Source organism: Ambystoma mexicanum, chromosome 4q (assembly GCF_040938575.1).
Source record: "Ambystoma mexicanum isolate Mex_15411 chromosome 4q, UKY_AmexF1_1, whole genome shotgun sequence".
Lineage (NCBI taxonomy): Eukaryota > Metazoa > Chordata > Amphibia > Caudata > Ambystomatidae > Ambystoma > Ambystoma mexicanum.
Genome location: NC_090928.1, coordinates 858,581,185 through 858,653,273, shown reverse-complemented (window position 1 = coordinate 858,653,273; position 72,089 = coordinate 858,581,185).

Sequence of the window (72,089 nt, the reverse complement as noted above, 5' to 3'; positions counted from 1 at the left end):
AAAGGAATGGATCTTATTTTGAGCATTAAAATATCACTAATATAAAAGTTAAAAAGTATTGACACGAATGGGCAACCCTGTTTTAGGCCCACATAGCATTTCGGTGCTGGACTGCCCATGTGGGCGGGACAAAGACTGATATGCAAATGGATATTTCCCATCTATGAAAGGTACAGTGAGCAAAAAGCGTGTGCTGCAAACTCTCATCTCAGAACAGGTTATCATGCCATGGTCTTTCTGGAGAGGAGCGCCTGCTACCTTTTTTAAAATATTTGCAAGGAACTTGGGGTTGGTCACCCTGAGTTACTTGGGGGCAACCAGACGTAGACTCCCTGCTCACTGTGCTCAGAGAGGCACAGCTTCACCTCACTGACGAGGCCCAACAAGGCTGAAACACGTGTATGGGGTTGCTGGTGGTACTCTTGTACAGAAAGGAATTGCCATAGCATTTCAGTGCTGGACTGCCCAGGTTGGTGGCACAAAGACTGATATGCAAATGGTATTTCCCATCTGTGAAAGGAAAAGTGAGCAAAAAGCGTGTGCTGCAAACTCTCATCTCAGAACAGGTTATCGTGCCATGTTCTTTCTGGAGAGAAGCGCCTGCTACCTTTTTTAAAATAGGCCCACATTAGTAGCAATTGAATTAGAAAGTAGGTCATCCGTGGAGAGTTTAATCTTAATGCTAGTATTAGAGTAAAATTGAAAAATGCAATAAAAAATATAATAAGGGCATTTAAGATTCAGTAATTTATTCCATAAAACATGTCCAGATATAGAATCAAACGCATGTTTAAAATCAATCAGCGCCACGTAGATTGGTTGTTTGTTTTGTATGGCTTGAGTTTTAATAGCCAAGATTATAATCAAGTTTAGAGCAATGCCAATCCCGGGAACAAATCCTGATTGATGGATATCTTTAAAATGTTGTCAGTTAGTCATTTCATAAATCACGAATGATAAGCAAACATCTTTCTAGGTACGTCTAAGAGCGCAATGGGGTGATAGTTGGTCGGATTTAGGCAATCATCCTTTTTAGAAATAGGGATTACAATAGCCTTTTGCCATGATGGCGAAATTTTCTTAGACTTAATTACTTAGGAAAATATTAAAAATAAAACTTCGGCCCAGGCCTCAGGGTTCTTTTTTATGATACCATTTGTTAGCATGTCTGGACCAGGTGCTCTAGAACTATTCAGTCTTTTGATTATCAATAAAATGTCCAAATAATCAAATTTAAATTCAGATAAGTCTGCAGACTCAATGTTTAAGCTACAGATAACTGTTTCTGGCTTAATCAGTACATTTTGAAAATGAATAGTTGTTACGCTCCCCTGGTATCCACGGGGATGCCACCCAGCCCTGGTTGGATGATTTGCACTCTCAAACCCTCTCCCGGTTCCTTGGTAAGGCCTCTGGTTAAAGATGGGTCTTAATATTGTAAAAGGTGGATTCTCCGTCCTGCTCCTCGTGGCAGGGGTGCGTAGAGTGGGGGCGCGAGCAGCGACCAAGTTACTTCACTGGTGCAAGCCCCCCGTGGGAATCCAGGCCTGCTGCGACTTCATAGGTTTGCTGCTTTACAGTCTTTATATGCAGTTCTATGTTCCTCTTAGTTCGAAAAATGTCTTGCTTCTTTCCTTTTAGGTATGGAAAGGTACTTTGGTGTTGTCATGCAGTTTGAAGATGAGTATGGGCCGGTAGGCGAAAGCACGGTGTGCGTGATGCTGTCCAGTGAGTAATGCCCGATGCGCGTCACTGTTTCCCCTTTTATAATGCTAACCTGTGTCTTTTCTCTCCTTGCAGGACGCGATGTTCCTCACCGAGCGCCATAATGTTCCAGCGCTGATACTGACCAGGAGATGACTACCCATGTAAGAATTGTGTGGCTTTCTTCGTTCGGGAGGAAACATGAGTAAACGCGAGTAAACGCTTATTAATGGTTTCTTTCTACTCTTTCCAGGTTATGGTATTCCAGGATGCATGCGGTGCCGGATGATGGAGTTCGTACCTTCAGGTGAGTGGAACTGAAGTCGACGATGGATTGAAGACAGGATACTGTTCCAGGTAAGTTTCGTAGTGTTCTTTCTCTCTCTGCAGGTCCTTGGTTTTAGATAAACTGGCATCGAAGAACTGGACACAGTGAGCGTTAAACTGCCCACATCAGAATAACGCGAAGCGTGTTCTGCTGTTTGGGTGCGGTTTAAATAGTCTCAGGTAAAGTAGTCCAGGTAAAATAGTCCCAGGCCTGCCACACCCAAAAGACTAGACCACATAGCTCAGTTCCTTGTAACTGAGCTATGTGTGTGCCTCCATGTTGGCTGAATCCATCAAGTTAAATAGTCCCAAGTACGGTTATAGGTCAAATGTTCGAAACAAAAGGCTCGAATGCCTTTTTTTTCGACAGTAAAAGGACCGAAAAAAAGGATCAAATTTTTTTTTTTTTTTTTTATGGGGGGGTTCCCCCTCTGCCCCCCGTTTCCATGTATATAAACGTTTTTTATACATGCCAAACTAAAAAAACATATAAATAAATACATTTTAAAAAATGTGATCCTTTTTTTCAGTCCTTCGACTGTCGATCAAATGGTCATTTGATCCTTTTGATTCGAACATTTGACCGGACACCCCCCAAGTACATAGTCCCATTCTAATGATGGTTATGAGCCTGGTGCCAAAGGCGCCAGGACTGACTCCAAGAGAGTCTTGGATGCGGTTTTAAGGCCTTTGACCTGGCCCTAACTGGAAGGCTGACTTGCCAGTGAGGGCCAGGGGTAAGGGTCATGACAATAGTCCATGAGTATTCATTAATTACAATTCACCTGAGTAGACTTGTGCGCTTTCAATGGAGCATAATTTAATGTTTTCCATATGTGGCCAGTTGTTTTAGTAAGAAGGGCTCTAATCATTATTTCTGCATCATTTTGTTTTTGAGCTGCAAAAACTTGCTTGATTCTATTCCTATACTTGTTTTTTAAATGTCTTTTATCGGTGGGATTTGAGTTGGGGTGTAATAATCGTATAGCTTTGTGAAGTTTCAGTTTTAAAGTATGGACTTGTTCCAGCAGTGTTTACGGTAAAAAGTTGTTTTTCCATGAGTCAAATTAGTCTGTGCTATTATTTGGATCAAATCGTTATAATATAACTGGTCTCCTGATTGTTTGGAGGCTATCCTCTGGTGTAAAATAGCTACATGATGCGATGTCCATTTGAGGCGATTACCTGCACTATTTAGATCGACATTTGGTTTAAAGTATCTTGAAGGTTCTACCAGATGAGGGAGACATCGAGTTTCTAACATGTTGTGATCACCTTTGATCGTAGAGATGACATGACATGCCTACTAGCATTGCAAGATCTGAAAACAAAATCCAAAATTGAAGAAGCGCCTCTCGACTATGTTGGATTGGGTGGAATATCATTAGAAAAAGTACCATTGAGCATTGAAATTCTCTTGTTTTCATTAGAGTTAACCATTTATCAGCTCTAGTGTTGGTGGAGGTAGGGGAGACCTGATGTAAATTCATATTAAAATCACCTAAGATAATGGTGTTGACGATGGTAGAGTTTAATAGAGTTTGATCTAGAATATTTACTATCTTTATCAGTAAAGTCCTTTGCAGTCGGAGACGCTGGGTTCCAATAAATATTTATGATCATAGTTGCCGTAAAGACAGGTCGATTTGGATTATTAGTACGAATGATCACCGGTTGTATTCCTGAATCAGGACTTGGCCAAAAGTCTGTAGTCGGACATGAATCATGTCTTGCAGCTAGCAGCGGCTTTAGAGGCTGGCACTATAGATACTAGATGATCAGGCCAGATGGGAGAAATCATCATCCATGTTTCCTGCAAGGCAACAAGATCATATGTATTTAATAATAAGGGTTTAGAAGAGAGAAAATGCGAGAAACCCTGCGTGTTCCATGAGATTATAGAGCAAGCATGTTGTTTGGGGCAGGGGGGATTGCTAATGATTTTGAGCGGCCTTTTTGGTTGCAGATGATGTCCAACTCCATTTCGATTGCAATGCTTGAGGAGGAGGGCCGATGGAGCTATTGCAAGCAGGTTGGACTGCTATGTTCTAGTTCAATAGTTGTTTTAGCACCTGATTGTCTTGATTAGGGATTAGTTTTGGAGGCTTTGGGACAATAGCTTCTGTTAAGAGACCTTTCTCAAAGAGCAGCTGTCTCTGTTGCCAGACATACTTTTTCACTATGTGAGAGTCAATAGTCACATCAACAATATCTTGATGGGCCGGAATAGGGTAACTTACCCGTGTAATATCTGCAGAGTTGATGTGTCTTAATTGAGGAATCGCTTGAAATATTGTCAAAAGGGTATTTCTATTTGGGAAGGGATCAGAGTAGACTCTATCCATCATTGTTAATCTGAGGGATTCATCTTTAAGATCATCGGATAACATTTTGTTTTGATTATTCATGTAACCGCTTTGTTCGATGGAATTTGAATGTGCCAGGATGGGCACATTTATAGTGAGGTTATTTATCAAAATGACATCCTCAGGCTTCTCAGATGAAATACGGGACATAGTTACCATATTTGAGGTTTTAGGTGGCAAGCCTTTTGAGAAGGTAACTCTTTTAACCAGTTCTTTCTGTTTTTCCTCAAGAGTCATAAATGACTTGGTATCGTGATCTAAATGAATACAAAAGTTGGATGTAGGCATCTGCTGCTTAGCTTTTTGATGGTGCAGGCTAAGGTGTATGGTTTCTGCCATCAATATATTGTTGTTTGAGTAAACTGACATATTCATAAGTTGTTCATCGGTATTAGTGTTATTTACCATTGGAGTACCATTGGTCAAGTTCTCGGCATTCGAGAGTGGAGGATTAACAATAACAGCCTTACCTTTAAATGACTCCACACTTATGGTTGGAGGGAGAGCTTCAATACATGGGATTTCATGGTTCACCTCATTATTTCCAACCAGGGAGTTAACTTGTTGAACTTCGTCCACAGAGATGTTAGCCACACATTTTTCAGTTTTTGATTTTTTTTCTTTTTTCTTAGATATTGGTTGTTTTTTTGGGGTTTTTTTATTTTTAGGTTGATTTGCTGATATATTTTGATCAAAGTTAAAATCAGAAGTTCTTTTTCTATTTCTTTTTCGCTTTCTTCGCTTGTTTTGGGAAGGGTGATAGAAGATATCATATTAGGGAGGAGCAGTTCGATCAATTTGTTCAGCAATAGGGGATTGAGGAATTGTAGGAGAGTTGTTAGTTACCATAGGGGGAGAAATCTGGCCCTGGGGATTTGAACTAGAGCCATTATCTTCATGTATTGTCTCAGTCTCGCCTGGTAGATTGTCATTCATGGAAGGTTTAACAGCGAGGCAGGTGTGAGAAGAAATAGTTGCTGTTTCAACAGTTGTTTTCATCATTGCTGGTAAATTGAAAACAATCAAGTCAAGTTTTTTGATTAGACATAGGACCAGAGATTCCTGGGATGTTGCTCTCGAGTCTAATAGTTCAAAGAGTTTAGTCAGTGTAAATATCATTGTGTTGATAGCAGTTAGACCAGACTCAAGAGCAGGGTTATTTATAGCAGGAAATCCAAAGGACGGACGAGGCATAGGTCTTGCAATTGATGAAGGTGAAGAAGAAGGGGATTCAGGTGAGGAGATGATGTCTGCTGGACAATCAGTGAGAAACAGTTCTGGAGAATTTGAGAGTCTGGAGGCATTGGGCTTAGGTAATGATCCAGTCATGTCTTTTTGATTATTCAGGGAAACGATCATCATAGGAATTGTTTGAGTGGAATGGGCTATTGGAGTGAGTGGGATGGGTGGAATGTATGATGGTAGGCCTTCCAAGTTCATCGGTGTGCAGTGCGGACGATTTAGAATTTGGGAATAAAGAGTTGGAGAAGAAGGCGGAATATTAGGTTGGTAAGTCAGTGAAGAAACTTTCCTGTGCAGGAGCTGGGACTTGTTCAGGAATGCAGTCGTGCATTGTTTTGTCCAAAAGGAGATGTGGTTTACAGGTGTCAGACACTATAGCAGGAGGAATGATATAAGAACCAGTCAGTGGTAGTTTTTGAGCAATTTCAGGATGAGCGTTAGAAGCAGATGTATGCGACGTAAAAGTGCCCAGAAGCGGAGAAACATGAAAGCCTGGACGGATATGAACAGGCAGTCATGGAGCAAAATAAGGAGGCGGGTATGGCTTGCCAGAGGTTAATCTGTTAATTTTAAGTACGAAATTGTTAACAAATTTATGCTTTGATCACCCACTTAGTAAGGTGATTAGGAGGGAGAACCCAAGTTTGACCAAGTGAGGCACCAGTGACCCCACAAGGGCACGGTAGCCCGCAGAAACAGACCAGACGGAATCAGCCACCAAGCACCACACTGCATGAGCACAGGAATCGACCAGATGACATCAGCTGATACCCACACAAGACGGAGGCGCGGGTCAACCATCAGACCAAGGCCCAAACACACAAGAGCATGTGCCGGATAAGGTAGCCAGGAACCACACGGAATGGGTGAAGGGAGGGCACAGCGCCAGTCGGGGGGCAGAACAGGGGAGAAACTCAATCAGCAGCTTGAGCAAATGATCAAAGATCAAGTAAGTAAAACGTGGGTAAAGCTGCATATACGTAATCCATGAGCGCCAAAGTTGAAGATTGGTAAAAATGAAATTAACAACTTCAAACCGGATATTGTGTGAATGTTAGAGTAGATTTAATGGAGTCCGTTGTTAAACGTACATGTGGGAAGATAAAACTCGAATCATAGGCAGCGTAGTTTGTCAATATGATATACGAGCTTAGGGAAGAGCTTACTTGTAGGGAGTTTTAGAATGGGAACGTGCACCTCAGCATCCAGGGCGACATTGGTGCGTGACCCGAGCGCTTGTTGTTCTTCTTGCTTATAGATTTTCGCGCTAGTTCCCGAATTTATTTGGGATCACGTGACAGGGGGGCGTGGCCCAGTAGATAAAGTCCAAATTGAAGTCCTTGGAATTGAATGTTGAGGAAATCACGCAGCAGTAGAGGGGAGGCAGCGGGACCCAGCAGTACAGCAGACAGTACTCTATGGTAGCAGGATTTGAGTTGCTGTGCAAGAACATTATTCCCTACATGAGTTATACTGTTGGTAAAATAAAACGGAGACCCCTGGTGATTAATGCCTGGTATGATGCTGACTGCGTTAAGGCAAAGAAAGATATAATTCTATGTGCAAGATCTGATGAAACCCTAGATAAGCGTGAGCTCCGGTCCTACACAGCTGATTACAAAAATCTAATCACTAGGGAAAATAAATGAGTACGCCAAAATGTGATGGAGTGCTCTGCAAATGGCCTTGCTTGAGGGGGATACCACGGGATACCACACACTTCTGGAAGCTGGTAACTACAAAAGAGCTGGGTGGTGACCAGCATTTGCAATGCTGTATTCCTTGTGATGGATGGCAGGGGCATTTTATTAGATTGTACGATAGTGCCGACACACCAACTGGGGAAGTATATATCAAAGGGTCGACCCGGCCACGTGACTGGCATATCTCTATAAATGATGAGCACTAGGTTCCCAAAAAAAACAGGAAGGCAGCTGGCCCCAATTATGTGCTAGTAAACATTCATAGAGATGAACTGGCGGTCTGGGTTCCAACACTTGTTGGTTTTTTTTATGCTGCTATAAGATCAGGTGAAGTGCCAAAATCTTGGAGGAATGCTAATGTAGTCCCTATTTATGAAAAAAGGGGGCAGAGACTTCCCAGGGAACTACTGCCTGATATCACTGCTAGACAGCGGTGAAAAACTTTTGGAAAAGTAATTCTGACACAACTTCAGAATTGGGCAGAGGAAAACGAGATAATTACCGACGTACACGCTGGGTTCTGTGCAGGAAGAGGATCTGTAGATCACTGCTTCTTGTTGTTTTTGCTGATTCAAAAGTATAACGTTTTGAGTAAGGTTAAGTTGTATGCCATATTTGTGGATCTGAAGACCGCCTTCAACATTGTTTCAAGAAACACCATGTGGCAAATGTTTTCTGAACGGAATGTCCCTGTGCAGCTGGTGGAAGCAATTAAATCATTGTTCTTAGAAACCCAGGCTTCTGTCCGTTATGAGTTGGGTGGCAAACAGCACTTTTTGCAGTGAACAAGGGGGCCTGTCAGGGGTGCATCTTGGCACCCCTCCTCTTTTGCATCTACATCCAGGGTGTAGTGGATGCACTGGAGGTGGGCTGCCTCAACACACCAAGAATTACATCCAGGAAATGGCAGCACTCGGACGTTGCAGTGATTTTGGCAACAACCCCAAAAGGGTTGTAGAAATCACTGGAAATCTTTCTGGCCAAGAGCAAAGAGCTTAGTCTGGTGTTGAATATTAATAAAACCAAAGTTATAGTTTTTACACCACGTTTTGCCAGCAGTGGTTCTTTGAGAATAGTAATAGATGGGACAAGGCTGGAACACGTCAAATGTTTTGACTATTTAGGGATCAGGTTGCATGAATCTGGTAGGTGGACCGAACAATTGCTTAAGGCCGAGATTAGTTTGGGGAAGTATAGTGGAGGAATACCATCTTTTTTCTCCTGCCATGGCAGTGGGGCGATTTCCCCGGCTCTTGACTGGTACGAAAAGCAGGCCTTACCAGCAGCCCTTTATGGGTCAGAGCTATTGCATTACGCCAAAGTGGCATCTCTATCCACTTGCGAAAATAAAGAAATGAAAATGTTGCTTTTGTTACCAAAAAGTGCCCCAAAATTGTTGGTATTTTTGGACCTCAGTGTTTTCCCTAATTAAGATCAGATTGCTCTCAAACCGGTGCTTTACTGGGTTAGACTCTGGAGCTGGCCTGGGCGGGAATTGTACCGGAACACTCTGAAAGATTTTTGAAGGGGGCGAAGAGCTGTAGCTGGCTAGTACATGTAAAGAAACTGTTATATATACAGGATGCTGGCTCTTTGTGGGAACATGCGCTGGTTGAATGAGGTCCCTAACAACAACTATTAAAGCAAGTGCAAGGATTCGATCTAGGGAAGATCTGGAACTCAAGAGGGCTTCACTTAGAAGTAGTCCAGAGTTTTTGCCCAACAGTATGATGGGAGAGATTAAAGTGATTTTCGATGAAATCCACCCACCATACGAACAGTCCTTGTATGTTTCGATTGCGGCTGGGGATTCTCCACACAGCACGGTACACCCAGTCACTGTTACCCTGGAGGTCTGGTCTATGCCCCCTGTGTGGTCTCTCAAATGAAACAATTGTCCAGTATATGTTAATCTCTCCTACACCTGTGGAATTAAGACGTATGTATTTGAAGACAGTATTGAATGATGAAGGAATTTGAGGAACGCACAAGGCTATGCTGTTTTTAAAATTGTAATGTCATTTTTGCCACTGCAAAGTATACCGACAGAGCTTGGCTTTTAAGACAGAGGATTGTGGGAAATGACTATGCCAGCCCCTGTAGGAATGAGAACCAGTAAACATTGACGTATAGAGGCTGCAAGCTGTTTGCTCTGCGCTATTGTTTTAATCGATGATGGGTGATATCGCCATATTTGTTTTATCCATTTGTATTTTAATGATTGTGAGTTTTACTCTAATAACGTTTCTGTTTTTGTTTGTGTAAATGCTTGTTCTACGGTATTGTAACAGTGAATGTTGCTAAAGGTTTTTTTTTACCGAATAAAGCACTGAAAAGAATGAATGTAAACCTCTGGAGATTCAAAGCTTGTAGACTTCCTTGCATCTAAATTGTGAATTGTTATGTGCAAGAGCAACTTTCTGTTTTCCCCCAACCAGTATTATTTTCTTATTATTGGTGTGTTATAGAAAACATTTCTTTCACCCCAATAACAAAAATAAAATATATCCTAAAACTCAATAATAACATTATTATCGAACAAATTAGAATCATATCATTATGTTTAAAAACAATAAGTATATTATACAATTCATTTCTCAAACTATATTCAACGCAGTTCATTCCTATGTGTATATTTATTTCCCAGACTTATTGCTTATCAATGTTGTCATGGATCAAGTGATAACCTGCCAGTAGATCAAGGCTCTCACCATAGTCCCAATTGATGGCTCTGCTTAGCTGACAAATCATAGGATGCAGGCCCATGGGCCAGTCATGCACCCATTGTATTTTCCTAGCAAAATTGGCACACGATTAGTCTATACCCTTCCATGTTCCTAAATTGCCCTTCACACAATTCCTTGCCAATTAAAGAGCAGATAGCAGTGGTACCTTGTTTGATCACTTTAAGCCACATAGTCAGATTCCGAGCATTGAGCATGGTAAAAAGGGAAACGAAGCATAATTCCAGTCTTATTACTCTAACTGGAAAACAATTAGGAAGATCCAATACGTGTCTCAATAAGCTCCCCTCTACGTGCTTTAGCCAATTATTAGGATTCTCCCTAGATTCCAATCCATGTACAATCGTAGGGACTAGGCTTTGTTTGTAAATTAATAGTCCTTTCATACTAAAGCCGTGATGTGAGTGCACAAATCGCATTATGGAACCTAGCTTTCTATGGGCTTTCAAGTCTATAGAGGTCATTAATGCTATATCAAAATTAATAACACTGAACAAGGAGCCAAGGTGCATGTAGGTTGTCACTATTGCAATGCTATTATCAACAACACAGATGCCCAAAGGTGTGGGGCATTTATTGACTCCAAAATACATCATCCGTGTTTTATTTTGGATTCATTAATAGGTCATTCTCACTGGAGTACTTCATTGATGTTGGCATAGATCTTTTTAGACCAATTATTGTGTTGTCAATGATGACAATACCATCGGCATCAGAGGATATAGGAAGGTGAGCATTGTCCAATTTAGGCAGAACGTTTCTGCATTTTGCTAATATGTCTAGAAGAACTGCCATATAAAGATTAAAATGCTTGACCAATGTTTTTAGACCTTCATAAAATACAGGGTATATTGTATTTGTACTGTACACGCTGCACTCAGCACCCTGAGGAAGAAATGCCATGGAGGGAGGGCGAGCACTATGGAGAACAACACAAAGAACAGTGATTGCCCCTACAGGGAGGGGATGGAATGCAGGACGGACCACGCACCCACACAATGGCACGATGCAAGGTGCCTCATACAAAAGATATATCGAGGTCGTCCCTTAGAGCAAAAAGTGGATTGGGACTAATGTAAGAAATATCTATAAGCCAAAACTATCCACTCGGCTGAAATACAAAAAGTTACTTTTAAAACAAATTGTTTTTGGTTTAAATAACATTAGTAGTGTGACCTAAAGCAAGGGGGTCACAAAAGTTATTTGGCCACAATATTTGTACTCTGAAAACATTCCTTAGTTAGACAGAATAGTCTATTTTGTATTTTCAAAAAAGGGTAGGTTTATGAATACAAAAAATTAGAAGTGCAGTTTAAGGCAACAGAAAAAGTAGTTGAAGGAAAAACTTAGGATTAGAAGGGAATCTAACAAAAAGACAAATTCGTGCACTTTGCAGGTAAATAAATACAATTAATGAATCACATACAAAAACATATATGATAGCAAGGCAAACAAAAAGAAAAAGAGGCCAAATTCAACGGCCCAAATTTTAGTATACAAGTGCCGCTGCTTTAGTAAATAAATGGATGTAGGTCTGCCTCAAACGACAGAGCAAACAATAAGAGGCCAAAGGTCCCTTATCTGGAGGGAAACTCTAAGCGGCCCACATTGCAGTATACAGGTGCCACTGTTTAATGAATAAACAAGATGCAGGTCTGCCGACGTGGCGGTGTTTGGTGACATGGAAAACCTATGGACGGAGGCACAGAGAGCTTCGTGCATCAGTGATATTTCAACATTAGTTCAATGTATAGTTGTAATTTAAGTTCCGAAATAAAGTTTTCCAATCAATAAAGAGAGTTCAAACATCCATATTCACGTTTCGGATCTGCCCCCTGCTGGGCATGTGCATTTGAAATAAAGCATTCCTCAGGGCGAGAACATGAAGAAATGAGGGAAGTCAAACTTGTCCCTGTATGAAGGCAGACAAAGAAAAAGGGAAGTGTCACAAAACACATTTAAAATTTAAGGAATGTTTTCATCTGTGGTGGCATAGGTCCAAATCCAGAAAGAATTATTTACATTATAATTTTGCAACAATAGTTAAAAACCCTAGTGGGAACTGAGGTCCTTACCCTGATTATGGGCATGGACTGAATCACAAAAAACCACTTGGGTTGGGATTGCGATCTTCCACACGAAAAAAGGACACAGTTTGGAACGCAAGGACTCCAGGGCGCAACCATCCGCTGTTGTGTTTTGTTGATTTGCCTGTGGCAGGAAGATGCAAAGACAAAAACCAATGGGTCTGTCTTCCTGGCAGCTTGTAAATGCCAGAAATCAATTGCTGAGCAAAGATGAGTGAAATGATTTTAACATACCTCTTTTAAGTAATAATCGTGTCTGAGAAACTCTTGCTCCACGTGTAGGGCGAGTGAATCAAATACCGTTGTGGTGGTGCACCACCTAAAGCAGCCCAAAACACAAAAGACAGGGGAAGCAGAGTCCGTGGGACTAACGTTGATGTGAAAATGGCGTTTTTGGTGTGTGGTTACAAACTCCCAAGCGAAGGCTTCATACGGTTTAGTAACCGAAAAGCCATTGGGAGAGGGCAGAGGGAGTGGGAGGCAGTCCATTTTTTACCTGGAATTGAATTGGTGCGTGGATTATTCCAAAAAGGTGAACCCCTTTCGTTGTCGCCACGAGTATACGTTTCGCAGGCTCTCTCAGCTGGCTGGATGCTGAGTCATGACTGACGAGCATGCAATGCCGCCGTAGCTGCAGCGGGTGTGGCTCGTGAATCAGGGATTTGATTGGCTGAGTCTAGTCCTGGAGCGCCTTTCTTGATAGATGGAGAGGAGATCCAACGCAATAGGCAGACTTGGGCTGTCTATCAGTCACAGCTGTGGGGGTGTGTCCCTCCACAGCAAAACTAAGGCAGTAACCAAGGGAGCAACGTGAGTCAGATAGTAACCCTCCGGATGGGTGGAGTTGAAAGCGCCAAGCAACGAGTGCGTTGGGGCTGCCAGTCATACACTGTTAAGGGGGTGTGGCTCTCTGGTATTCAGGCTCAGACAGCAGTTAAAGTGGAGCGGTGACCACCGGGGCAAAACGATCATTAGTCCGACATCTGTGTGAGTGAATAATCCTGGGTTGGGCATGGTTTTAGTTTACCGTATTAGGCATCAACCGCATGGCATGTGAATCGTGAAGGAACATGGTAATTAGAAACGCCGGACATGGCGTTCATTCAAAAAAGAAGACCCGTATGCTAGATAAGAAATACCGGGCATGGCGTTTATTCAATTAAGAGGAACCATAGAATAAATGATTGCTTGTTATTTAAAGACGGAAAACCGGAACGTTGCCGGGAAACATGAACCCAGTGCTCAAGTCCCTTCTCTAACTTACACAGAGGGGGGACCTGGATGCTTGATGGTTCAAGAGGTATTTGGGAAGGTTAGTCAGAAAGACCCAGGCTTGGGGGGTAGATGCATATGGGGCATGCATCTATCTCTGACCTAAGAGTGGGGGGAGTCATACATGCTCATGATGTTTTAGATTAGGGGGGCATATTCTTCATTGAGACCGTTCTCGTGGCTCGAGAGTCTATGGATCCACCTTGCTTCTTTATGTTGAAGACTGCGTGATACATTGGTAGATCCCTTTACTACATCCAAGATCCACCACTTTATATCATTGGGGTGTGATGCTTTTCTAAAAAGTGGTTCACGAGAGGTGCAGATGTATTTTTGCATCTGATGCGAGAACGGTGCTCAGAAATTCTAGTGTTCACCGATCTACTTGTCTGGCCTACATACCTGAGGCCACAGGGGCATTCGATGCAGTAGATAGCTTGTTTAGTCTTGCAGTTTGTCATGAAGTTCAGATGCCATGTCTTAGGTCCAATACTGACATTTTTGATTTTGCAAGTAAATTGGCACACTGAACACGACCCACACAGAAAGTGTCCAAGGGTCTTTCTGAGGTCCCAAAGGCCTGTTCTAGGTGCTGGTTTTTTAAATTTCGAGTGCACCAAAGTATCACAAATGTTTTTTGCCCTTTTAAAAGCAAAGCGTGGCATGGGAAAATCTGGCAGGCTAAGTATTACAATCGGCCAGTATTTGTGAATTAGTTTCTTAATCCGAAAGGTATGGGGACTCTGTGTAATCACACAGGTTATTTTGTCCGAGTCAGTATGGTCCCGAGTGGTGGTATTGGATAGGAGAGTATCCCTATCTGTGAATCTGGCTCGTTTCTTTGAGTTGGAAATCAGTTTTTTAGGGTAGCCTCTATCAAGCTGATGGTTGGTGAGATCCTCAGACTGTTGGTAAAAGTCTGCTAAATTGGTACAATTCCTCCTTATTCTGAGGAACTGGCCGTATGGTAAGTTTTCACGCAAATGGCGTGGGTGGTTGCTTGAAAAATGCAGGAGAGTGTTCCGTGCAGTAATCTTCCGGTATGCACTGCATTTCAAAATACCATCTTCGTGCCCGATTTTGAGATCGAGAAAGCAAATTTCCTGGTTACTGTTTTCCATGGTAAACTGGATGTTGTTGTCTACATTATAGAGCCAGGTTAGGAAAAGGTTGAGTTCTGATTCAAAGCCATTCCAAATGAAAACAATATCATCTATATATCGTTTCCAATATGAGATGCTGGATTGGTAGGGGTTCTTGTCACATAAAATGTGATTAGTCTCGAAATTGGACATGAACAATATAGCAAGGCTTGGGGCAAATAAAGCGCCCATCGCTGTTCCTTTGGTCTGCATATAGAATTGCCCGTCAAATTCAAAAAAGTTTTTGCATAGGGCTAAAGTCATGAGTTCCAGAATGAAATTGTGTGGGACTCTGCGTTGTTGATCATGATGGGTGAGTGTTTGATGTATACATTCAATGGCCTGATCTTGGGGAATACTTGTATATAGGGATTTAATGTCCATTGTCACCAATCTTTGTGTTAGAGGGTCAAAGGGAAGTTTTTCAAAGACTTGAATGGCATGTATGGTGTCCCGTAAATAAGTTGCTGTTTCAGTGCTTAAAGGTTTTAGAAAGACATCAATAAATTTGCACACAGGTTCCAGGACTGACCCACAACCAGATACAATGGGTCTGCCTGGTGGGGTGACCGAATTCTTGTGAATTTTGGGTAAGGCGTATATGGAGGGGGTTCTACCCTGGCTTGTGGTTAGGAATTGAAGTTCTAATCCATTGCCTGTCACAGGCATATTGGGCCATGTCTGCTATCTCAGATTTAATTTCACTTGTTGGATCTTTTTTTATTTTCTTGTAGCTCTCGTGGTCTTGAAGCAATTGGTTAACCATTGTACAATATTGATCATTAGTCATGATCACAATTCCTCCGCCCTTGTCTGCCGGTTTTATCACAATGTTTGGCATTTTAGAGAGCTCAACTAGTGCCCTCTGTTCGGCTTTGGATAAGTTGTGTTTGAGGTAGGTGGTCTCTCCTTGCATTTTACCCAACTCTTTCATGATGCATTTTTCGAACGTGATGATTTCCTTTGGTGTTTCATTATCTTGAGGCCTAAATGTGGAAGGGGTACGAAGACCTTAGTCTGTATCCTGTGGTTCTGATGGAATATCATCAAAGAAGGCCTTTAGTCGAATGGTTCTAAAGAAACGGCGCATTTCAGTTTCAGTTAGAAACCAATCAGTTGTTTGGGATGGCACAAATGAAAGGCCTTTGGAGAGAATTGAGGTTTGTGGTGCAGTCAAAGTGATTTTAGCTAAATTAACAATGGGTATGTCATTAGAGTCTGCTGTCAACGTGTCTGCCGCCTTCTGCCTCTGGTTTGGCGGCTCCGGGGCGGGTTGTATTGGGGAAACCATGGCTGGCCCCAGTAGGGAATTCCTGGCCCTCCTCTGCCTAAAAAAGGGGGCGGTTGTAGGGGTTGGTAATTCGGGTAGAAGGGTTGTTGTGGTTGGTTGGATCGCTGTTGGTCATCCGAACCGCTGCTGCTGGAGTTAGAAAATACCCAGCGGCGTCGTCCCTTATTTTGGGTGGCTTGTTGCTTTTTGGCAGCCTCTGCGAATTCAGCAGTTGTGTATGGAAAAATCTTTTCAATTTTGAATTCCTGAATGTCTTTATTTAATTTTTTGGTTTTTTTCGTTATTTTGGATGTCTTAAATTCATCAAAAAGTTTATTAGTTTCCCTCAATTTGTCAATAGCATTGGTGATTGCTTGATTGTCTAAGAACTTTTTCTCTTCAATGTCTAATTCTTTTTGTACCTCAACACTCAGATGTTGGGCTGTCGTGATCGTCAGGACCATCAGATCTCTACTACATTTAATTGCAATATGGCCGAATTTTGTCGTATATTCCTTGTCTGTGAGGAAGAGACAGGGCTCATTCCTGACAATTAGTCCTGCTGGAATAGTATCTGCTCATAGGTATTCCCGTAAGAAGTGGCCATGCAATTCTGTACGGAAACTCTTCTTCTTAAGTCTAAGCAGGTCTTCACTGCATGTAGTTTGAGTTATGCCGGTATTGGTTCCGCTAGGATCAAAAATGGAGGGTCCTCTTATAATGTCAGCGGTTTGTTCTAGGGAGTATCCAAAAGTTACTTTCTGCCATAATAGATTCAATCAAGAACAGTAAATCCACGGGTAGAAGCACACCATGGAAAACCACGAGGTAAACAAGAAGTATCCTCTAAATGTGGTTGACCAGAGTATCAATCCCTTGTGCAGGAAAAAGAAAGAAAGTCCAAAGAAGGGGTCTAGAATTTAAGTATTTTTAGAAGGACCTCCTAAGGTGGTAATCCCTCAGCAACCAATGGCATGAGGAACACGCACCCACACAATGGCACGAGGCAAGGTGCCAGCACCGGTGGAGGTGGCTGTACCTGGCTGTGCTTTGGCAGACTGGCTGGTCCCTGAGAGACAGTAAGAGACACCAGAATACAAAGTGCTCTACCAAGAAAGACTTAAACAGAAACAAATACTCTGTGTTTGTCTCTTGTTTTTCATGCAGTTTTTTCCAATGTGTGGTGGAGACTGGTGCATTAAATGTCAATCTACTGGAAACCACCCTGATAAGTAAGCAACACCACACACAAGTCGCAGACCACAAGATAAGGCCTGGGAAAAGTGCAGAGACAGGTGCGGAAGGCGAGGTATAGGTGGGGGCGGAGGAGTGGACGATCCAGACATGGCTGATATAAAATAAATGCCCAGCCCCCAAAATAGCAGTGGGCTCTGACAGGATAACCCCCCCTGTAGGCACCTGAATCTTGCATCAAGGAGGCATCGCTGAAGCACGCTGAGCATTTTGAACATCCACATTGCTCTGCAGGCTAGAGGAGCAAAGTCCCAAATGTCTGACAAGGCACGAAAAGATAAAGGCAAGCAAATGATGATGAAAGCAGACACCCGGAAAGGAGACAACAACGTATCCCCAACATCATCTAGCAGCAGTAGCACAGGAAACCCGCAGGTCAGCTTGCAAGAAGAATGCCCGATTTTAGCAGCAATAGCAGCACAGCGCTGAAAACAGCACTCAAGCATAAGATAGACGCTGTGATAGTGGATGTGGCGCTGCTGCTACAGGATGTCCACGAGTTAGCAGATCAGAATGGCAGAAGAGAGAGTGCAGGAGAACGCTACCAATATAGTCCACACGCGAACTCAGATGGCAGAGGTATTGGAGAGCGTGCACACACTAGAAGCCCTTCGTGGGTGGTGAAAGTTGTTATATAACATGATTCCGGGTGGAGTTCCAGCTGGTGATACCCAGAACTAAGATCGAGCTTGGAAAACACTGTTTCCCCTTGTAGCTCACCCACGATGTCGTCGAGCGTGGGCGTGAGGTGTCTTTCCCTTTTTATGGAGGCATTTGGCAGTCTCATGTCCACACAGATGCGGACTGTTTGGGCTTGGGCACTACTACTATAGGGGATACCCACGGCATCGGGCCCTCCACCCTTTCAATGATATCCATGTCGATCAGAGACTGGAGTTCTTTCTCAACATCCGCCCTTAGGTGGAACGGTATCCTTCTGTGCTTGAGGGCAGTCGGTCTCATGGACCCGTCAATGTGCAGTCTAATTGTGTCTCCTTTTAACTTGCCCACACCCTGGAAGATACTTTCAAACCTGTTTAGAAGGCAGTCAATGTCTGTTTGGTACACTGACATGGTGAAGTGTACGATGTCTAAGGCCTCTGAGGCAGCGCAAGTTAATAGGGAGTGCAGGCTTACGTCGGTTACAAAAAATCCTGCCTTGTTCGTATTCTGCCCATGCGAGACAGGAGCCACAGATACTCCATGGATTGGCAGCGGTGTATCTCCACCAAAGTGCCTCAGACGTTTCAAATTTGGGAGGACCTGGAAGGGCCTCATAGTGTTCTGCTGCCAGGACGCAGACCGACACCCCTGTGTCGATCAAAACAGGTGTCGGCACATCTCCAATGTTCACTGTGCACGTTTGTTGCCTTCTCTGTTTTGCACCTGTGGCAATGTTCGAGATGAAAAAGACCTCCTCATCTTCCTCTTCCTTGGCAATGTCTAACTCTTGCACACCTTGTTCGATCGTCCACACACTCCTAAATCGTCTGGGGTTTCCCCTGCTCACCGTTGCCGGCCCTCTTGACACAGCCAACGGGACTGCGGCTCTACACACCCTCGCATAGTGTCCGGGTGTGCTGCACCTTCCGCAAACTCTCGTTTTCGCAGGACATTCCCTTGTGTGAGGCAGATCATACCCACAGTATTGACAGGACTGTGGGCACACAGGCAATGAAGGACTCTCCGTGCATTTCTGTCCCCAGCGTGTCTTCCCCAGGGTGGGTCGACCAACAGTGAAGACATTCTCACTCCTTCCTGGACGCACTGCCACGTCCATCCTCGTGCCCCTCTTCTCAGCCAGTTCATATGCGCGCCCTGTGTCTATGATCTGTGTGAGCGTCAGGCCTGGCTCTCGAAGTACTTGTCTCTGAAGCTTCTCTGAGCTGCAACCTTGTATTAACTGATTACGCACCATCTCTTCCTCATTCACCCACCTGCAGGTGCTTGCGAGGTGTCTCAGCCTTGCACAAAACTGGTCCAGGGATTCTTCGCCCTGTTGCTTCTCCGTGCACATCACGAATCTGTTGAAGTCCACATTCACCATAGGGAGGAAATGGTCTTGAAGGGCTTGTTTGACAGCATCATAAGTATTCATCTGAAGGTTTAGCGAGTCAAAGATCCTGTGGACTTCTGTGCCAGCTGAGTACACCATCGTGGCCACTTTCGTATCGTCATCTCTCTCTCCAGTGGCCCTGAAAAACATCTCAAGTTTTTTTACCCACAGTAGCCATCTAGGACCAAGTTTAGAGGGTGGGCCTGATGTGACAAATTCTGGCATGGGCACTAGAGTGCTGCTTTGCCTGCGTGGTATTGGCATAGGCGCACCATCCACTTCTTCCTGCTCACCCATTGCAGTGATCTGTGTGAGGACACAGTCACAAAATCAGCCCTGTGAATTCTGGCTGTGCCAGCACGATGTGCCCCTCACTGACCTTCTTCCTGCTCTGAGAGATGACTGGAATCCTGTAGCCCAGTGTAATGAATAGGCCTGGTTGTGGCACTGGTATTTCTACAGCACCCATGGAGTGCTTCCTGCCCCTTCACAAGTCATTAACCACGGCCATTAGACCTGTAATGGCCATGGAGAGTCCAAAAATTGTTTATCAGCAGACCACAGATGGCGCAGGAGCACCCTTCCGGGCCACAACCGTCGTGATCGATCGATTCAAGATGGCCGCCGGCCATCTGCGTCGGGTCCGTAGCTGTGTAGTGAAGCTAAAACACTTTCTCTGACTTGGAACGTCGCTGAAAGAATGTCACGTTCACATGCACACGGCACCTCCTCGTCACCAGTGTTACCGGCGGGTGTGCCCCTAGGCCGCCCCACATGCATGCACACATGCACACTGGAAGCATACACGGGACATGTCTTGCTGGTATGGGGTCCCAGCAGCAACTGCCGTCTTGGGACCCCGTTTATTTCAACACGCATGCTCGAGAAGGAACGAGGCTCGCGCATGCCCACAACCGTTGCGTACTACGCAACAAGCGGGACGATTGGGCGGTGGGAAGGACACAGCCTTACGAGATCGCCTGAGTTGGCAGTTAACAGCCTGGGGGTAGCCACCTGGAAAGTCAGGGGACTGAATAACTACATATGCTACAGGAAACACACCTCACGGCAGAAAAGCAGGCGTCGATTGACAGGAAGCGGGCAGGGAAACTGTATGGTTGAAAGTGTTTGGTATACTCTAGAGGGGTCCTGGTGTGGGTGGCTCCCTCACTCCCTTTCCAGCTGCTGGACTTCAAAAAAGATGAGAAGGGAAGGCTGGTGGTGTTACATAGCATGCTAGAAAACAGGGAAGTAGGTCTGGTAAACACATATGTCCCACACCATGACGCAATGGCGTTCTTTAAGTCACTATACCTGAAACTGGCCACATATAGAGGAGCGACATGGGTGTGGGGCGGGGACTTTAATTGAACACTGAAGCCCAAATTAGATCGGACGAGAAGCACAAGAAGCCGGCACCAAGCTAGGACAATGGGGAGCTCTGCTGGAACATCTACAATTAGTGGATGTCTGGTGAGAAAGGCATAGAGAGAGAGTGGGGATACTCATACTATTCGGCCCCACATGGCACGCACACTCGAATAGATTATATTTTCACTGGAGTAGAGACTCCGGGAGAGTTCGGAGATATCGAGTACAAGGCCAGGGTACTGTCGGATCATGCCCCGCTCATAGCAAACTGGCATGTGACAGTGTTGAGAGCGTCAATACCCACCTGGAGATTAAGGGCTAAAGCCCTGCTAGAAGACAGTTTCAGGAACCACCTGAGCGATAAAATAGAAGAGTATTTCGAGACCAACACGGGAAGTGTAGAGGAAACAGGAACACTATGGGAAGCTTTCAAGGTCATCATGAGAGGAGCGGCATTAGGAAAAATGGGTGGCCTGAGAGCAGACATACAGAGATCCCACAGAAAGGGACATAGCACGGGAGGAAAGCATGCTGCTGGAAGGGAGGCAGAGGGGGTAAAACTGATAGAATTGCGACAGAAAGGCATAGCAAACTGGGAAAGATTGGGGAAACTTGACTGTGTGAAGTAGACCCAGAACATACATGCAGAGGGAGATAAGCCTGGGAGACTACTAGCCTGGCTATACAAGCAAGAGGAACCAAGGGATATGATCAATAGCATTAAGGATGAAGACCGAAGGGTGGCCAGGACGCAAGGGGAAATAAACATTACATTCTCTAGATACTATGAGGCCCTGTATACAGGAGATGAGAAAGGCAATGCCATGGATATAGAGCAAGCCCTGAGCCAAATAGATATGCCACGGCTGGGGAGTCAACAAGTGGCAGCACTGGATGCACCGCTCACACTTGAGGAAATTAGGGAAGTGATAGCCAGACTCCCAACTGCTAAGACACCGGGGCCATGCGGCCTACCCAGAGAATTTTATAAGACATATGCAGAGGCGCTGGCACCCAAACTCCTGTAAGTTTTGACAGAGGCATACGAGTTAGGAATACTGCCCAGCAGCCTCCGAGAATCTATAATAGTGCCCATACTTAAACCAGGGAATCCACTGCAGGACTGTGAATCTTATAGGCCACTATCCAGGATGAATCAGGACAGTAACATCTTAGCAGCAATACTGACAAACAGACTCAAGAGAGTAACAGCAAACTTGATCTGTGAAGACCAAACTGGGCAAGTTCCAGGGCTTTGCACCACATGGAACCTCCATAGATTGCACAACGTGATAGATAGCACAAACCAGCTGGGCAGGGACTTCACAGTGGTCACCCTGGACACGGTCAAGGCTTTTGACTCAGTCAGGTTGAACTGGCTTCTAGGGACCCTGGAGAGATTTGGGATTGGCAACGCCTTTATGAGATGGGTGAGGCTAATGTACATGGCACCCAGGTCAAGCTTGCGAAAAGGGAAACAGATTTCTGGAGCATGGAAGTAGGAAAAGACACTAAGGGTTGCCCGCTGTCGCCAATGCCACATTCTGTCTGGCCTTTGAGCCGATGGCGGGCTTCCTAAGAACAAAATATGCGGAAGCTGGCATAGAGATAGATGGGGTAGTGCTCACGGTGTCCTTCTATGCGGATGACATGCTACTGTATGTCAGTCAACCTGAGGATAACCTACCGCACTTACTGGACATAGCAGACCAGTTTGCCAGGCTCTCTGGTTTCCAAATAAACAGGGAAATATCTAGCCTGTTTCCACTGGGGAGACTGAGAGGCCTAGCTAGAGACCAATTACCAAACCTGGGGCTGAGAAGGACAGAAAAAAACTTTAGATACCTGGGGATGGACGTGTGGCACAACCCAGCCTCCACACACATGAACAATCGCAGAGAGCCTTTGAGGGAGTGGAAAGATCCATGAGGTTCTGGGAGAAACTACCTCTTGGACTACTAGGCTAGGCAGCATTGCTGAAAATGGTGGTACTCCTGCACCTCCTGTACCACTTTTATTCAGGCGGCTAGATGGGTTGACGCGTAGATTTCTGTAGGGAGCGGGGAGAAACAGAATAGCCCCAAGTACGCTGTAAAAGGACTATAGCAATGGCGGAATGAGAGTGCCTAACTTCGAGCTGTACTACCTGGCCGGACAACTGCAGTTTGTAGCGAATTGGCTCAGCATGAGGTGACCCTAGACACCCAGTGACTGCAACCAATACTGAAACACCACTACCTAAAGGAAGTGCTATAGGTGAGGGACTATGAGCTACCTAGTCTCTCTGGGTTACTGAAACTAGGTTGGGACCTGTGGAGAAAAGCCCTGGAGACTCCTTGGAAACCCGGACCTGTATTCCAGAAGCATTCCCATAGCAGGGAAAATAGGAACACAACATGGCATAGGGAAACAGATTAGGAATCACTGGGAGACCAAACGGATATCAACGGTGGGCGACCTCATTGAAGATGGCAAGTTGCTAGAATTCTTGACCCTGGAAAGAGAATGTGGGATACACAAGGGACAGCTCCTGACATACTTGGGGTTAGCGGGCAGGATAGACTAGAGATGGACGGCACAGGGAAAGAAGCCAATGCAACATTGGACACCCTATATGATGTATCAGAGTAGGTCCACATTGTCTCCAGGATCTATGATCTACTACTGATCCTGGAGGGGATGGGTACCGGGGATCTGAAGGTGCGCAGGCAGTGGGAATGGGACGTAGAGAGGGCATTCACAGACACTGAATGGGGAAGAGTGCTGATGTATTCCAGGAAAGTCTCCAGAAATGCCAGATTTAAACACACCCAGACGTATGTGACACACAGGGGGTACTTAACACCACATAGAATGTCAAGCATATACAGAGACACTGACCTGGCCAGCCCTAGATGCACCAAGGGCAATACGGACATGATGCATATGTTCTGGACATGTCCAGTAGTAGGCAGATTCTGGCAGAACGTAGGCAAAAGGAGGAGGGATCCTGATGCAAGCATGACCCCCTGAGTTTTGCCTGCTAGGACTGTTGCTGAGGGGAGGGATGCGGGCTGCTCATGTATCCAAAATGAAGGACCCGATCTGCATCCTGGCCAAGCGCAGGATAACAATGGCCTGGAAATTGGCTGAGGGACCCAGGATAGAGGCCTGGTAGGCAAACCTGAAACGCTGGTCTATGGCAGAGACGGGTGGGTTGGCACAGAGCACTGCAAAAGGGGATGCACAAGGGAAGTGAAGGTGTGGAGCCATGGAATGAATTGACACAGAGAATGTTTAGTGCAGCGAACATAGGAAGGCCTGATGTGAAAACTGGAGAGGGTACCCAGCAACTGTAAATAGGTCCGATACTTAAACAGAAAGGGGTGGTTGGCACAGACACGCGCGCATATGCTGCATTAAGGGAAGGTTGCAAAATCGAGCAGAACATAGAGGGATATAATTCCCATGCGAAAATGTATTTGGAAATGCATTGTCACAGTATTTATTTATTTTATGTACTTATTTTTTTAATTTATAAAGTGCTCAAACAGCCCAGGGGCATCAAGACTTTGTTACAAGGAAACAATGTAGTTACAAATGAAGACACTTGGTGTTTATGTTTGTAACTCTAAATTAAAAATAAAAAGGGTTTAAAAAAAAGATTGCTCACCATGTGAACATTGGTGGAGTTCCCTGTCTTGCACTGTCAATGCACCTGTTGCATTCCTTCAGCTACCTTTTCATTTTGGTTAAATTATTTTGTCTATAAATTAAATTACAATCCTTCTCAAAGCGGTAGCAGACGTGCGGGAATGGCTTGTGCAATCAATCTTTTGAGAACCTTTCAGATCATCTTTGGACGATGCCGATATATAGGTGCAACCACTTTTAATGTTAATGGAAAGTACTTCTAGTATCTGTCTGTCTTACCCTGGATAGAATGTTGGGTGTGTGACTGAGAGACTTATGCTGTGGAGTGTTTGTGTCTCTGTTCCATGTCAGTTTTCTTAATCTGTCAGTAAGGGCAGTTACATCTAACCATCCTGGTTATGGCATGCCCAGTATTCTGTCTCTTCTATATTTAACTGTCTTCATACATGGAATACTCTACCTGTTATCATAGTCTCCAATAAATCTATTTGTGACCACACACTTGACTCAGCGTGTTACCTGAACCACCAGACCTTGGTACCACACTGGTGACGAGTTGACCAGACCTACACTTCCATTGAAACTATATTTGGACTTCATCAAATAAGGTCGAGGACAAGCTGTGAGAGGGGTCAGCTGCCAGAAATACCCCCCTCGGACCCCAAACAGATCATCGCAACACCACAACAGTCGATTTGGCCAATTTTGGTAACATGGACAGAGCAGCAGGCTTCTCTCTGAAAGGTTGTGGATTGTTGGTTAGTTGCAACACAGCAAAAATACAATTATTACCCAATGATAAAAGGGACTGTCCAGTCAAGGTTGTATACAAATATCAGCTTTATTATTATCACAACAGACAGTTCTAGCACACTACAAAATGGAACCCACCCTGTTAGGAATGCAGTGGATAGACAGTGTAAAGAAGGAAAAGGGTGCACTCTGGATACTGACAGGAGGGTAGTTGGTAAAGTAATTAATCGCAATAGTTCAAGGATACTTGGCTTCAACACAAAGGGAGCAATCGGTCATGAAATGACACTAGGGATCTTCGGAGAAGGACCACTGGGACAGAACCACAACGTACCGTATGCTTGTATAAGTCCTTGGTGCTTCACAGGGTCGAGTCCGTTTCAGGACACTTTGCAGCTCCTATGACAGAGTTCAAGACTGGAGACGGCTGCGGGTGGCAGGCAGTTCGGAGAGCGCGGCTGGACAGGCGCTGCAGGCTGCACTACACAGTGGCTCGAGGTCAGGAATCGTTGTCTCAGTGCTGGTTGGTGGGTCTGAAGCACTGGTCGAGGCATCTCAGATGACGTTAGCGACTGGGGTTTCAGCATCTGGGGGTATCTACTGGCTAAAAAATGTCCTTTAAGGCAGACACTGGTTAATGCTTGTCGATGCATACCTTCTAGCTTCTTCACTGGGCTTGTGTTGTCCGTTAAGGCAGACGGACCAAAGCTGAGGAGAGTGGTGCAAGCAACGGCCCTGTTCTTGGTTTGGTTCAGAGACTTTCTGGCACTTCTGACCTAGCAGGCTTGCTTGGAGAGCCTAGCACGGCACGGTGTCTGCTGGCTGGGTACCGGTTCTGGAGCTGCTGGAGGGTCATCTGGATTTAGTATCTCCTTCTGTTCCCTGGGAGATGTTTAGGGGAGGGATCCTGCTTCCCTCTTTGTAAATCCTGGCCTTCCTTCACTGGCGGAAGCTGTAAGGCAGACTTTACCATCAGCCAGGGTCCAAATGAGTTCTTCTTGTTACTCCTTGTAAAGTCTTCAGATGATCTGCCAAAAGAGGGTCTTGGCCCTCTTTTAAAGCCAAATGGGCCCCAGTGATTGGTGTAGGCTAAGCCTCCCTTAATGAACCAATCCTGGGTCCCCACCAACAATCTCTTGTATGCGTGAGGTCATAACCAGAGTGCTTTGCAACAGAAAAGGTAGAGGGGTGAAAACATGGAATGCTAAATCCCACCCATCTTCCTGTCTGTTGTGGATCAAAGGGTCTCTCTAGTTAATGGAGCTCTCTTTGGTTCCTGATTAAAGCAGCAGGTCTCCCTTAAATTGCAACAAGAGCAGACTTTCTGTCTCATCAATTCACATACTTGTACTCTCTGAATGGGGTCCCCCTGTGGGGGTTGCCTACTGTAAACACATAGTCCCAGACATTACGGGTCACTGCCCTTGATACTGAGAGGCGGGAGTAGGCCTGAGGTTGGCACAGTGCATATCAAAGGTTGTTGGGGATTTCCTGTCTTTTTTTAGTCCTGTGAAAAAGCCTCCCAGGGCCCTGTTTGAACTAACTCTGATTAGTATGCGAAACTGCCACCAGCAGCTAACAAAGGACAGGGCGGCTCCATGGAACCTTTGTTAGTTAATTAGGCTGGCCATGGCAGGAAGAAGGTTTTGTCCTCCCCTTTTTTGAGATACCTTGATGTACTCTTGACTGTCATATCCCAACTAAATAGGACTGGGTGGACTGTTCCTATAAGCTGTGTCCACCCAGAGTAGACCGTAAACGCCAGCTAAAAGATCTAGCTACATGCCATTTATACCATCAACAACCTGTCATCCCATCGCGTGATTAATTTTCCAGCTCCTCACCAGGAGATCAATGGTCCAATCGCTAACGGTCGTCAATGTTTCCTTCCCATGCACATCCTCATCACCCTGCCAGTCAGTCCTCAGTTGAGAAAGGGGACTTTCATGCGCATGATTGCCCATGTGCGCTTAGAAGGAGTGAACATTTAAAATAAAAACAACAACCTCCCGGGATTCAGAAGGCACTCTGCTTATGTTCAACATTCATTGACATGAAGAGGTGCCTGTGGGGAGCAGCCTCACAATATCCTGGCACCGCCAAGATCGTTGAGACTGCAATTGCGCATACACGCAGCTTCCTGAGTGCGTGCCAGACAGAGAGAGGAGATGGGAGCCAGCAGACACTCCCCGGCGCTCCTCCTGCACACAGGCCTGTGGCCTGTGCTCAAAAAAGACAGGTAAGTAATTGGAGACTTCCAAATACAAGCCCCACCAGCTGCAGCAGTACATCAACTCCTATGAACAATTAGAGACTTTATGTTTCCCCAACATTGCAACACCCTGCCAATTGTTAACCGTTATTAAAGCCCTAATACACAATCTTGTGTCCACTCCACAATATAATTGGCAGCGAGGACCCGGGAGCAAAACTGACATAGCCAGTCCCCAGGTAGGCCCAGGATACCATGCAGCAGTGTGAACCATTATTTACCACGTACCTGGAGGCCTTGGGGGCATGGACTATACTGCAGGGAGAAAGAAGCCCATGTTACTAAATATCATGGGTACCAAAGGCAGAAGATATTTGAGGGCCTCAAACCAGACCCGGTGAAGGGGGTTGGTGACGATGTGTTCAAGCAGGCCGTGCGGCACATCGTAAAAAATGTTTGCAAATAAGGAGAATGTGGTGCTACACTGACAAACATTTTACACCAGCAAGCAAGAGAATGGAGAGCCGGTGGATGACTAAATCACTCACATGAGGGAGTTGACAGCACAGGGTGGGTTTGGATACAATGTAGAGAATGTGATCTGCGAAATGCTGGTGGTGAACACTAACTGCAGAATGGTCCTGGAGAAGGAGTTCAACTTGGTCAAAGCTATTCAAATAGCTCGGGCAGAAGAGGAAACCTCATGCAGGCAGACAGGAATGGCAGAACCTGCGTCAACCACTGACGTGTCACAGGGTCAAGTGGAGGGGGCAACATGATAGGCCCAAGAGAGATTCTCTTGATGACAAATGGATGAAAAGAAGAGAGCCCCTGAAGTGTCACAGGTGTACCAGCACAAGACGCCTGGCCAACGACATGGACTGTCCCACAATGAGCAAGGAATGCTTTAACTGCAGCAGGTTCAGCCACATCACAATAGCTTGCAGATGGAGAGCAAGCACAATTATCGAAGGTGAAGGTTGCGCAAGCAGAGATGAAGAGGACGATAACAGGACGACGGTTATCATGGTAAACCGCTATTGAACAAGAAGGCAGAAACCACATTGCATGATAAAGGTGGATGAGAATGAGACCTGTGTAATGGCTGACTCATGCTCAGACTTGACAATCCTGCCTATCCAGATATATAAGAGTATGGTGGGATGTCAGGCTTTGGAAGCCAGAAGAACTAGACCCAAACCGACCGTCTTTGGGGGTTCGTCAGTGGAGTTTCTAAGCTACATCAATGCCAATATAGAGTTCAAACGCAGGCAGACCATGACCAAAGTCTATTTCTTGGAAGAGGTTCCGGCGGTGTTGGGGTGGGATGACCAGTACAAGTTAAACATAAGACCGGACCCCAGCACCGATGATCAAGTGTTGATGGTTAATACAGGGAGAGCATCAGGGTTGAGAGAAGATTTTTTTGCCCTATTTTCGGAAGAGCATGGAACGATCAAAAACTGTCCACAAAATTCGCCTCAAGCCCAATGCAGTACCAGTTAAACACAGGGTGAGGCCGGTGCCGGTCACTGCAAGAATTGCCTTAAAGCCTGAACTGGACAAAATAGTCAAGGAAGGCACCATCGAGACTGTGGAGTCATCCGAGTGGCTGAGCCCGGTTGTACTAATCAAAAAACAGGAGACAAATTACATAAGAGGTTGCATCTATCTGTGGAGCCTAAATATGGAAGTGGTAACAGACAGCTACCCTCTAGCCAGCATCATCTAACTGATACTCATGATGAAGGAAGCAGAGATGTTCTCAAAATTAGACATGCGTGATGCATACCACCAGATAAGTCTGCAAAAAGATTCCCGACTGCTCACTTCCTTCATCACACCCTTTGGCACGTACCAGTACACTTGCATGCTGTTTGGGCTGTAATCAGCCGCTTGAGCATTCCAAAGGATGGACTTCTTGTTGCGTAATGTGAGAAATGGGTCATACTTTCAGATTGATATTCTCATCTGTGCAGAAGACGCAGAAACCCACAATAAAGTGCTGAGGAAAGTATTAAAGAAGCTTCAAGGAGCATGGTAGGAGTATGGCTGCGATATGAAAAATGTCTATTGAGAGCCCAAGTAGTAGAATACCTGGGATACAGGATCCCAAAGGTAGTAAGTTCCAAGAAGGACCTGTTGTAGGCCTTAAACAAGGCCCCAGAGTCAAAGGAAGATCTGTGATCCTTCCTAGGACTCTCATAGCACTATGCAAAGTTTGTACCAAGGTTCTCGGAGACAACAGCACCATTGAGAGAATTGCTGAGGAAAGGAGCGGAGTACAAGTGGGGTAGAGAACAAATGACCGATTTTGAAGAAGTCAAAACAAGGATGACCAATGCCCCATGCCTGAAGCCATTCAATCCAGCATGGGAAAAGAACATCACCAATGATGCAAGTGCCAATGGGCTGTTTGCAACACTTACCCAGAAGTAGGGGGATGCCAAACAAATAGTCGCGTTTGCATCGAAAGCACTCTCTAACGCAGAAAATAATTAATCCAGAGTAAAAAAAGAAATGCTTGCATGTGCCTGGGCTCTGGAGTACTTCCAGACATATGTTTCGGGCACAAAGATCAGGTTAGTCACCGACCACAAACCCCTAGTCCATATGCTAAGTCCAGGGGGCACAAAGACATTGACGCAGAGACTGGCGCGGATAGCAGCCAAGCTGCAAGATTACACCTATGAAATCTTGCACATAGCAGGGTGGAGGAACGCTCAAGCAGACTGCATGTTGAGGTTGCTGGAACAGAGAACTCCTGCCACCACCTTCCTCTACGATGAATGTGTTGTAGCGCCCGTCAGTGATCTAAGAAGCCAGGAATTCCTGGAAGTTAGTGAATCCCACTGGAAAGAAAAGCTAGACAAAGATGAGGCCTTGCGTAAAGTGGCTAATTGGGCTCGGAATGAGTGGCCAAATGAAAGAACAGTTCCAGAGGGGCTGCTGCCTTACTAGAAGGAGAACACATTTTATTTCTAAACAATGGTTTTGCGATTAGAGGGGATCAAGTAATACCGCTGGTAGGAATGCGGAAAGTGATATTGTGCAGGGCACATGCAGGCAACCTTGGCAGCAACATGACCGGGCAAAAAGTGCGGAAGACACACTGGTGGCCTTGTATAGACCCGGACATCAGGGTCATGATAGAAAGATGCCATGAGTGTATGAAAAGCAACAAAAGGCTGAAGGTAAGGCAAGCACCGATGATCCCTACTGAAATCCCGCCAGGAGTTTAGCACAAGTTGGGCCTTGACTTTATCGGCCCCTTGAACACCATGTGGCATGATCACAAGTATGGAGTGGTCATAGTAGATTACCTGTTAAAATGGGTAGAGGCAGAATTTGTTCCCAACATCACCACAGCTATCGTGACAGACATTTTGAACGCCGTTTTTCAGAGGGAAGGCCTGCCCAAAGGAATCGTCATGGACAATGGCGTCCAGCTAATTTCAAGAGAAATGGAAGAGTTCCTACGGAAACACAACATCAGGCAGATCCGAGCTTGTCTGTACCACCCCATGCCAATGGGCTAGTCGAAAGAAGGAAAAGGAGCACTACAATTAGCTCGAGCGGTAGGGATGGATCCCTACAAAACAGTTAAGGGGGCCATAGCCTCTCACCGCCTGACTCCAAATGCGATCACCAGTGTGTTGCCCTTTCAAATGCTGAGGGGGAGGAGGGCCGCTTCCACCTTAGTACCCCAATGATTATCCAGAGTGAGGTAGGATGACACTGTAGAGATGAAGGAAGTGGTCTGGAGGATTCAGAAGAACGAAGATCAAATGAAGGCACAGAGTGACATCCGCAGAGCTGTTCAGAGATCTGAGGTAAATGAAGGAGACATAGTGAAAATAAACTTACCTCACAAGAATCAAGAAACAGGATCCAAGTACAGTCAGCCAATAGAAGTTGCGCAAAAGGGAACTAACCACATCTACACCCGGCATGAAAAAAGGTTGAATTTAAGGAAGTGGAACACCAACGGATGAGATGCGGCACCCCTTTCCTATAACACCTTTTCCCCATCCTACCCTGTAGGATATTCAGATGTTCTAACCCCCCCCCCCCATTCCAACACAAACAATTTCCTTCACCGTGACAGACAACAGACTAACACCCGAGCCGTTTACCTGACATGTCCCAACACAAGGGTCAGGCACAGTCAGGCAATTGACAAAAACTATGCACATCAGACAGCCCTTTCCCTTCTCCACAGGGATAAAAGGCAGAGCACACTTCGAGTAAGGCCAAACTCACGAGGAAGCAGCTATTCCGGACCAGCAGTTCAAATGGAGGAGAAAGGCAGAGAGACCTGGGGGGATGGTGAGGAGGGAATTGCCGTTGGCCTCTTCAACTCAGATCTGCAAATCCTTTGAAAGGAAAATCATAAGACCAGGAAGTCCAGCTGGCGTGTGGTATAACAGGTGTCAACGGCACACAGGGCCCTCCCGCGCTGGTAGCCAAAGCGGGGAGAAGCGCTTGCAACTGTGGTGCTGTCCTTGACTCCCGAGTCTCACCCTAAATTACGAAGGGAATCCAGACGTGGACCCCGAGCTCACTATTCTTAGAGAGGCACAGCTCCACCCTACTGATAAGGTCCAACCAGAACGAAACACGTGTCTAGGGTTGTTGTTGGTACTCTTGTTCAGAGGAGAATTACCTAGCATTTCGGTGCTGGACTGCCCCAAGGCAGGACAAAGACTGATATGTTTGGGATATTTATTCTCTGTGAAAGATAGTGAACTAAAGACTCTGGGTAAGTCTCTCGTAACCAAGACAAATGTCTGGCAGAGGGACTCCCAGGACCCCCCCACTTGTTAATTTGCATTTTTAAGTAACTTTGGGTCTCACCCTAAGTTACGAGGGGAATCCAGACGTGGACCCCTTGCTCACTATTCTTAGAGAGGTACAGCTCCACCCTACTGATGAGGTCCAACCAGACCGAAACACGTGTCTGGGGTTGCTGTTGGTACTCTTGTTCAGAGGAGAATTCCCTAGCATTTCGGTGCTGGACTGCCCCAGGGCAGGACAAAGACTGATATATTTGGGATATTTCTTCTCTGTGAAAGATAGTGAGCTAAAGACTCTGGGTAAGTCTCTCGTAACAAGGACTAATGTCTGGCAGAGGGACTCCCAGGACGCCCCCTTGTTAATTGACAAGACACCCCAACAGTTAAGCACAGCCGTGAGTCGAAGACAGATAGTGAAACCAAACTGTGAAGACAGATAGTGAAACCAAACTGTGCTGGGCCCAAGGTTGCAGGTGGCAACCTTGTTGAACAAAGAACTTGTATAATTGAACTTTAAAGAAACCTGAGTAAAATGTTCAGAAGCAGAGTGGTCAGGCATCGAAGGGACCCTCATTGGAAAGGACTCTGACTGGAGCCCTTTTGAGTTGTGTTGTTTTGTTTAAACTACAAAGACCAAGAGGCCTTAGGAGAGGCTAGTGTATAGTGTCAAAGTGGTCCTACGAGGGCCGAGCAAAACCCCTCGCACACTCAAAAGTCTTCGACACATGAGAGATAAGTGATTGAACTGTGAAACTGGCAAATGTGAACCCGATAGAGGGATGCCTACGAATTGAGGGTAAATAGTAATATACCCATGCACATTGTGACAACAAGTGTGAACCCGGCTGAGGGATGTCCACAATGGATAGTTGATGAAAAGGACATTTAAACTGTTAAGTGATATGTTTTTGAGTGAAAGACCGTAGTGAAACCGATTGAGGGAGGCTAACGTTGCAAGAAGGATCAGAGCCCGGCTGAGGGGGATCCAAGAGGCAAAAAGCAGTCGCTCAACGTGAAAAGATTGCAAAAGGAACTTTTGTTTGTTTATTGTTTTTGGTACAGCTGGCCTTCTAAGGCAAGAAATGTATGCAGGGAAGAGACTGGGCCCCGGAAGGTCCCTGCATCATTGAAAGGAACTGTAACTCTTCTATCTTTATACTATCATGAAAGTCCTCAGACGGGCTGGCCTAACTGCTAATCCAGCTAAATGCAGACTGGCCCAGTCAGCCATAAAATACCTTGGCTTCTTTGTAGGTAACGGGAATGTACAGCCTGAACATGAGAAGGTGAAAGCCGTCTTAGATACCCCAACACCCAAGACCAAAAGAGATATTAGCGCTTTCCTCAGATTAATAGGATATTGTTTATTTTATTTATTTATTTTAGCATTTGTAGAGCGCACTACAGCCCAACAGGCAACGAGGCGCTATAAGGAGTTTTTAAGAAGGCTTGCTTGAAGGTTACAGTAAGCGGCCCCAAAGGTCAGTTTAAATACATTCGCTTATGCATATTTGCATGGTTACATATTATACAGATTGATTGTTACAGTTGGTTACAAATCTTGTCTAGGTATATAGTCTCCTGTACATGATGAATACAGTAATAATGCAAACCTAGAGTGGCAGGCTCTTTCTTTAGATGAAGAGCTTGGTTTTTAAGGCCTTGCGGAAGGCCGTGTGTGAGTCGATTGATCTCATCTGAGCTGGGAGGTTGTTCCATGGGGTAGCTGCCATAGTGGGGAAGCTGGTGCCTCCTGCACGCACTCTCCGTGTATGTGGAACCGTGATGCGGTTGGTATAGGCTGCCCTTGAGGGTCTGGAGACAGTTTGTCTAGTTATCCTCTGTGTCAGATAGGGAGGTGCTTGATCGTGAAGGCACTTGTGTGTAAGAGCCAGAGTTTTGAAAAGGACCCTTTCCTTAATGGGGAGCCAGTGTACCTCCCTCCTGATCCCCGAGATGTGTTCCTTGCGCGAGGTGCCTGTGGCAGCCCTTAAGGCATTATTTTGGGCAATCTGGAGTTTGGCAAGGTTTTTTTGGGAGGTTCCAATGAACATGGCATTGCAGTAGTCGAGTCTGGAGCCGATGATGGCTCTGGCTATTGAGATGCAGTTTTGCCGTGACAAGAAGGGCCTGATGGCATTGATGATTTTGGAGTGGTATGCTGCGGATGAGGCCATGGCGTTTACCTGGCTGTCCATGGTGAGGCTGGGCTCTAGGTACACCCCCAGTGTTTTGATTGTTTGAGAGACTCTGATGGGGATATTGTCCACTGTGAAGGATTGGTATTTAGTATAAAGTTTGCCCAAAGTGGATGGGGAGCCGACAAGCAGGAGCTCAGTCTTATCGCTGTTTAAACAGAGCCAGTTCTCAGCCATCCATGATTGAATGGTGGCGTAGATGCTGTTGAGTGTGTCCAGGTCCTTGGTGTAGTCACCTGACAGGGGGATGAGAACCTGTGTGTCATCTGCATAGTTTGTATAAGAGATGCCCAGGGAGTCAAGTATCCTGAGAAGAGGTCTCGTGAAGAGGTTGTAGAGGGTGGGGGCTATGCAGGAGCCCTGTGGGACTCTGCATTTGATGGGGCTTGGTGTTGCGTTGGCGCAGTCTGAGAAGACCTTCATTACCCTCTCCTGAAGGAATGAGGAGATCCATTCACACGCTTTGGTTGAGAATTGTGCTGAGGTTGTGAGATGGTGGCATAGCATTTTATGCTCGACCAGATCGAAGGCTGCCGAGAGGTCTAGGAGCAGGAGGAGAGCTGGTTTGCCCGCGTCTCTCAGGTCATCCATTTGATTTTTTAGGTCAAGTAGTGCTGTCTCGGTGCCGTGTTGAGGGCGGAAGCCAGACTGGCGAAGCCCAAGGAGGTGGTTGTCTCCAACTTTTTGGACAAAACAGCTAGGATGACCGATAAACTCAAGAATGCTGAACCCCAGAAACTTCATTGGAATGACGAGGATGATATATGTTAAAACACCCTAAAACAGACACTGTGCCAGATCCCAATCCTTAAGGTAGTCGACTTCTCTTGCGAGTTTGTACTGCAGACGGATGCTTCTCTTACAGCGTTAAGAGCAGTCCTGTCCTAAGTTTGCGACTGATTAGAACATCTCATCCTATTTGCTAGTCACAAGTTTTTCCCACGTGAAAAAAAATGACTCTGTGTTGAAGCTAGAGGCCCTGGCCAAAAAGTGGGCCAATATTCATCTTAGATACTACGCATTAGGAAGAAAGTTCACACTTGTTACAGACCACTCACCCCTAGTTTGTATTAGCCAACGCAAAGACTCCAACTCTCGGGTCATGCAATGGTTTCTAGACCTACAACCCTATTGTTTCACTGTGGGACACCGAAAAGGCAAAGACCAGGGAAATGTGGACTTCCTTTCCCGGTTCCCCTGTGAAAGAAATGTGGCTACATTGCAAGGAGGAAGGGTATGTGAGAATCTTGAAGGTGTCTCACCCGTTAATCCCTGGGGATCTGTCATCCAGGTGGTAAGGACACGGCTATCGCTATTGGATCCACTTCCTGGGGGTGGACCACTGCGGGAAGATCACCTGGATGAGGGGTCCTCGGGGAGTGGAAGTGGGAGACCAACGGGTGAGACGTGGTACCCCTTTCCCTATAACAACTTTTGCCTATCCTACACCGTAGAATATTCAGAAGTTCTACCCCCCCCTTTTCCAACATGACAACTTTCCTACACTGTGACAGACAACGGACTAACACCTGAGCCATTTACCTGACATGTCCCAACACAAGGGTCAGGTAGAGTCAGGCAATTGACAAAAACTATGCACACCAGACGGCACTTTCCCTTCCCCACAGGGATAAAAGGCGGAGCATGAAAGCACACTTCAAGCAAGGCTGAACTCACGAGGAAGCAGCTATTCTGGACCAGCAGTTCAAATGGAGGAGAAAGGCAGAGAGACCTGGCGGGATGGCAATGAGGGAATTGCCTATGGCCTCTTCAACTCAGACCCGCAAAATCTCCGAAAGGGAAATCATAAGACTGGGAAGGCCAGCTGGCGTGTGGTGTAACAGGTGTCAACAGCACACGGGGCCCTCCCACGCTGATAGCCAAAGCGGGGAGAAGCGCTTGCCATTGTGGTCCTTCATTGACTCCCGAGACAAGAAACTTCAACAGTTCAACACAGCCAATGAGTCAGAGAAGACAGACAGTGAAACTGGGGTTGCTGTTGGTACTCTTGTTCAGAGGAGAATTGCCTAGCATTTCGGTGCTGGACTGCCCCAGGGCAGGACAAAGACTGATATATTTGGGATATTTCTTCTCTGTGAAAGATAGTGAGATAAAGACTCCGGGTAAGTCTCTCATAAGCAGGCAGAGGGACTCCCAGGATCCCCCCTTGTTAATTGACAAGACACCCCAACAGTTCAGCACAGCCGGTGAGTCGAAGAAGACAGATAGTGAAACCAAACTGTGAAGACAGATAGTGAAACCAAACTGCGCTGGGCCCAAGGTTGCAGGCGACAACCTTGTTGAAGAAAGAACTTGTATAATTGAAATTTAAAGAAACCCTAGTAACATTTTCAGAAGCAGAGTGGTCAGGCGTCACGGGGATGCTCATTCGAAAGGACTCTGACTGGAGCCCTTTTGGGTTGTGTTGTTTTGTTTAAACTACAAAGACCAAGAGGCCTTCGGAGAGGCTAGTGTAAAGTGTCAAATTGGTCCTATGAGGGTGGAGCAAAACCCCTCATATACTCGAAAGTCTTTGACACATGAGAGAAAACTGATTGAATTGTGAAACTGGCAAATGTGAACCCGACAGAGGGATGCCTACGAATTGAGGGTAAATAGTAATATACCCGTGCACATTATGACGACAAGTGTGAACCCGGCTGAGGGATGTCCACAATGGATAGTTGGTGAAAAGGACATTGAAACTCTTAAGTGATACGTTTTTGAGTGAAAGACCATAGTGAACCTGCTTGACGGGGGCTAACGTTGCAAGAAGGATCAGAGCCCTGCTGAGAGGGATCCAAGAGGCGAAAAGCAGTCGGCCAACGTGAAAGTTTGCCAAAGGAACTGTTGTTTGTTTATTGTTTTTGGTACAGATGGCATTCTAAGTCAAGAGACTTTTGCAGGGAAGAGACTTGATCCAGAAGGTCCCGGCATCGTTGAAAGGAACTGTTACTTCATGCTGGCGAGGCTCAGGAGTGTGCTGTGCTCAAAGGTCCTGCCTTGTCCCGTGCTAAAAATGTGGGGAAGGGAGACCCAGCCATAACGTCCTGACTTCTTTCTTTTCTTGAGAACATTATCCCACACTATTTTTGTAACTTAGTTTTAAGGATTGGCAATAGGTTTTATGGTATAGGCCCTTTTTATTTAACAAGACGCCACTAAGAATGCTTTCTGATTATTTGATGGTTGTAGCTTGCCCCATCTTAGATTTAGGTTTAGATTAGGCTTTTTTCTCACCCATTATACAGTTTAATAAACACCCTTGAACTGTGATCACTTGTGTCTGTCTTTTCTGTTACCACCATGAGTTCCTTACAGAACTCTGGTCCTGTATTATCGGTTATGCACATTTCTTTGAAGGTCACTCTTAGGCTAATAGAAGGCCAGTGCAGTACTCTGAGGGCAAGGTGATAGGTTCTCTGGGTGAGAGGGCAAGGAGCAGTCTGGCTGAAGAATTTTGGATTTATTGGAGTTTCCTCAACTGGGGTACTGGGATGCTGACATAGAGGGCGTTAGCGTAGTCTCGGTGGGAGATGATGATGGCCAGCATTCCATAGACTCTTTGGGGATAGGAGGGATAGGAAATTATTAATTTTGGGATGCATACGTGGAAGTGGCAGGTTCTGGATACAAAGTTGATGTGTTTGGTGAGAGATAGGTCTGTGTCCATGGTGCATCCAAGATTTGTAACAGAGGTGGAGGCGACAAGTGGGGCTCTCAGGGCTTTTGGCCATGGTAGAGGTTGGGGAATCAGAACAGATTTGCCACATATTAGGATTTCTGATTTGGCCAAATAGAGGATTAGGTGGTTGGTCATCATCCATAGGTCGATATCTGAGAGGCAATAGGTGTGGTTGGGAAGTGAGGAGGCTGGAGGCTGGAGTCTTGGGAATTTTGAAAATTATCTGTGTAATTGTGTCAGGTAAGGTTGTGCGAGCGGATGAAAGCCAACAGTGGGCTTAGGCAGATGTTGATGCGGAGGGGTGAAAGAGAGGCTCTTGTGGCACCCCTTTTGGGATGGGGCGAGGGGCAGATGAGAATGATTTGCTAGTGATTAGAAATAAAAGACGTGATCCAATTAAGGGCGGAATCTTTGATCCCTAGGTTCCTGAGTATTTTATGGTCGATGGTATCAAAGGCTGCAGCAGGATGAGTGCAGCACACCCTTCTGAATCAGCAGTTCTTTTTAGATCATCCCATCTAGAGACCAGTGAAGATTCTGTTCCACAGAGGATTTGGAATCCTGATTGGGCTTGGTTGAGGAGTCTATTGCCTTCTGTGAAGAGTCCAAGTTGCTTGTATGCTCCGTGATCAGTTAGTTTAGCAATGAAGTGGCTGTTGGCGATTGGGCTGTAATTTAATGGGGAGAGTGGGTCGAGGCTGGGTTTTTTGAGTAGCGGTTTGACATGAGAAGTTTTGAAAGCCTCTGGGAATGTGCTAAATGAGAGGGATTTATTGATGATGGAGTGGGCTAGGCTGCCTGCACAGGTGGAGGTAAGTATCCTTTTTAGAAGATGAGGTGGGCAAGGATCTCTAGGTGAGTCTTAATAACTCACATATGTTATGCATGGTTTGCATTTCTACTCGTACAGATTGTAATTCTATCACATTTGTAGTGCACAGGGAAAATTGGCTTATACTCGCTCAGTACATAATTGTGAGGCGGTATAGCACATTGCATTCTATTTGTGATGTTATGTTTCTCTTAATGATTTTCCTCGCATAGTTATTCTTTGATAATGATGCATGTCTTCTCGCTTGTCCTTTTGCAGTATCATCACCTTTCTTCAATTGTTCCCATGTAAAGGGGATCAGGTTCTCGGACCATTGTCTCGTAATTACCCCTTTCTCTTTTGTGTGCGTCTTCCTCAGCCTATTGTGATGCCTTCCTGTTCCTCTGTTATACGACCTACAGTGTGCCCATATGCTGTGTGATGCTTGCCTCTTTGTTTGCTCCCCCTGATAGCACCTTCATTGTGGCATCTCTATGTACCTTTCTTCTTTGAAGGTAAACGGAGAGAGATGTGTATTATCTGTCTGTGTTGCCCTGGATAGAATGTTGGGTGTGTGTCTGAGAGAATGATTCTGTGGAGTGTTGGTGTCTGCGTTCCATGTTAGAGTTCCTAGTCTGTCAGTTATGGTAGTTACATCCAACCACCCTGGGTGTGGGATGCCCGATACTCTGACTCCTTTGTACTTGCCTATCTTCCCTACCTGGAATCCTCTACCTGTTATCCTGGTCTCCAATAAACCTACTTGTGACCACACACATTACTCAGCATGTTACCTGAACCACCAGACCCCAATACCACATTACTGTTAAAAAAGGAAGAGTTCGACAATTAAATTATATGTGCTTGTTTGCTGGCTAACTGTCTCTAATTTCGTGTTATTTTAGCAAGGAAATGGAAAGAAATAAGGGAAGAGACGTTTGAAGTAGTATAAGTGCAAATCCAAAGACAAAAGGCATGGAAGTCAAGAAGTTAGAAGATGGTTTTTAATGTGATGAAAGACTGGCAGCTCCCAGGTATTTCATAGTTAGAGAATACGGAGGCCCATTAAGGGTAGGCAAGAAAAGCAACGGATGGGTGGCAAACAGAACTATTTTAAGTTGCAGAGCTCTAAGGTGCAGCAGAATTGCCGAGGCTCTGCCAGGCAGGATGGGCAAACACACCCTTGGAGCTTCCGTATATCAGTATCAGTATCACTGACGAAATAAATCACGACGAAATAAATTTAAGAGAAGCAATTACCTTGAAGGACCTTTGCTTTCAATTATAACATTAATGACAAGGCTGACATGAAGAAATAGGATTAACTGGATCACGGATTCTCATAAAATTTCCTTAAAGCACTTCTGTTTTCCATCTGTGACTTTCCTTTAAAAAATCATTTGGGTATGAGAAACACCCAACTTTGATCACCATCCTCCTTGCTGTATACTTCTTTCTCCTCCGAGATGGGTTTGAGATGAAAGTGTCTTCTGTCTACCGAGACGTAGCAGAGAGTAGAGACCAATACAATGGGGGTCATTCCGAGGTGGGCGGTAGGGGATACTGAGCACCGGTAAGGAGACCGGTGCTGGTAATCCCCTACCGCCTAATTCCGATGTCCTTTAGTGGGAACCATATGGGACGTGTGATCGGCTAAGGGACCAGGGCGCAAATAACAGGGTTGCCATTCGCAAGCCCGTTATTTGCGCCCTCCCCATTCCCATTGAGCCCCATAGGGGCTCAATGGGAATGGGGAATGGTTTGTTCAATGGGGATTTACCGGTCCCTCTAGGGTCGGAATGGACCGGTAAGTCCCCATTGAACAACACCGGACTCGGTACCGGTATGGGAGGCAGCCATGGAGCTAATTGCTCCATGGCTACCGCCATACTCGGAATGACCCCCAATGTGTTCATCAGCACCAAGACCATAGAACCGATGCTGAGCCTATCCTTGCTGTACTATTGGCATTAAATCACTTATTTCACAGAAGAGAGCATATTTGTTATAAATGGATTGATTGAAATCTTTCTGAAACCTTGAGAGCACTAGTAACATTTTGCAGCAACTCATGCATAGCTATTAATAAAAAAATGGATGTTTTCGAGAATTTCCTTCAACAATAATGTTATGTTATGTTAAAGGTTCTTATACCATGCACTGTTGCCAACTGCATGGTTTCTTGGCGATGTGATGGATCTGTACAGCAAGGGGGGAGAGGGTAAGTTAGTAGGACTAAGCATGAGAAAAGAGCAAGAGAGCTGTGATGTGCTGTTGGCAGCTTCAGTTCGATTGACATCGTTTGCTGAGCGTAGGTGTGGTTTTCGGTTGGTAGACGCCATGTGCTGTTGGGTGAGGTTATGTGTGGTTTGTTTCGTTGTTGTGGTGTAGTGAAGTGCTTGCAGTTTGCTGTGCTGTAGACGTGTGGCTGTGTTTAGTTCAGAGTTTGAGAGGTGTATGCAGAAGGACGTATTTTAATTTTATTCTTTAGGGTTGGATAGTGGCAGTACCCTTTCCTAGCCACGTTGTTCTGATTAACTATGGCACATATCCCTCACCTGTCATACATTCTGTTGTGCCGCAATTACCACCAGTTTGGTGTTGCAGAAGTGTGGGTTTTTAGTAGCGTTATTTATTGGCAGTAACTTTTCTACCCCCAGTGTTTAGACTAAGTGCCACCCATATCCCTTCCCCTTTAGTACATTTTGGTGTGTAGCAATTACCTCCCCTACAGGTTCCTCCAGGGGGAAGGTGTTCCCTGTGCCCTGTGGTCCGTCCGTTTAGAGATCAGGGACACCACTCTCTCATCTATTTCCAATTTAGGACCTCTATCAGTGTTCCAATTAAGCAGACCCATCCCCTCCCCTGTTTCCCCTTTGACCTTCTATAGGGAAGGATACACCCTAAGTCTCAAAACCCACCACTCCCTATAATAAATAATGCACAGGCCAACATTAACTGCTGCAACCTTGGCCCTTTGAGAGTGTTGGTGTTGGTTTATTTTGTCAGATATGTCATGTTTTACATCATATCCAGCTTCCCAGAGCCTAACCTCCACCCAAAAGGTGGAATGAATGATCATTCACAAATGGATGAAAAGAAGAGAGCCTCTGAAGTGTCACAGGTGTACCAGCACAAGACCCCTGGCCACCGACAAGGACTGTCCCATGAGGCAAGTTGTGTGGCAGAGGATGGTGCCTAAAGCAAGGCTCTGGAGAAAGTTGGGTCTCTGTGCATTAATTCAAAATAAACTACTACCCCTGAGCAACTGGCAGGCTTGCTATAGGACAGCAATATTCTTGCAGATACACCTTATGGGTGAACATATGTATCAATGCTCATTACCCTTCTGTCTATGATAAACATTAGATGCTATCAATAACTTCCAAGGACACTTTTATCACTTACCCAAAAAGTGTTTTCACTTGCAATATAGCGTCTTTCATACTCATAAATAGAAACGCATTAATAATACTTTCACTCTCTTGTTTAGCATTTATTTATATTTATGATCTTGTAGAGATAGTATAGGAGCATTAAAAATGAATATTAAAATATTATACAGTTCCTAATATTAGCCATATAGTAGTTGAGTAGATACCCAGGATCCAACTCTTCTATTTAGTTCTAAAATGTTAAAACACTATGAATAACCAACCAACAATGGGTGTGGAGCTATTGTGGCCCAGTAAAACTTAAAGTTATACTCACAATTATGATGTAGTAGCTCAGCCAGGGGACAGATGAGGTTATGCAGATCAACCTCCGGATAACCAATTAGGTGGAAAGGTTAAAACTCTGTCAAGAAATCCATGGCTTCCATTTGCAGTTAACTACGAACAACCTAATGGGATCTACAGCCATGGATCCGAAAATATTACAGGGAGATGTTTTTTAATCCAACTGCAAAGGATCTCTCTTGCTGTTCCTCTGAGCTTTGAGGGGTGCCACGTATCCTGGCCAAAGAAGTATGAGGGGCAACACAGGTTACATATGGACACTGTGCTGAAACTGGACAGTGTTAGGGGAGTTTTCTTAAAGTTCTCCTGGTAGTAAGACTTTAGTGAGCTATCCGAGTGTTTTGTAGATCCCCAACTCTTCGCATCAGTCTGTACTAGCTCGGGACCTTCGTAGAGTGGCAGAGCAGTCCGGCTTACCTTGAGAGGAAGGTGTGAGCTGTAGGTAAAAATACACTGAATCTTAGCTAGACCCGCACAACAAAGAAACACTTAAACTTATAGTTTTATAAAAAGTATATATTTATTAGATTTACACCAGAATCGCATTAAATACTTCAGACATTTACATTAGAACTCTTAGTAGTACATGATAATACACTTCAAAGGGCACTTTCTCTTTTGTGTTTGTTCGCAGTTGCATTTGTAGCAACGTTAGAAAAAGAAAAGACAATGTTATTGTATTACTGGTTATTGCGCACTCATGGGGTTTTTAACGGTTTATACAGTAATGCATTTACTCTGCAAACACATACAGTAAAGTCTCTTAAAGGGTGTAAAATGGTTAGTTAGTGTGACATAAGCTTATTTCAAGGTTCTAGAGACAGTTTCTTCACCCAGTAAGTCCTTTAAGTAAAAAAACCCAACCCTAAGGCAGTTCGGAGAGGACTTGAAGTCTTAACAAGTAGCAAATTATGAAGAGTACCTGTGGATTTCTTCCAGTTTCTAGTGTTATTGAAGCAGAAAGTTAACAACTAACAAGGGAGACCTTAAAATCCACTGGAGAAGGTGGCACAAGCAGCAGCTTGGGTCTAAGGTAAGAGGGGGTTGCCCTGGACACCTCTATGTGCACTTCAACGCACTGGAGTGACTTCTTGGTATTAGGTAAGCAATACGTTTTTCCCCACAGTACCTTAGGTTAGAAGAAAATGTTCATGCTGGATGCTCCGTGATGTTGCAGCTCTGGACCCGTCCTCTGGATTCCTTGGTCTGGTGAATGAAGGCAGGACAATGGACGGGATCTCTCTGCAGCAGTCTCAAAGGAGGACCTGTGACACGACTTAAAGCAACTTCTTGGTTCACTCTGCAGTTTTGGCGCCTTTGTCTGCTGCAGCAACAATGCACATGGATCACCCGGTCAATCTTCTTCACTTCCTGCAGTCCCACACTATGATGAGGGGGTCTGGGTGAGTTGGATCGGATCTCTAATACAGGTAGAATACAAAGAATAAAGTTTCAAAAGACATAGCCTACAAGAATGAATGAGTGGTAAAATACTTCACTCATTCAGGATGTGAAGAAAAAGGTCCAGTAGCCCAGCAAAAAGTGATGGGGTCTCACTAGGAGAGGGGACGAAGCATAATAATGATACATCTCCATAACAGACCTCACATTAATACTCAGTGTTTCACCTGCACAGGGAAAGTTGAAAAGCTAACATACAAAAATAAATTGTGGCGTATCTTAATGGTTTTGTGGTGTAACTTAATAGCTCTCCCACAGAAAATAAAAACATATTGAATACATTGTAAAATTGGTGTATTTCAGCTTCTATAAAATTGAAACAGTCAACACGTTTGAATTTGAAAACATTGGGAAAATTACAATATTCAGCACCATGAGCGAAGTCTCAGAGTGAAGGTATCCAAAGGCTGTTTGCTGCTTGTATCCATGACAATTCAAATATGCAATTTAGCTCTAACACAAAATTATTAAAAGCAAGCAATAACAATCATAATTTGGATAAAATTGGCAAAGTGCACATTTTTAGGGCAGAATGTTAGAATTATAGTTTTATTTATTTATTAGCATTTATAAAGCGCGCAGCAGCCCGTAGGCATTGTGGCACTGTTACAGACAGCATACTTAGTTACAATAGAAGTACATGATCAATACTTATTTACAGCAGGAAAGCAGAGAGAAGGGGGTATGTGAGGGGTGAAGGCTACATTAGTTCAAGAGTGTGGTTATTAGCCCTTTGTGGAATGTCGCAAGGGAAGTCTCGGCTCTGAGTGCATAGGGTAGAGCGTTCCATAGTTTGAGTGCCACATGTGGGAAGCCTATCCGGCCCCGCTTTAGTCCTTTTGATAGGTGGGATGCGCAGTTGTTTGGCGCAGCATGCTATTTTTGGACGTGAGGAGGAATCTCTGGTTATCGTTTCAGATAGGTATGGAGAGGAAGAGAAGCTTAGGCATTTGTGCGTTAATGTGAGGGTCTTGAAGGTAATTCTTTCCTTACCCAGGAGCCAGTGAGCAGCTTGCCTCGCCAGAGTGATATGGTCTCTTTTGGGGATATTGAGGGCTGCTCTAAGCATGTTGTTTTGGACAATTTGAAGTCTATTTAGACTTTTTGCTGAGGTACAGGATATGAGGACATTGCAATAATCTAGTTTAGCTCTGATGGTGGCTCGGGCAATAGTGAGGCAGTTCTGGTTGGATAAGAAGGGTTTTACAGCATTTATACGTTTAGTAGTGTGGGTAGAGTCAGACGCGATGGCGCTCACTTGTCGTGTCATAGACAAGGTGGAAACAAGGAAAACCCCAAGAGACTTCACTGAGGAGGAGACGGGGATGATGGTGTTATCAATGGTGAAGTTACAGTATTTTTGGTCAAGTTTGGATAGTGTTTCTTTGGGGCCAATGATAATGATCTCAGTTTAGTCTCCATTGAGACACAGCCTATTTGCCACCATCCAGGCTCGGATGGTGGAGTATATTTGGAGGAGGGCTTCGGCGTCTTGGTCATACGAGCCATAGAGAGGGAGGAGTACCCGCGTATCATCGGCATATTTTGTGTATGCTATGCCGAGGGAATCCATTTTGTCAAAGAGCAGTTTTGTGAACAGGTTGTAAAGAGTAGGTGCTGTGCAGGAACCCTGAGGAACTCTGCAGTGGATGGTGGAGGGAGCTGAGTTCGCCTGGTCAGAGAAAACCTTCATGGCTCTGCCTTCTAGGAAGGATGTTATCCAGGAGGAGGCTTGTGTGGAGAAGTGAGCTGCATGGGTGAGATGGGAGGTCAGAATCTTGTGATCAACAAGATCAAACGCGGCCGAAAGGTCCAGGAGTAGGAGGAGAGCAGGTTTGCATTTGTCCATGATATTGGTTATTTGGTTTTTAAGGACTAGGAGGGCAGTTTCTGTGCTGTGGGTCTTTTTGCGGAATCCTGATTGCTTTTTGCAGAGAATGGCGTTGGATTCAATTAAGTGTTGGATCTGATTGTGGGCTGCTTTATCCAAGATTTTGAGGAGAAATGGGATGGTGGTAATGGGACGGTAGTTGTTAAGGGGATGTGCGGTCTAGGGTGTTTTATTTTTGTAGTGGTCGAACCCAGGCTTCCTTTAAGCTGGATGGAACAATACCTGTTGTGAATGAGGTATTGATGAATGCCGTGATGAGAGGAGCCAAAGAATCAGCGCAGTCTTTAATAATATTAGGAGGACAGATGGCTCCTTTGCACATAGATGGTTTGAGATGTTGAAGGAGTTCAATGACTTCCTCTTCTGTGACGTCTCTGAACGAGAAGGGTTGGACGGCGGGATTATAGGAAGGGATAATGGGCATAGGGAGGTGGTGGTGCTTAGGTAGTGCATTGAATTGCTCATGTATTTTATCCTGGAGTAGCTTTATTTTGTTCAGCATGGCTGCCTGTATGCTGGGGCACCATCCTTCATCTTTAGTGATCTCATCAAGGCTGATGGCTTGGGTGATGAGGTCTTTAAAGATGGCGAACATTTCCTTGGATTTTGAGTTAGCCTTGGAGATCCGTAGGTTGAAAAAGTTGGACTTTATATTGCTTGGAAAGCTTTTTGAATTCATCCCTGGTGGAATCACTGGGCATGGAGTTCCAATTAGCTAGTGCATTACGTTTGTTGATACGCAAGGCTAGTAGGTCATCTGTAAACCATGAGTTAGTGTGCATGGATTTCTTTTCTTTTTTTGACTCAATCTGTGCTATGGTGTCAATGGCTCTGGTGAGGGTGCTGAGTAGATGTCAGCAAGAGTGCCAGGGTCATTCGAGAATGGGGCTTTGAGTTCACAGACTTCCAGGAAAGGATGAAGGTTGTCCATAGTTAGTTTCTTTGAACTTCTAACCTTGGCTGGAGGGGAATAGGATAGTGTTTTAGTGGTACTTTCAATGAGAATGGTAAATTGGATACAGTTGTGATCCATCCATGGGTAGGCCGAATTAGAAATGATGGTGGAAGAGCAGTTGTGGTCTGCTACCTAGTCGAGGGTGCAGCCTTTTCAGTGCGTTTGGCTAGTAACTTTTTGTAAGAACCCTATATTTTTGAGTTCCTTAGCTAGGGCTGAGGCTTCTTTGTACTTGGGGTAATTGAGACCTAAATTAAGGTCTCCAGGTAGGATGGTTTTCGTTGAGCTTTTTAGATTAACTGGTATGTGGAGGAGATGTCCTTGGAAGTCCGGGGCTGGGCCTGGGGGCCTGTAGATGATGTGAATATTTATTGTAGAATTGGGGACAATGACAGTTTAGCTGAGAGGATGTCCGAGTTGCCTTCCCAAGGGAGGTTGCATAATCTGATAGACAGGGTGTCCTTGGTGTTGAGAGCTACACCTCCTCCTTTCAAAAGCTGTCTGTCTTGTCTGAGAATAGAGTAACCCTGTGGGAGAGCTAGGGAGATTGCTGGACTGGAAGCCTAATGGAGCCAAGTCTCTGTGATGACGAGTAGATCTAGATCATGAGTGGTGATGAGGTTGTTAATCTAGAGGGCGTGGGCCAGGAGAAACCGAGCATTTATTAGAACACAATTAAGAGCGGGGGATGAGGTGGTCTTATTAATACAGGGAGTAGGGGGAGTAGAATCAGAGGAGAGAGGGGGCGATACCGGAAGTAAGGGAGAGGGGGTTTGCTTGATTTGCTTGATGGAATGTGGTTCGAGCATGCGGATGGTCACTTTGGCTCTTGGGGTCAGTGTCATGTGTGAGGGTAGAGGCAGGAAGGAAGAGTTCTTTGTTGGAGTGTGAGGTTGCATAGGTGTGGCGGGTGCGAGAGGCCAATCCGAGATTCCTCCAGGCAGCCGAGCCAGGGAGGCTGTGGTGTCGTGAAGGTTCGGTGCAAAGCCTTAACCTAGTGTTCCTAGATGCTGGGCGATCCTGAGGGCATAGCAAGGCTTTAGGGCTCTTCGCGGAGGCAATGTCGGCTAAGCTAGTGAATAGATGTGGAGTGAGAGATGAGTGGGTTATGTTGGAGGTCAGAATCATGGATGGAGCCACGTTCAAGTAGGAGGACTGTGTGACTGCTGGTGCAGTGAGGAGGTGCCAGGTAAGGGTGGTGTAGAGTAACCACTGATGCGTAAGCATATGAGAGGGTAGTAGTTGCGTGACGGGATACATTGGTGGGTAATGGGTGGGCCAATGCAGTTTGGCGGGCAATGAGTCAACAGAAGATGGTGCGCACAGAATGCAGCAAAAATAATGAAGCAGCTGGTACAGTTGGCGAGCAGGCTATCTGCTGTAGTAGGAGGCACAGGTTGTGGCAGCAATTTATAATGAAGTGGCTGGTACAGTTGTCAAGCAAACTCTGCTGTAGTAGGAGGCACAGAGTGTGGCAGCAATTTATAATGAAGCGGCTAGTACAGTTGGCAAGCAGGCTATCTGCTGTAGTAGGAGGCACAGAGTGTGGCAGCAATTTATAATTAAGCGGCTAGTACAGTTGGCAAGCAGGCTATCTGCTGAAGTAAGAGGCACAGAGTGTGGCAGCAATTATAAAGAAGCGGCTAGTACAGTTGGCAAGCAGACTAACTGCAGCAGAAATGCAGGCAATAAGATAACAGTGATATACATGGCAATACAGTTGAGCTGGCACAGGCAGTATTGGCGCTGATAAGCAGATCAAACTGGTGGTGACCGTGGGGTTGGAGCGTCCGTCGAACGTGGTCATATGCAGGAGGTGAAGTATCGGCACAGTTGCAAGCAGAGATGGTGTTAGAATGGTGGGTCGTAGTCTCAGGAAGGAGAGGTGGGGTAGGGAGAGGTGGCTCACAGGTCAGTGGCGCACTGTGGTGGTGGGGTGCTGAAGCCTGTGGAGTAGGGAGGCAGACAACCAGAAGTAGTGAAAGGAGCTGGAGATAGGGCAGAGTTAGTTGTACTCACTGAGATGGTAAATGGTTGTCGAGGCAGAACTTCTGGACGACGGTAAGAACGGCTACGGACAGGCTGCCTTAGTGCAGTGGGCCGGCTTACTCCTGCCAGCGTGGGATTGGTGTTCAAGTTTCACTGGTCAGCCAATTGGGATTCGGCCTGCAGGCCTGTGTGAGGTTAGGCTGAGATGGCAGTAACAAACTGCGGATCGGCCATCTTTGCCTATGCGACCTCGTGGGGCCCAGTGGTGGATGGGTGTATATCTATGTAAAAAATGAGGCAACTACACTGTGCTGCGAGGATGTAGTGCATCCAGCACACGTTCTCTGAGTCTTGAGAAGATAATGCGCATTCCTCGGTGCTTGCGAAAATAAATACAGCAAATTTTGGAAGAGTGTCGGATTAAGCCCACCGGCTTACTTCTTTGCAGGATGTTGTATTGGGCTCTCGGCCAGGATGGGGCACTGCTCCTGCAGTGTTGGGGAGATCCTGCTCCTCCGGTGGGGTTGTGTGCTGCTAGACAGGCTTGGGACAGGAATCAGCATTTATTCCTGGGCCTTAGTCCAGTGGGCCAGCTTACTCCTGCCAGCGTGGGATTGGTGTTCAAGTATCACTTGTCAGCCAATTGGGATTCGGCCTGCACGGCCTGTGTGAGGTTAGGCTGAGATGGCAGTACCACTCTGCAGATCAGAGTCTTGGCCTACTCATCAAAGTTTCTGCTTGCAGCCTTACCAAGGCAGGTCAAAATGTATGGGTCATCAGTCCTCCAGGCTCTTATCCCTCAGGATTCAGAACCTTCATTCAGAAGAGCCTCTCATCTGTCTGAAACAGCTGGTTTATAAAGGCTAAGTCCCACCCCTGTTCCCTGTTAGCCAATCCAATACAAACAGATAATGATGTCGTTAATGTAATCAATAGAAATAGTAGGACTGTCCATCTTGCTTACTTATATCTGAAATGAAGCCAATCATGTCCTTTTCAGTTAGCTAGGTATGAACTGGCATGTTTTAACTGGATGAGACTATGCCAAACCTTGCAAGATACAATGTTATTTATAACAAATCATTTTTAGCTATCAGGCTGTCCTAATTAAGCACTTGCTTGGTTTATTTATATTAGCTTGTACTTGTGTATGTTTTGTTTATATAAACATCAGATATGATTGCATCCCATGTTGTGCTTGTTCTGCAGTTTACAATTATATCTTTTCAAGATAATTCTCTTGTTTAACACATATTGGGCCTCATTCCGAGTAGGACGGTAAGGGTTAACGGTCACCGGTAACGAGACCGGTGCCGTTAAACCCTTACCGCCCTACTACGAATTCCCTTTGCAGGTCCTTCCTTAACGCCTGCTTTTAGCAGGCGCTAAGGACGGGACCCGCAAAGGGACTTCAGTGCTAATAACGGTAGCGTAATTTATGGTACCGTTATTAGCGCCTTCCCCATTCCCATTGAGCCCTATAGGAGCTCGAATGGGAATGGGGAAGGGCCCTGGTGAATGGGGAATTACCGGTCCCTCCAATCTTGGAATGGACCGGTAATTACTCCATTCACCAGGGCGGAGTCGGAACGATTTTGGAGGCAGCCATGCCGCAAATAGCGGCCTGGTTACCTCCAAAGTCGGAATGAGGCCCATTATGTTTGTTTTGAAAATGCTAAGCACAATGATGCTACATTTTAATAACACTGATGAAATGTGACTGCACATTCATTATACAAAGCAAGGAGAACAGTTGCTCTGAAAAATAATCTGCAAGCATTCAAGTGAGAAGTGAGACCTTTCGCTCATTATGCCTCTTATCTTCTGCTTTTCGCATATAGAAAAAGAATGCATTTTTTAAATGCACCAGTTTTTTTGTGCCTTCAAGTGAACACATTAACCCTTATCATACACTTTGAAAGGTTAAGTAAATTTCCATACATTTCCAATTATGCTTGAAAAAGAAGTCATTAGTTGGAATGCACTTTTGTGAAATGAATCCATGTCCAAGTTAATAGGAATATTCTATTTGTGAAATGCATCCCTGCCAAAATCAATAGGAATCTTCCGTATGTGGCCGCAGGCCATTATGGCTTGACTTGGAGTTTAGAGCTGTTCAAAATATAGGTATATAATGCAATTATGACGGATGGTACTAACATGGAGTAATCTGGCTCTAAGTAACTGCAAATTTGTCAGTCAGCAAGTTTCGGAATAAAATCCCAAGTGGTGAATCCAGCGTTAAAGGACTGTGGGTCTATCGATTGCATAGGACCCTATTGTGAAATGTATTTAAAAGACATCAACTGAAAAGAAAATGAGAAACAACACAAATGCATATGCATTGCAACAAAACTATAGTTTTGGGGCATACTTACCATGGTAAAGGTAAGAGAAAGGCATTAGAAAATGGTCAGGTACAGAAAAGCAACATAAACTATACAGAACATACAGAAGTTGTCCTACTCATAATAATATTGTCCCGCATCAGATGGATCGTCATTTTGCCCAGCGATATGTGTCTCTGACTATTAGTCTCCTGCCCATCACACTAGCTCTTGCTGGTGCTTCTGCTGGGCTTCCGATAAATACATAATCAATTCTGATGTCCCGGTTAGCCATCTAGCACAATCACAATGCACGTGTGACAACAATTGTGGCAGTCAAAACGTGGCATTTTCTTTTGTGTAGCTCTGCAAGTTCCAACTGCAAGTGGCACATAGATTACTTGACCATGTTACATCTCATTGAGAAGAAATCTGGTAGACGTTATTGCCTGTCTGAATTACACTTAAATATATGTACAGGAGGGCGGAGCGTCCTCTGACGGGCCCATAGGTCAGAGCTCACACTCGAGTACCTGTAAGACAAGATAGCTGCACCTTGAGAAGGTTGGGGTGCAGGATTATCTTACTCCGACACAACTCAATAAGGACAACTCAATAGTTTGGCAAAGCGAAATCCGTTTAATGACAAGTACAAAAAACGGGGAAACAAATGGTAATCAACAGTGTCGCGATCGCCTGTCTCGCTTCAACTCCCACATTCTTTATTCAGACAGCAATAGTTATAGTCAAAACTTGTCATCATTGACGTCTAACTCTACACGTTCGTCATGCAATATTATTGGTTGGAAAAGGTAACTTAAGTATAGGTGCTATATCTGTATATGGTAATGGAGCATGCGGATTGGATAACTCTTATCGGGTGGGCGTCTACGCCCATCCCTCTACATCATTCATGATAGACAGCACTACAACTACAACGTCTTATTGGCTCTACAAGCTATAGGACCCTAGATTACGTGGTCCTTTGTGATTGGGTAGGTTACACCCCAGACATAAATCTCCACTTTAATTAGCAGCATGCAGAATAGACACCCAGGTGCCTAGTGCCCCAAGATTCACCCTGCCTCCTTTCCATCAATCAGTACTTTTAGGGTTTTGTGTCAATTAGTTGGCTGAGGATGGCCTCGAAACTGTAGCCTCTTATCTGGAGAAGTTATGGCATCCTTGGTTCTGGGTGACATCAGACGTTGGTAACTCTTCATGCCTGGCTGGTCACGTGTCTGTTCACCGTGAATCTGCTTCAATTTCCAGCTTTTAGTGTATTTAATTCTCCTTCGGCCTCGCCACCTGCCTGGGCCCCCTTAGCTTGACCTTCACGGGGCAGGCTGGTATGCTTTGAAGTTTCGATTCTTCAGAGTTGCCACTCTCCTCCCTTCCTTAGGTTGACCTTGAATTGCCAGGCATGAGCTGCTTCTTTGCTAAGTTTTGATTCCGCTCTTCCTTCTGGCTTTAGCTGGGATATGAATCCTGGCCTGGTAGGCCTCTGGCCGCCTGGGCATACTTCTGTTTTACAAAATGGAGTCGCACTTGTATAGTGTGCTTTATTGAGGTAGATATGTGGTTGGCGCTTGCCGCTCTATTCTTCTACTAAGCATTGCAAACAGTATCGTTTTCTTAGCTTCTTACGTTCCAAACCTATTTACACGCATTAGCTGGTTGGATACTTCCATTTTGTTTCACAGCAATGTTTCCATATGTTTTAACATTGTCTCCTCCTCCGTGTCCATTACATCTATTTTCATAACTACTTGCACTGGCATGTTATCTTTGGTTGTCGTTTTCGTTCATCCGTGAGTCTTTCCGGGCCCTCGTGTCATTACCACTGGCTGTCCATTAAGGCTCTTTGGGTCTCTTTGTGGACAGTCTGTAGGTACTCTTCATTTCGTGCCAGCTACTGGTATGGTTGTCTAAGAGGGTACTGTGCAGCCCATGGTTGTCTGGTTATGGGTGCGTCAACAGGTATTGCTCTTCTGATGTGCACTGGGCAGAGTCCAAGTGCAGCTCTCTGTTGGGTCATCTGCTCCTCATATGTCACAAACCTTGGCGAGTACATTCCTGGTAACTCGAAATGGGGGGCAGGGGTGCAGGCCATGTCTGGGATGTCCTCTACACTCCCCCCTGTGGTCGGTTCATCGACCACTTCTGCTTCCTCCTTTGGATTCATCTTCCTTGGTTCTTCTGAGTCCTGTTCGTCGTCTTCAGGGTTTGTACATGATGGTGTGAACATGTCTATCTTTGGAGTCCATATTTTTATCACACCTTTCAAACTTCCTGCTGTTTCTACATGTTCGTCCTGGTTCCAGGTCATTAGCTGGCATTGTCCATTTGGGCTGCAATAGATCAATTGTCCTTCATACTTCCTTCGTTTCCTGGGATACATAAACTTTGTTCCTTCTGGCACAAATTTGCTGGCTTTCACAAAGTCTCTTATTTCTTCATCAGTCAGATCTCTGAGCTGCCAACCTGGTTCGACATAAACCATGATTTTCATCCCAATGGCGTTCTTCGCAGTTTTCTGGCACTGTGTGATGATTATCTTGATAACACAGAATCCTAGCAGTATCATTACTAGTAAGGCTCCCAGAAACTTGAATATATCTGCCATCCATTGAGGGACCCATGAGAATAGTGCTCCAAGCCAGCTATCATCATCCACTTTGTCAGTTTCATCGATCATCTGGTTCTTTAGGTTTGTCAACATACTTATGGCTTCTGTTAAGGTTCAATTTTCTTCATCATGCGAAGGCATAAATGTGCAACATGATTCTCTGATTTTTGCGCAAACACCTCAATCCTTCACTGTGATCATGTCAAGTACATATCTGTTCTGGAGGGTCGTCAATCGGATTGCTCTCAGTTGTTCTTTGATCGCGTTAAATCCTTTTATGGTGGTGTTGATGGTCTGCAATAACTCCCATCTGGTTATCTGCAACCATTTAGCATTCACTCAGACTTGGATGTGTGGCAAGAGTAGTGTTGTGAATACTGTTGAGGTGAGGCTAAACAGCCTATGTTCGTATGGGATTGCATAGAATGCTTCTTCTGATTTGGCAGAAAAGTAATTCTCTCTCTTCATCCGAGATACCAGTTCCACAGATCTCCTCTTCCTTAGATGAGCATCTGCTTTCGGGAAACTGTCAATACTCGGGTCACTTTTTGGGATCACTAGTGCAGGAACGTGGACATTCACTAGTGTGCGTATGCCTCCCCAGTTTTTCGGTAGTCTTATATATGCCTTGGATCCACATGCCCAGTAATGGTCCATAATAACTGCGGTCCCTTGCGTCATTCCTGGGGCTTCAAAGATTCGTCCGCAGTTTTGATTCTCTCCCATCTTCCTTGTGCCATTGTTTCTGAAGCACAGTTTCGGGTTTTCCAGTGGTACTATTTGCAAGGGTCCTCCCCTGTCTTTGACCCATGTCAGCAGCTTTACCAGCTTTGGCCATAGAGGTTTGCATAACCTCTGTGAGTTCTCTATCACTTCTTGGCAGGCTCCAAGGACCATCCAAGCTCGGCAGATTACCACTCCTTCTTCCCATCCATTTGGGGGAAACCACTGTTCCCCAGATCTGCATTTGGCCTCTGTTCTTCCAAATTTGAGCCTCTTCTGCAGTCTTTCTTTGGACGTTCAGCCTCAGGTTTATTTCCCATCTCGTTCCTGATCCTTTGGTTTCTGGCTTCTCGCACCTGATCACGTGATTCTTGGTATGCGCTCTGTTTGTTGTCTTGATATCCTGGACGTAACCGTCTTCATCGGGGTACTCCTTTTCAGTTGCCCATATCAATGAGGCATCTCTCCCCATAAACTGTCCTCTGGTGTTGCACATTGCTATGTGTGACATACAGTGTGCTGTAGGGACATCAATTTCTACAGCCACAAAGATCTTGGATTTTCCCATGGTGTATGGTAGAAGTGTACAGACAAAGCATTCTCCTTCTGATTGCCTTCTTCCAACTTCCTTCATGTGCTGGTACCAAATGTTGTTTCCTAGATGTGCTGTGCTGTCCAGGTAATCGTTTAGTTCATTGTCATCTTCGTGAGGGCTCCTCTTGATTCTTAGTGTCCTTCTGTAGTTTGCTATGACTATATCCTTAAATGCCTCAGTGCTACTTTTCCAAGCCGGGGGTCTCTTAGGCATGCTTTTCGGTGGGGCAGGTTTCATTATCTGTATCGCTGTGGTAGGAGAAGGCTTTGTGGCTCCTTTCCTCTCACTTTGTATTCTTTCGTAGATCTCCTTTAACCACCATTGGTTTACCATCTGCCCAACGTGTGGTTGCATCGTGGGCCTGGTGCTTGTTCCTTGCGGTGTGCTTGTTATTACAGTCTCTGTGGTTTTATTTTTCAGCTCCTCATGTAGTTTCTTTGCTCTAACCATAAACGGGAATACATGATCTATCAGCATTTGCATTTTTTCTGTGAATTCTCTTATGGTTGCTTTAGTCCTTTTGAGTGCTTTTGTTATATCCTCTTTAGATGGTCTTTCGGTTGCTTCCTCTTGGTCACTTCCACTATTTTCTGGGACTGGTTGTTCGGTAGGGGAATCTCGCACCCTCTATTGCCTTCGTTCGAGGTTTTGTAGCCATTGACACTTGCCCTTGTTCGTGTGCATTCAGTGTGTGAGTGCGTGTAGTGGTCAGTGCTACGTTTTCATTCATTCCGTGCTGACCCTGTCTCCAGCTTTTCTCTTCATTCATTACCTCAAGTGTGTATGTATCACTGCTAATTACATTTAATTTTAGCTTGTTCACTTTACCATCAGATTTTCTTGGAACTGGAATAACTATATAGGGTCTGGGTGCTTTCGTGGGACTCATGCGTACATTATCTGGTGGGTGCACTGAAATTGGGACGCTTCGTACACCAATAAAGAGTACAGTTCTGATTGTTAATGAAAGAAAAAAATTATAATTGCTATACATATACACATTATCGATCGATATGAAAGCTGGCAGCATTTCCTTCCATGGAAGTGGGGGCGCCCCTCTGCTTGCGGGAGGACCAAGGTACTGTTCTGGGCCCCCATTTCAAACATGAGTAAATTGTCAGTGTCTATTTCTTTTCACTTACTCCGATCTTCAAAAGTTTTGTGTCGTAAAGTGTCAGGTGCTTTAAAGAGTCCCCCCTCTTGTGGGTGACGATTGTCTCTGGTTAGGTGAAACAGTTCTTCTACTAAACTATGGAAAAAGATCAGGCTAGCATCTTTGGTAAGTGACATTCATTATGAGTATCTAAAATAGGTAAGTTCCGAGTGCACTCCCCGAATTTGCTTTAGTCCTGAGGACATGCTGGAACCTGTTCAATACGAAAGAATGGAAAGATGGTATTACTCCAAAAATCACACCAAAAGAAAAATAACATAAAAATAAAAATAGATAAATAAATAAATATATAAAACAAAACAAGACGTTGAAGTTCTCGTCTCTGCTCTTCTCGATCTGTCCCTCGGTGGAAAGATAAAGTACTGTCTCTCTGTCTCCTCGATCTATCCCACGGTGGAAAGATAAAGTACTTTCTCTCTGTCTCCTCGATCTGTCCCACGGTGGAAAGATAAAGAATTGGGTCTCTGTCACCTCGATCTGTCCCCCGGCGGAAAGTCTCTCTAGAATATCCTCAGGTACTCTCTCTGGAAGTTGGACAGCTCCACCTGGAGCATGATTCCGTGGAGGAGTGTGTCCATATGCGTGACATTAGCTGGATCTCTGATGAGGTGATGACGTCAACATCGGCTGGTCTCCCCACTATTTCTGGAAAGTCAGTGACTAGACAAAATAACACATTGGACATTGGGCCTCATTACAGGTCGGGTGGTCCAGAATTAACAGTGGCGGTAAACCCGCTGCCACTGTTAATTCCGGACCGCCCGATCCCGAGTCCTGCAGGCGGGAGGTGATGTTCCCGCAAGGCCTGACCTAGCGGGTTTAACACCACCCGCCTGCAGGCCGACATGGAAACACCAGCACCATCACGAGATGGTGCCGGTGTTTCCACTTCCCCATTCCCATTGAGTCATATGGGACTCAATGGGAATGGGGATTTACCGAATTCTGACTCCGGAATTCCCGGGACACCGGGGTCGTAATGTCCTGGTATTTCCGGAAGTCACGGAGGCGGAATGGTAATATGAGTCGGGCGGTAACCGAGGCGGTAAAACCGCCTGGTTACTGCCGGACTCGTAATGAGTTCATCGATAATTGCCTGTGGTGGAAGCATTTGTGTCCTTATTCACCGTACTCAGATTTGTGTCCTTAATCTCTGTACTCGGGCAACTCGGCAAAGGCCTCCGCAAGGACAGTCAGTAGTTGCCGTATTACTTTCTAGTTAGCAGGATCTTGAATAAAGTCTGGGATACTGGTCACTCTCCCTAAAAGTGACGGGTATGTCTCTAATACTAATCGAAAGCAGGACAGCACATCCCTTGTGATATTTCTGCTGGGGGATACCATAAGTTCTATAAAACAAAGTCTTGGTATTGGCTGCTTCAGGATATTGTGTTAAGCTCTCAGAGGAAAGGTCTTGTCTGTAGTCTATCAGAGTCTTGGTTTTTCAACAATGCCTAAGTGTGGCTTGGTTCAGAAGTTCGTTTTTCTCAGATGCGCATTTCTCTTCTTTACCCTGCAACTGTGATGCGCAGTGTCCATATTATTATCCTTTTATCAACTTTTTATGTTTAGAGGAAATGTTCAGTTAAAAGGCACAATTTTCAAACAGAGTTCTTTTGTCTTGTCTTTGCTGCTCATGCGTCCTTCTTCCTTGTCATGGATCTCGTCTGCATGTGCTGAGGTTCTTCCCCGTTTTCTGTGGTTTCTTCGCGGTGAGGTGCAGTTTGAGGGGTCTCCCCGATATAGGTTTAATGTCATTTAGGAAAATCCATGCTCTCCTGCCCTGCAGTTTGACGGCAGAAGGTGTGCAGTCCTCTACGATGAAAGGGCCATTGAATCTTGGCTCGTCTCACCTTTTTCTTGTGTGGTTTTTTACCAACATGACGTCACCAGGGACGATGAGAGACACACATAGACCTTGAATTGTGTCTGTTTTCACACCTCCTGTTGTGTTTTGTGCTGTGCTGCACCCTTTTCGCCATTGCTGCAGTTGGTCTGCAACAACAGAAAGGCTTGATATCATGCAGTTGAGGTACTCCTGCATTTCGGTTTCCAAGACCTCTCTGGTTGGCTGGGCATCACATCTAGCTCTATCTCGGGGGGTAAAGGGTGTCCTCATTCTCTTTCCCATAACTATCTCTTGTGGCGTAAGATGATGGTCGGTGCCTGGTTGGTTCCGAAGTGCATACAATGCCAGTGGCAGACAGTGCAGCCATCCCCTCTTTAGAGTAAGCTTCAACTTGGCTATCCTTTCCTTTAACAAGCCGTTGAGCCTCTCACAGATACCATCACCTTCCGGATGGTACGTCGACGAGAACTTGTGCTTTATACCAAGCAGCAAGCTGATCTGTTCAAATACTGCATTAACAAAGTGAGCCCCGTTATCTGACCTCATTACCTCGCACACCCCCCATCTAGGGAACACTTCCCTCACCAGGAACTTAGCAGCACAGGTTGAGACTGGATGTGTACAGGGACCTGCTTCTATCCATCTAGAGAATGGACACACCACTACAATTAAGTACCTGCACCCGTTGCACACTTGAATCATGTTGACATATTCGATATGTAAGTGCTGAAAAGGCCCATTTGGCCGGGGAATGACTCCTCTCACTACTTTTAATGTAGTGTATTGTACCTGCACCCGTTGCACACTTGAATCATGTTGACATAATCAATATGTAAGTGCTGAAAAGGCCCATTTGGCCGGGGAATGACTCCTCTCACTACTTTTAATGTGTGCCCAGCGGTGAATTGCAGGCAGATCATGCAGTTCACCATAAAGAATGCAACATGCTCCACTAAATTCGGTGTAAACCAGTCTTCTGCAAGCATTGCAGCAACATTTTCTTTTGACATGTGAAAAGGTTAATGTAATTGCTCCAATGTTATCTTTAGTAGGGCTACAGGTCTTGTCGCCACAAACCGTCAGAGGGGTTTAAAGAACACCCTCGACGCTTCCATAGATTCTTCTCATCCTGAGGTGCCTCCCCTTGGAGCTCCATTAGTTGGGTCTGCCCCGTATTGCTATAGGCTTCTGGTGTGGCTCGCGCTACCATCATACGCTCATGGGTGTGTGCCACAACTAAAACCAATAATTCAGAAGATCTGATTAGACAACTGGAAAGAATTATCAAAAAGAGAAATCAATCAAAAATTACATGCAAGCACATTAGCTCAGTATTACAAATCCCAAAGGATCCCGAGAGGTCTACGAGTGGACTTAGAACCAACCCTTTGTAGAGAAAGTCCTGGATTCATTAAAGATTGGAGACAAATTCTTAATAATAAGTGTTCGTTAGATTTAATAATTCTAACTATAAAGGAGTTATCCAAATCATTGACACAGATTAATGAGGAAGTGGAATCAATCAAAGCTGCTTTAACGCCTTTGATGACCAAAGAACAGTTGGCGAAAATATTGTAAGAAGTAAATTTGAAGCTAGATCAGTTTAAGTTAGAGATTGAAACTAAAAAAATTCGCAAATTTCGACGAGACACGATTGATTACAAACTTGATATTGTATACACGTGGAAAGAATATTATAATCAAAGAAATTCACAACCAATTCCAACCAGACCTAGAAGAGGATCAGTTTCACAGACATCGTCTTCAGAAGCATCAGGAGTTGAAATAGAAGAAGAAGGTGGCTCGAGACATCACGAGTCTAGAGAAGAAGCCCAAGCATCGGCTAGTAGCGTATCAGGTCCCAGTTCCGGGATTTTTTTAGGAAAAAGAAAGCCAGAAGATCCAAAAAGAAAAAATCCTCAAAGACAAGTGAACATACCAGTAAGGAAAACTTAGTTATTAATATTTCCTCATATGTGTTAACTCCATTTGAATTGAAAACACTACGGAAAGGATTGTTTTTTGTTCCTGGATATTCAAGTAGCTTCCTGAAAGAGAGAATTGATTTCTTCAGACTTACCAGGAAAATGAAATTGAAATTGTTTTTGCTATCACAGAAATGTCACCATCACAGGATACCTCAGAATATCTAGAAATTTCTCCAAAGAGTACATTTCTTCCGCATGTGCAAAATCATGTATTGGAAGTGTTTCAAAAACAAACATTGAAAGATTACCGTAAGATTTCATTCAAAAGAAAAAAAGTGAAAGGTAACTTTACTAAAAATGAACAGGAAGTCCTGACAAAGCTTTGGAGTAATGAGAATATAATTCTGAAGCCAGCAGATAAGGGGGGTGCATTGGTCATCATGAATCAACTACTTTACAAACAAGAAGTTGAACGACAATTACAGGATCAAGACACTCATTTGTTAGTTCCAATTGACCCCACAGAACGGGTCCGATCATTGATTCCTGGATGAAGCAGAATCTGAAGGTTGGATCTCAGACAAAACGAAATCATTCCTTACCAAACAACATCCAATTATGCCAGTACTATACATATTGCCCAAAGTGCATAAGAGCTTGGTTGAACCTCCGGGAAGGCCAATCATAGCAGCAACTGATAGTCTTTTAGAACCTTTATCGCAGTATATAGACCACGCCATCCAACCGTTAGTACAAACAACAACATCTTACTTGAAAGACACAACTGATTTCCTGCTGAAAATTTAAAATCTGGATTTTGATGATTCTACAGACATCATGTTTACCATCGATGTCTGTAGTTTATATATGAACATTACCCATGAAGCTGGCTTGGAAGCCATGCAATGGCTATTACTGTCATCCCAAAAGTGCAGTGCTAATAATTTATGCATCTTAAGTTTATTGTTCTTAATAACAACTTTTTCCGATTTGAGGATAGGTTTTTCATACAGATATCAGGCACGTCCATGCGTGCTGCAATGGCCCCGGGATATGAAAACACATACATGGCATATCTAGAACAAACAGCAGTACTGAACAAACCACAATTCAAGGATCATTTGCGATGTTATTATTGTTTCATTGATGACATTTTTGGAATCTGGAGAGGCTCACCAGAGAGTCTTTTGGAATTCTTTGATTACTTGAATCAACTTGCCTTGAGAATCAAATTCACAACTTCCACTAGCAATAGCCGTGTACAGTTTTTAGATGTGGAAATCTACAGTAAGAACAGACAACTGCATACAACTATTTACAATAAACCAACGGACAGAAACAGTTTATTACTGGTATCTAGTTTCCATCCGAAAACCACTATAGACAGCATACCATACAGTCAATTTCTATGTTATAAAAGGATTATTTCAGAACCAGAAGAGTACGAAATTCAAGCAGCTAAACTTCATGAAAAATTTACTGAAAGGGGCTACTCAGAAGACTTATTAGTCAATTCAAGAATCAAGGCCTCATCTTTGTCTAGGGACCAACGCCTAGTACCAGCAGAAAAATCAGATCATGAATCTCTTGTGTATGTAACTACATATTCTGAGCAAAGTTATAAAATCAAAAAGAACCTTTTGCGGAACTGGGAGATGTTGAAAAGGGATCCAGTCTTGGCACAATTGTTTGAAGACCCTCCAACTTTTGCTTACAGGAAGAGCAAATGTTTGAAAGACTTTTGAGTCAAAGCTGAATATGAAATTCAGAAAGGAGTAAAACAATATAAAGGAACGTTGCCTTGCAACAATTGTCAACATTGCCATAATGTAATCAGAGGCTCAACTATTAACCATCTGTATACAGGCAAACCAATTTCCTTGAATCATACATGTTCTTGTGATACATCGAATGTAATCTATGGTATCAGATGCCCTTGTGGCATCTTCTACGTAGGTCTAACTTCCAGGAAAGTTAGAATAAGGTGGACTGAACATAAATCAAACAAAAGAAATAAGACTATCCATTCACCAGTCTCACAACACTTTAACACCCATAACCACAATATATCTCAGATGAAATTGATCATTCTGGAACACATTAAGACTCCAAAAAGAGGAGGTGATATGAAGTTGCTTTTGAGACAAAAGGAAATTGAATGGATGGACAGGCTTGACTCATTGGAACCTAGAGGGATGAACAATGAGTTTGATTTAACATGTCATATCTAGTGATGGTTTTGTGTATGTCTTTTTTCTGCCTTCAATGAAGAGATGCATAAGGAATGTGTTTCTGCCTTGATTTGATGTTAAACTCTCTCTTTTGTTTAGTGGTGATCACTTATATCACCACTATTATAGGAGGCCTTTAATGTCCCCTATAGCTAAGGTGACACCCACTGTCATTTTTTCTAACTCATGTATCCACTTCCCAGCTGCCGAAGTCAGCATTGGGAGCTTGTTTTTCAGGTTCTCTCGATCCATGTGTGGCCATGGAATATATTGTGGTCTTGCTCCCCCTTTTTCTAGCAGCAGGAATTGGAATGTGCAATCTTCCTTCTCTTTCCCCATAACTCTCCTGTCTATCGCTGGGGTAGCATTCCTGCATCGCCGTCTACCTGGCAATGTCCTCAATCTGTCTACACAGGCAGGTGCTGGCACCCTCCTCTGACCATGGGGTTTTCCCTCATGTCGGCCAGGCTGTGCGGTGGACTCCGATGCCCTAGGTGCGGACTCGCTATCGTCTGACCATCGTACCCCTTGGTCTCTTGGGAACCACTTTTCGTGCTGTCTACCTTCTTTGTGTGCCTCGTCCTCCGTCTCCTCACCGGAGTCGGACGCTGATTGTTCCCAGTTCACGCAACTTCTTGCATCTTCTTCATTCTTACTAATTTCTAGCCTGTCCAGGGACAGTCTCCTGCTCTCACTACTTCGGGTGACATCCTTTGTGTCATATAGTTGAGTGCTTTCCAAGCGCTTGTCTTCCCTTCCCCCTTGGGAAATTTGTTCCAGCCCCATTTCATTGTATATTTTATCAGTCGTTTCCCTGATGCTTCTGGTGTCGAAGTCATCTTCAATATTTGCCCCACTTGTGCCTGGTACTGAGTCATATGCAGGAAAGAATTCTTCGATGTCTTCCTATTCTACAACAGGATTGGGTTTTTTAACTTCCCGCTCCAAATATTCAAGATCCCGTGCCCTCTGTCTACGTTTGCGTTCTATATCTCATCGACTTCCTTGCGCTTCCTCGCTTCTTCTCTAGTCTTATCTTCTTCCCTTCTTCTTTCATTTCTACATTCCTTTGCCCTTCTAACTTCCTCATCTTCCCGTCTCTTTATTCTCTTTTCACGTACTCTTTGCTCTTCTTCCAACCTTTGCATGTTCTGCCTGTACTGTTCATAGGCTGCGTATTGTGTGCGATTGAGTGGTATTCCTTGCTCTTCGCTATATAGTTGTTCTCGCCTTAGCCCATCCTTTCTTTTCATTTTCTGGTCCCTTATTTCCTTATCCTTCTCCTTTTCCTTTCTTTGTGTCTCATCTGACTTCTCTCTCGGTCTCACATCATCACTTCCTTTTCCATCAAGTTTCAACAATATCTGTCCTCCCATCCATTTGTCTTTTGCGAATGCTATCTCATCAGTTCTGCCTTCGCTTCGTTTCCATTTCTTTCCCTCTCTCTCCTTAATGAGAGGTGCCTGGTCCTTCCTTTCATCATCGCGTCTCTCCTTGTCCCTCGGGACTGTGGAGGTAAGATTAATTTCCTGATCCTTCCTCTTGATTTCGTCACTACTGTATGCGGGGTTGCTATACCCCGTGGCTACCTTGAGTTATCTTAGCGGGTAGAGTCCCTCTGACTTACTTCCCTCGACCTCTGCCTCAGGCGGGGCTGGTGGCACAGTAGGCGTCTCACCCCCCCCTCCGTGCATATGTTTAATATCCAGTCTGCAGGTGGTTCTTCCTCTTTCCTCTGTTCGAACAACTTCCACAGTTCTAGAACAGCGAGGCATTTCTCTAATTTTTTACCTGTGTATGTAGCATGCAGGTAAGTCGTCATATATTGTAAGATGGCTTTGGATAGGGACCCATTCTGTGGCCACGGCATAAACATCTTGTGGGCTTTACCCTTAACCCACTCAGTGCTATATTTCTTAAGCTTGGGTGCGTGTTTGGGAAACTGCTTACATAAGTGGGCAAGTGGGGTAATCTCCTCCATTCTCAAATTTTGTTAGCAACAATATTTCATGCAATTTCAACACGTCCAACAGTATGAGCGAGCACCAAATACGCAAGCTCCAATCCAATCCTTCTCTCCAAAACTCTATATCATCAATTTACTCAAGAACATCAATCCATTGGCGATTCCCTCTTAGTTACAGAATCGCGTAAAACCCAAACTTCATTTCAAACAATCAATGATACAGTTCTTTACATTTGACATATAACAGGACACACATGACAGACATTTGACAGACTGGACGGACACCAGCTGAACACCCATATACCTGCCTTCTAATCAATACCCCGACATGGAGTTTAAAAGAACCCCTTTAGTGCCGTCTTTAATCGTCACCATAGTCTAATCGTCCGCCATTATGTAGGCTCTTAGTTCACGTTTATTCTGACCGCTATATTAAAGCGCAGGAACAAGGCGAATCCTCTTACTTTTTTATCTCAGGTGTCCTTTCTGGTATCCTTCTCGTTTTCTCTCAGGTGTCCCCCGGTAACCACTCGTTTTTCTCTCAGGTGCCCTCTGGGTGCCTGCAATTTTTCTCTCGGGTGCCCTCACGGTAACCACTATTTTTCTCTCGGGTGTCTATCCCGGTAACCACTTTTTCTCTATTATAGTTGAGTCATTAACCCCTTATATATATTCAGTCTTCTCTACTTCTGACTATTTTTATTTTTTCTCCGCCACCCTCCGTTACCTTTCCCTTACTTCTAATGCCTATAAGACATTTGCCAAAGTAATGAGTTTATTGTTTCACTCACCGCTCGCATCTTTTCCTCTCTGGAACCTCAGGATCACCGCCCCCCATTTCCCGCCTCTTGCGGTCTTTTCGTCTGATCGGCTGTCCGTGGGAATGAGAAGGGTCATGCTTTAAAGGCAGGTTCCTTCAGACCCACTGCATATTTTTGGGTTAGACTATCATTGTCCACGGGAAGCTTCTCAGTCTACTCAGCCGAATGGCGAAGGACTCGTGATATTGCCGAAGGCCTAGAGTTACTTTGTGCCGTCGGTCTATGGGTGTTTTAGCATTAATTAATCAATAATTGATGGTCAGATCCATCCTCATGCTACCAAGTGTACAGGAGGGCGGAGCGTCCTCTGACGGGCCCATAGGTCAGAACTCACCCTCGAGTACCTGTAAAACAAGATAGCTGCACCTTGAGGAGGTTGGGGTGCAGGATTCTCTTACTCCGACACAACTCAATAAGGACAACTCAAAATTTGGCAAAGGGAAGTCTGTTTAATGACAAGTACAAAAAACAGGAACACAAATGGTAATCAACAGTGTCGCGATCGCCTGTCTCGCTTCAACTCCCGCAATTCTTCATTCAGACAGCAATAGTTATAGTCAAAACCCGTCATCATTGACGTCTAACTCTACATGTTTGTCATGCAATATTATTGGTTGGAAAAGGTAACCTAAGTGTAGGCCCTATATCTGTATATGGTAATAGAGCATGTGGATTGGATAACTCTTATCGGGTGGGCTTCTACGCCCATCCCTCTACATCATTTGTGATAGACGTCACTACAACTACAACGTCTTATTGGCTCTACAAGCTATAGGACCCTAGATTACATGGTCCTTTGTGATTGGGTAGGTTACACCCCTAGACATTGGCAGCATGCAGAATGGACACCCAGGTGCCTAGTGCCCCAAGATTCACCCTGCCTCCTTTCCATCAATCAGTACTTTTAGGGCTATGTGTCAATTAGTTGGCTGAGGATGGCCTCGAAACTGTAGCCTCTTATCTGGAGAAGTTATGGCATCCTTGGTTCTGGGTGACATCAGACGTTGGTAATTCTTTGCGCCTGGCTGGTCACGTGTCTGTTCACCGTAAATCTGCTTCAATTTCCAGCTTTTAGTGTATTTAATTCAACGTCGGCCTCGCCCCCTGCCTGGGCCCCCTTATCTTGACCTTCATGGGACAGGCTGGTATGCACTGAAGTTTCGATTCTTCAGAGTTGCCGCTCTCCTCCCTTCCTTAGGTTGACCTCGAATTCCCAGGCATGAGCTGCTTCTTTGCTAAGTTTCGATTCCACTCTTCCTTCTGGCTTTAGCTGGGATATGAATCCTGGTCTGGTAGACCTCTGGCCACCTGGGCATACTTCTGTTTTACAAAATGGAGTTGCACTTGTATAGTGTGCTTTATTGAGGTAGATATGTGGTTGGCACTTGCCGCTCTATTCTTCTACTAAGCATTGCAAGCAGTATCGTTTTCTTAGCTTCTTGCAGTCCAAGCCTATTTACACGCGCTAGCTGGTTGGATACTTCTATTTAGTTTCACAGCAATGTTTCCTTATGTTTCAACATCGTCTCCTCCTCTGTGTCCACTACATCGATTTTCATAGCTACTCGCACTGGCGTGTTATCTTTGGTTGTCATTTACGTTCATCCGTGAGTCTTTCCGGGCCCTCGTGTCTTTACCACTGGCCGTCCATTAAGGCTCTTTGGGTCTCTTCATGGACAGTCTGTAGGTACTCTTCATTTCGTGTCAGCTGCTGGTATGGTTGTCTAAGAGGGTACCGTGCAGCCCATGGTTGTCTGGTTATGGGTGCTTCAACAGGTATTGCTCTTCTGATGTGCACTGGGCAGAGTCCAAGTGCAGCTCTCTGTTGGTTCATCTGCTCCTCATATGTCACATAACTTGGCGAGTACGTTCCTGGTACCTCGAAATGGGGGGCAGGGGTGCAGGTCATGTCTGGGACCTCCTCTACATATTGACAACACAATAGTGAAAATGCATAGTATAATCATATTAATATTAAACATAACGTAAAGATTTATGCTGCAGCATCTTTAAAAATAAGTAGCTGTTGGATGTGAAAAATAATCATTGGATAATAATCTTTGTGAACGACCATAGTTCAAATTATGTATTAACTACAAGCACTTTTGTAATGTGTTTTAGCTGCAATGGCTTCTTTAGTTTGATTGACGCTATGTTTTGAATAAATGCTATAGATGTTATTTGCCCCTATAGGCTTTGACTTTTGTGTTTAGCAGTTATTTCATCATGTGACTTCAGGACATTGTCTTGTCATTTCCGTGTGCCGAGAAGTAGGCACTATGCCACAAGGCTCCAGGACGTGGATGTGGGAGAGAGTGGCAAAGGTCCTGCATGAGCATCTCTTCTTGCACCTCTGACAGAGTGTAAATCCTATCTCATGTCTACATTGGGACGTTTTAGCGTCAGTGGGTGAGAAAGCGGGTTTGTTTATTCATCTCGACAGAGACCTATGCACAGTTGGCGGTCTCCAGCTGTTGGGAGCATAGTGTGGTATGGGGTAAAGAGTGCTCTCTGACCTCTACTGTAACAATAGAAGGTGCTCTGCCATAGTTTCTAGAGGCTCCCCAGAGAGTGATGCTGCTGGCAGCAGATGCCATGCATTATGGGATGTATTTGATTGAAAATATATGCAATGGAATTATGTGAAGATGGGAGGAAAGATGTCCATGTTAGACATGATGGGAGTTATTTTGGGGTTACTTTGGAGTGCTGACAAAGCATATGAGCCCGCTGTTTCTTGTATCACAGGGTCAAGATACGCCCTAGACGAAAGGAATGCTTATGTTAAGATGCACATATTCTATAGTTCCAGCAATTGACTACTAGCTTTTCTTCATATGCCGTCTGAATGTGTAATGGTTATATCTTTTGGAATGCCATTACTCTTCCATATTTCTATTCCATTATCTCCACTGAACCCTTATGTTTCACATTGTGCAGTAAATCATTTGAGAAAACATTACATTAAATTTATTTACTATTGGTTATACTTGGGTCCTAGAGCTGTTTATTGTGCCAGCAATGTTTGCACTTTGTTACAAAACCAAGTAAAATATATACTAAAAGGAAGAAAAGGAAGATTTATCAGTTCAACCTCTTATGACAGCAGTATAGCTTTGTAATTGATTGGAAATGCTAGCATTATTATGTATTTGTATATTTAGCAGGTATCTATTCAATCTTAATAATATATTTGGAACTTGTGCTCACTTATTTCTGGCCTTTAGCCAGGTTGATTATATCTAGATGTACTTCACTAATTAGGGGGTTCATATGGTAGGAGGAAAGTATGGAAATGTAACATCGCCAGGCTAGAAACAAACTGCAAGAGGGAAACACCAGGAAATATGCCTTTTATGCTATGCACTTCATCTCTAGAACAGCTTACCAAGGCAGAGAAGACTGCTCCCACTGTCCTACCTTTCAGGAAGGACCTAAAAACCCTACTCTTCAAAGACCATCTCACCAATCATTGATCACTCCATTCAACCCTTTCTCCCCCTTTGCAGTTCCCCGTGCCCTGCTTTCACTACCCATCCCAGTTCCTCTGCTACCCCTGCATCCTACGTGTAACCCCTGGGCATGTCCCCTTCGAACAGGGCCCATTGCTTGATGTCTTGGTTCTCACTTTATGAATCCAAAAAGTACATACATAAATACAAGTCTTGCTGCATCTTCTATAAGGCAGTTGCCCTCACTTCACCAGCTACCTTGTGGAGAAACTCAGCATCTCCAGCGGACAGCGCACCACCAGAAGCCAGGGCATGTGCAGACTTGAAATCCGCTGCTGCTAAGAGGAAAGGACTAGACTATGCCCCAAGACTATGGAACCTTCTCCCGGTCAGCATCAGACTCGCCCCCATACTCCTACAAATCAGTAAATAACTCAAGACCCACCTCTTCAAGGAGTTTCTCCTCAATACCTAGGCCATCATGTTGATCCCCGTGCCACCTGACTCACTAGACGCCGTCCGCCCCTCTCCTCCCCATCACCCTGTACAGCTGAACCCTTCCTCCTTGCCCCTTTGCATCCTACCTGCGCTGTATATCTGTTCTGTTGTTACCTCTGAAAAGTGCTCTGTTATGCATCTGTACGGTTGTATACCTCTGGAAAGCGCTCTGTTGCTTCTTGAAGCTAGGTCAGCGCTCAATAAATACCATAAGAATACATACACTGCTGGACCTCCTCCACAACATGGGTGACAAATTCAAGCACCTACATTGCCACACAAAACATAATTTATGCTGTGAGACTTAACGCCCCATGCAGAAGATGTATCACATTCAAACCTTGGCTTGGCATCAGAACAGCATCCACCTAGGACTGTCCCTCTTACCCTATGTTGCAATACGTGACAGCCATGAATCTGTATTACTTGCCACAATTCCGTGTCCATGTCCCACATTCCAAAACGGAGCTAATGAAAGCATATGCACTGCCCTCACTATGAACCACTGGCCACATTTTCTTTCACCCCGGTAAAGTTCCAGGCACTTCTATACCAGGCAGCTACCATCCACCATCCACACCCGACCATTAAATCAGCTAAAGCTGCAGAGCATTTAAGACCATGTTCTATCTGCTCCCTCTAACTTCACACAAAGTGCAAACTCTCCATCTCGCTGACCACAGACAACACACTCACTCTATCACATCTGCCACTGCCAACCTAACAAGCAACATAGCCTAATAAAGAAATGCATGCAGCGCGTCTCAGCTATGTGCACACTCCATCTCACAGCCAGCCACCCTGTGCAGGTTCACTGTGCCACTCAAATCATGCCTACAAGCAAATCTCTGCCGCCATGGGTTCAACATCATTCAAGAAGCACGGCCAAGATGTGCTACACAGTAGCCAGATCTCGGAATGCTACACCCTTCACAATTTCCAGGGCTCCTGCGGATGGGCTACTAGGACATGAGCCCAGCTACCACTGTCCGAGGACACATAGGAGCCTCAAAAAGACATTCATGCATGCAACAAGGCCCACCACTGAGATGTGTGAATACAAAGGAATTGGGCACTGTGTAGTCCCTGCCTTCATTTGTGCCAATAAAACACAGTGATAACAGCTAAACACAGACACGTATCAGCTCGACCATGATTGCTCATTATCTGGCCCTCCAGATGCTTGTTTCTAGAACACTCCTGATCCTTCACAGTTGGGTATGCAAGCTAGGTATCTTGGGGGTTGAAGTCCAAGACACCTGGAGAGCCACAAAATGAGTAACCATGAACTTGACAAACGAATGGCTTCAGTGAACACCTCCAAATCGTGGCCAAATGATCTATGAATGACAGGTCACTGCTGTTCATACAATGTTTAGTTGCCTGTTCTATAGTACTGTCGCCTACATGACAATGTAAGCACATATGTCCACCCATTGAGTGTCAAGTACTGCATGGTACACACACATTTGAAAGCCGAACATCCCTTTGACTCCTATCATGCCCATGCCCCCTGTATCACCACCTGTAAACCACTGCTACATTGAGCGCTGTGGGCAGATATAAAAGTCTCCAAGACACATCTCATTCATTCAGAAGAGCGGCATGCATTACCGCGCACAGGAATGACTGGAGTAGCTACAGGAAATCTTAATTACACCTAGTTCTGCTCTTCCTCGTCCCTGGCCCAATTTATGAAGGCTGTCTACCTTCCCCAGGTATTAATCCAAAAAACAGCCTTTCGTACTTTTTCTATTTTCGGTGTCTCCCAGTTATGAAGAGTACAAAATGGCTACCTAACCCAGCATCCTTCTGTCTTCTGTTCAGGTCGATCTTTGGCTGTGGGATTCATCAAATGTTAAGACTGGGATGAGGAAGAAAGGGCGTGGAGGTAAGGGCCAGATTACGTTGCAGTAATCTCTGTAATACCTAGTACTGCATTTCCTCATCAGTCATGACTCCATCCCCTCTCTACCTGGATACCCGGATGCCCTGTCTACTAGCTTATTCAAACAGGAGGATGCTGCACAAGGTGGCCATTTTGTACACATTCAAGGAAGGAGTCCCAAAAAACAGTGTGAGAGACAGTATTTCTTGTAAGAGGGCCTGGGGGAAGCCAGAAGCCCTCAAAGTTAAGGACAGGAACAAGCAAAAGAAGTCACTGCGATAATACCTCAAACATAAGCCAATCCCTGGGTGCCACAGTTTTCATCTCTACAAAATACATATGATACACTGACTAATGTTAACAACAGTACCGCCTTTTTGCCAGTAAAGGTTGAGGATCACACCTAGTCCCTGGCCAGTGCAGCTAATCCCTCCACATAGTGCTGTCACGCTTTTAATGCACAGCTCTGAATGGAACTGCACCAGCTACATTGGTTCCAAGGATACAAAACCTGCAACCACCCTCACTCAGGGAGGCATTTACCATTTTCAAGAGGCCAGCATCCAAAGGCACACACACGTTCAGTATAGGTGTATAATGCATGCGGCACTGTAACTTGCACAGTAAAGCATCCATTTTACTGTTAAGGCACTTCAGCAGTGACCCTCCTGCAGTGTGTAATTTGCCCATATTTCACAACGCACAATTTGTTCAGATACTGGTACTAAGAAGTATAGCAGTCCAGTGCATAATGGATTACCTGGCATTTGCATTTAGTAAACACTGTGCCAGACAGATGTATGTACATGTGCACTGACTCAACACTGTGTCACTGCTAATTGAGTAATGATGCTCTCACCAGCTGCCTACCATATGTCTGTCTGACCTGCCCGATCCCCCTTTGCCCCCACCACCTCAGTCCGAGCTCGGAGCAATAGGGTTAGAAATTTGTCACCTCCAATTTTAAACAATGTATGCGCATCTGTACTTGACAGTGGTCTGGCACAGACTAACATGGTGGACACATGCAGGGCAACATTTGCATCCACAATATCACCCTTTTTTAAAATGTATTCGTCTTCCTTCAAATGCAGCTGTGGTCATAACCGAGGCCAGAGACCCCAACGAGTACCTGGAATCTTTGTCTGATGTAGCCCCTAGAAACCCTGATTTGCCAGATGAACTCTCGGACACCACAACAGCCAGCCATGGGACTAATGAGGGCACATAGAATATACTTTCTTTGACCCAAGAATGGGGGCCTACATTAGAAGCCACATTGACAATGTCATTGTGGGCATACAACTCGCTCAGCATGAATCGGGGCAACATCCCGAGGTGCTGCT